Here is a 72,089-nt window from a genome sequence, read left to right as displayed (position 1 = left end):
AAAGTGTGTAGTTTGGTAAATTTTGAGAGTTTGAGATTTTTACTTTTTACCATAAATTTTTACTTTTTCACAACATATATATTTTTTATTTCTAATTTTTTGATAATATTTTAAGTTTTTTGATAGGTCCAGCCCACCTAACTCACAACCCAACTTGGGTTGAGTATTTCTCAACCTGTGAAGAGGGGGGACGGTCTATAGGTTGGCCTACCAGATGGAGGGTTTTGGCAGGCCAACCCTACCCTACACAGGTTGGCATGTTTGACCATGCTAGTTCTAGGCATATGCCTTGTTAAGCAAAGTTACTCTCGAAATTCATTAGCTACGGTGAACCAAAGATTAATTTTGGTGACAACTCTAACGATAAACCTTGTCAAAGTTAAGATTATCTATGGAAATATTATTTTTGTGTTATAATATGATTAGTATTAGTTAACTATATGATAATTGTAACGAACCGTACTCTTACTACTTAAAATATGCGGAAGAATTAAAAATTTTCTTGAATACGAAAATAAAATCAATACGGTCGTCACTACATCATCCATTCACCAATAACACTTTGCTAAAAGAAAGGCTTGTTCAAAATGTCTAGCAACCAAAACATAAAATCGGCGTATTAATATTTTCATGCTTAAAATCTTAAAATGACGTGGGCGGTCCTCGGGTCCATCCTTCTGCTCAGTCCAAGCCGGCTCCTTGGTCACCACCCCTCGTCTCGTCATGATCATCCTCACCTGCATCGATCAAGTCTAGTGAGTCTAAAGACTCAACACATATAAACTGGAATAGCAAGTAATACATAATAAAAATCGCATGCAACTTTAAAATAGGACATACATACTTGAAACTTGGATTTGAAATGAACTTGAACTTGCATACATACATAGACGTGCCATAACTTAGAAGCTTTCATAAACATGCCTGCGTACTTGTTCATACTTAAACATACGTGATTTCATTTTGCGTAGAGGATGTTTCAAAGCAAGTGACCCATACATAATAAACGCCTGATCAAACAAACCACAGTACTGGGCTGACAGGGACGTATCAAATGCCGCGTACATGAGATCCCCGTTCATAATTTAACGGGCTGGTTAGTCCCCGTTCATAATTTAACGCTTTCAAACCACGATCTAACCCGTTCATAGTTTAACGGGTTGGAGAGGTCCTCGGCCACGTTCACCGAATTCCAAACCCATTCAATTTGGTCATAAGACATATAGCATACCTCAAAAACTTAAAAATATTTTCTTGCACGTCAACATACTTACTTGGCATTGAGGGATTCATTGGACTTCGATCGGGGCCGTTGCTGCACATTCTAACATGAATTCGAATGCTTAACTGATACACTTAGACATAATAATCAAGCTTACTCACGAGCTCATTTAATCCCTTAGGTCGTTCTACAATTCCCATTACTCGACCTTGTAAACCATTGTACTAACCCAAGACATCGAACCTCCGAGCATAGTATAAGATTTTTCCCAAAATTGTGAAGGACACTGACCCCGTGCCTACCTCCGTGTAGACTCGGGTGAGAAGGCTCGCAAGGAAAGGTGGACACGGACCCTGTGTCAGGGTCTGTGTGGGGGTCCGTGTAGACTCTGGAAACAAACACCGAAAAGAAACAAAGGCACGGTACCCGTGCCAGGGTCCGTGTACCTGCGGGACAATTAAAACTTTGGAAATTCTAAACAGGTTTTGCTTAACAGTCTGGACTCGATCGTACGGACCAAAAATCGACACTCCAAGACTCATCCTAGCATGCCATATCATCAAACCATATTCGTACAAATTCCCAAAGCGACGATGATCACCCTACGGTACATACCAATCAAACGTGGCAATTGTCATCAAAATGTTACCTAGGTCTTTTAATTAAATCGAGCGCCTAAGGACATGAGACGAAACCTCAAAAATACTCCCAACATCGTACTAAGCATACCTAAACGCAGCAACGATCGCCCGACGATCCCCAACGAAGCCCGCAACAATAAAATCTCGAGAACACATCAAAACATAATTTCTGAAAAACGCAGTTTGAGCAGTCCCACGAAAAACGCCATACCTCACTCGATATTTGTCCAAATAACCCGAATTTTATATCAAATCGAAGGTATCGAAAAGTTCTACAATTTTTACGTTGAAAGTTTTCCCAAAATCCTGATCGAAAATTCGCAGTTTTAAAAAGAACAGTAAAACGTGATTTAGATCTAAAACTTTTCCTTCAAAATCGATCCAAACAAATAACCGCTCAAACTACTACACATCATACATGGATTTTACGCATAAAAACAACGCAACACATACTATGAAATGATCGACACAGAAAACAGAGATTATACGTGCCCCTTTGATGATAAACGTTACCGACACGGCGATGCCGAAGCGGAGATAGAAGCGAGGTTGATCCGGGACGAACGTGGCGCTAAAATCTTGCGATAAAAACTCTCGAAAATTGATGGAATGGTGAAGGGAATGGGGCGGCTGCTGTTGGGAAGGAGAACCCTAGTTTTTCTCTCTTTCAAAATAATAAAAAGCTGAAACATGAATTGAGTGTGTGTGTTTAGTCGTGTACATGTGTGTGTAAAAGTGTGTAAGTGTGTGTGAGGTAGAAAACGTGTGTGTGTGTTTTTAATTAGGAGAAGTTAGTGCTAAATTAATTAATTAAAAATACTAATTAAAGGGTAACCCACACTAATTTAATCAAACTCCATAATCAAAATAATTACACACCAATTTTAAAAGTTTTAAACTCTTAAATCACTCAATACATAAATAAGGCTTTAAAATACTAAAACTCTATAATTTATTTAAAATGCCCCATCCTAAATCTTAAAATAAAATACCACATTCTAAATTTCCAAAATCGTCACCGGTCTTTTCCTCGATCCCGGCTCGAATAATCTCCTGAAACATGAAACTCGAAAAACATTTTAACGTGCATCACATAATGCATTTAAATAAATCATGCACCACGAAAACTCATTTTAAATTAAAGTAACTGCATTAACAATTTAAATAAATGCATAGGTTATACGTGTACAGAGTTTGGGCACTACAGTTCCTCCCCCACCTATAAAAATTTCGTCCTCGAAATTAAATATTACCAAACAACTCCGGGTAGCGAATCCTCATGTCCGCTTCTGACTCCCAAGTGGCCTCTTCCACCGATTGGTTCAGCCACTGGACTTTGACTAGCTGAGTCACTTTGTTCCGGAGTCTGCGCTCCTGTCTGTCTAGGATTTGAATCGGTTTCTCCTCATAAGACAGGTCTGGGGTAAGCTGTAACGGCTTGTAGCTCAGAACATGCGAAGGGTTAGCTAGATACTTCCTCAACATTGAAACGCGGAACACATTGTGTACCCTGGCCAGATTCGGCAGAAGGGCGACACGATAAGCTAGTGTCCCAACTCTGTCCAAAATCTCAAACGGTCCAATAAACCTCGGACTCGGCTTGCCTCTTTTCCCGAATCTCATAACACCCTTCATGGGAGCTATCTTTATAAAAACGTGATCACCAACGACAAACTCTAGATCTCTCCTTCTCTTATCAGCATAGCTCTTTTGGCGACTCTGGGCGGTCTTCATTCTATCTCGAATTTTGACCACTACATCTGCAGTCTGCTGAACTATATCCGGGCCAAGTTCTGCTCTCTCACCAACCTCATCCCAATGGATGGGTGATCTGCACTTCCTTCCATACAATGCTTCGTAGGGAGCCATACCAATGGATGATTGAAAACTGTTGTTGTATGCAAACTCCACTAGATGTATCTTCGACTCCCAAGTCCCCTGGAAATCGATCATACAGGCTCTCAACAAATCCTCCAAAATCTGGATCGCTCGCTCAGACTTGCCATCTGTCTGCGGGTGAAAAGCTGTACTGAAAAGCAATTTTGTCCCCATGGCTGCATGTAAGCTCTTCGAAAAGGACGATGTAAACATTGGGTCCCTGTCGGACACAATAGAAACTGGGACTACATGCAATCGGACTATCTCCTTAATCTAGAGCTCAGCATACTGTGTCACGGAGAAAGTCGTCTTCATTGGCAAGAAGGGTGCTGACTTCGTGAGTCGATCCACTATAACCCAAATAGAATTAAATCTTTGACTGAACTTGGGAGACCAACCACAAAGTCCATGGTAACATTCTCCCATTTCCACTCTCGGATGGGGAGTGGCTTAATCAATCCTGCTGGCCTCTGATGGTCTGCCTTCACCTGCTGACAAGTGAGGCTTTCAGACACAAATCTGCGGATGTCTCTCTTCATCCCTGGCCACCAATATAGAATCTGTAGGTCCTTATACATCTTGGTACCTCCTGGGTGAATAGAATACTGTAATGCCAGAGACTTAATTATTGTAATCAGACATTGATTTATTGACGTGATCGAGGTTATACGAACTCAAATGAACCATTATGTCGAGATCGAGCGTCGTTGCATGATTAACCAAGAAAGTGGACAGAACCCTCGGCGCTCGAGCGGTAGAAAAGCACCGCCCGAGCGCCAAGGCATCGCAAATTTTGGTTCGGGCAGCAAGTGTGGCGCCCGGGCGGTAGATTTCGACCGCCCGAGCGCCAATGGGGAAGCTCGGAGACAGAACTCCTCGCGCCCGTGCGGCAGATGTTTACCGCCCGAGCGCCGAGCTCGCGCCCGGGCGGAATTTTATTGCCGCCCGAGCGCCAGCTGGATTTGAAGAAAGGTAGCCACGTTTCAGATTTGCATGCAACGTATGATATATATATATATATAAGTTCCTTCAGAATTCAGAAAGGGAAAAATCGAGAAATGGGAGAAAGGCTTTGTTCGTGATTTTAGAAATTGATTTGCGAGCGAACCGTCTGTCCAAATTGAAATCCGACTTCGGTACTGTATTCCTATCAACGCAGGCTACACAAGGACGTAAGTTTTATTACGTTTAGACAAGATTTGAATTTCTGATATTGTTAGAATTGAATATGATTCAGATATGGTGTTTCTGCTACTGTAGACATCGTATAATTGAAGTCAGATTGAAGAACAGATTGTTTATGTATTTGTTATGATTTTCAGAGTTGATTTGATTGAGATTTTATATCAGATTCGTATTGTTATTGAGATTATCATTTGTATCAGTATTGATTTCGAAGTCTGGTATGATATTTGTGATGTTTAGACTGACGGGGTTATCGAGACATTATTGTTATGCCGTCGAAACATCAGTTGGTACAGATTGATCAGATTCAGTATTGGTTTCTGTTATCTTGTGATATGGTTAATATGAATCAGATTGTAGTTTATTCAGATATTGACCAGACAGATTTTGAATTGGATTATACATTGATACATTGTATTGATTATTGTCATTTCAGATCAGATATGGACAAATTCGACTTCGAGACTTCGTCTTCATCAGACGGGGACGACAAAGGTATAATTCATGTGATATTCGGGACGAACAACTCAATTGAGATCGCGTTGAGTTGCCCACTAAATCACATACTATACTCTTGTTATGTTTTATATGATTATGTTATGATGATAAATTGTTATTCATGCATTAAGATAGGACAGTCTGGAGATCAGGCAGACTCTAGACGTTCGGCGATATCTCAGCTTAGGGGAAGATCACCTCCTCTATTGTAGATGTGGATACAGATCAGGCCGAAGTCTAGGAATAAGACGTACAACACCTCGATTGGTAGGGTAGGTGACAGCCAGTGACGTCTTATTCACCCCGGGATCCCTAGAGTTATAGTTGAGTCGAGTCTAGACATGATTTGATTAGGACTGCATGCACATATGGATGTGGCTCCTAGATCATGGGACCCATCGTTATTGCTTCCAGTTGTGCTAGCATGTTTTTATGATTTAGATTGGTTATATGCATGTTTAGCTGATTTGAAGTGCATGCTTGTTGTGATTAGATTTCATAGCTTATGAAATCTAATGTTTCGATTTTATTCATGACAGCATGTTTCATGAATTATTTTATGTATATACATGTTTACCATGTTTTATACTGGGATTTATTTCTCACCGGAGTTATCCGGCTGTTGTCTTGTTTTGTATGTGTGCATGACAACAGGTGGGGCTAGATCAGGGTCAAGATGATGATGAGAGAAGACGAGTGTAGCGTGGTGATTCCGGACTTACAGTAGACTTGGTTTTATTACTGGACTTTAGTAGTTGAACCTTAGATTAGCTTGTTGTATTTTAATACTGAAATGTATTTTATACAGACATGTATAGTATTTAGATTCCATTACCTTCCGCAGTTTTATATTTTAAAAAGAAAAATTTTTAGACCCTGTTTTATCTTAATTGATAATTAAATCCCAAAGATGATTAGCGTCCGGGTCCCCACAACAGGTGGTATCAGAGCCGTAGGTTCTAGAGCTGAAGGTTCCTAGAGCTGATAGTTCCTTGAGCTATAGATTCTTTAGCGATAGATCTTTTAGAGATAGAAAAGATTGAGCAGGGTAGATGAATTTTCTTTCTTTCCTTGCATGTGTGTGCTAGCATGAGATTGATTCTAATGTTGATTGACATTGTGTGCTAGCATGAGACTATGTGTTACTGCTTTAAGATACATGTTTACCTGATTATATGATTTGAATGGGTATTATGTATTCTTGAGTATGAATCAGATCGGATTCATGATCAGCAGTAAGATGATCATGATCAGAAAGGATTGGCACAACATTGTATTATTGGGTTACTAATGTTTGTGGTAATCAGATATACCTCCCCGAAGGATTTTGGAAACAGGCAGTACATCGTATGAGCAGCCATATATACCAGAACCGCAGATAGATGTGTCAGCGACTCCGATGGAAACCAAGTTGGCAGAATTTCAGTTATTTCAGCCGCCGATTCTGAGTGGTACAGAGACGCCTGAAACGTGTCAGCACTGGGTTGCGGACATAGAGATATTGTTTGATCTACTGGATTGTACAGATGACCAAAGAGTTAAAATTGGTATTTTACCAATTACAAGAGGCTGCCAGAAGTTGGTGGATTACAATCAAAAGAGTATTAGCACTACGTGGTATTGTGATCACGTGGGAAGTCTTCAAGACTGAATTCTATCAAAGATTTTTCTCCGCCTCGTACCGAGAAGACAAGAAAGCAGAGTTTGAGAATTTAAGTCAAGGTCAATTGAATATTGATGATTATGCTGCTAAATTTTCTACTATGTTGCGTTTTGCGCCTCATATGGCTAGGGATGATGAAGCTGTGGTGAATCAATTCATTAGAGGATTGAATTCGGAGATAGTTGCATTCATGAATCTACAGCGACCCTATCACTTTGCTGATGTCTTAAGTAAAGCAAAGAGAGCAGAAGAGAGTTTGATTCGACAATTAACGAGGTTGTGTGTGAAGCAACCCCAGACACCACAATCCCCTTCGAGATTTGAACGTGGTAGCACGAGTGGAAAGCAAGATTTGCTGAAAGCTCGGAAGAAACAGTTCAAGAAGTTAGGCAGTGGTTCCTCCAGTTCCAGTGGTTCCAGTCCGAGTTATACTGGAGTGTATTGCGCTAGGTGTGGAGGGAGACATCCCACCGAACAATGCCAGGGAGTGACTGGTAGATGCAATATCTGCGGACAGCAGGGGCATTTTGCTAGAATGTGTCCTCAGAAGGGTTCCCAAAGATTCTGGGGAGCAGGACCATCGGGTGGCAATGCGTGAAAAACAAACCCAGTAGTTACAACAGGTACCATTCCTTATGATTATATTGCATACGTATTGATATATACTAATGCATTCTTTATGAGTATCTGTGAATGAGTAGTATGGAGATATGCTGTATCTGTTGGGTCTGGGTATACGGTAGTATTAATTCCTTGGTTGTTGAGGAATGTGTTGATATCAGAGATTTCTGTGACATACGATATACTACAGTTAGATAAGAATGAGATGGGGTTAGATTATGATGTACTTGTAATATCTGATTTGAATTGCATTATTGACATGAATATGCTGAACAAGTACCGAAATATTGTAGCATGTGTTCCAGAAATAGTAAGATTAAGACCAGATCTAGTGATAAATGAGGATTTTCGATCCAGAAGTCCTCAGAAATTGTAGGGTTTAGGACTCGATTATTTCAGAAAGGAACAGATGGCATCCTTATGTAACCAATAGATCCACTGAAATCGAGTCTAAAATTTGATAGTAAGATAATAGTTAACTGGTGTTTGCTTAAATAAGATGTCAGATGGGTTCTTTATGAGAGAGAATTGAAAGAATTGACAGATTAGAGTATGGGCTAAAGAATCCAGTTGATTGTGTATTTCTCTTGAAGACATTTTAGTTCTGTTTCTAGATTGACAGATTATGTGTTCAGAGGTATTTTGAAGAATTATGCTTGTTATATCTATGATTTCGGGATATATCCACAACATCTGATTGTTATATTGAATCTTGAAGACTGGGTTACATATTCCGAGAACAGTGATTATTGTATACAGCAATGGGTCAGGTATGGATCCGAATGCAGTTATTGATACAGGTTTATATTCAGATTATGCGGTATCAGGAATGTCAGAATTAGCAGAATGTCAGATATGTCAGAACTTTCTTATCTGATGTGGACAGATTATCTTATTCTGTTTATCTTCTTCTTGTGTTGATTTACATCTGCTGAGTATTGTTATGATTTTAAATCAGTATTTGAGATATCTTATATTGTTTGGGAGTATATTCTAATTGCAGATGAGATAAAGCAGCTGATCTGGGCAGTATGAAGATTGGTCAGCCAGCCAGAATCTATTATGTTATGAGTTTCTTAAACTCACTAGATCAGCATAGGACATTTCTATTCTGAGTTTGAGTTGATGTTATTGTAATTATTATGCAGTGTGTGATACTATGCAGTTCCAATTGTATCAGAGTTGTTTGTGGAAAATACAGTAGTCCCGAACGGTGATCAGAATTTTCAGACCTGTATTTTGTTGATCAGATCAATATAACATCGATATGATTTTGCGTTTTCTATGGGTTTGGTTATTGTGTGATATCAGAATGTTGCAGAATTGTTTCCAGTTTTTGATATGGATAGTCAGAGCCGAATACCAGGTAGGTATTTCTTAATTATTTTATGTTATTAACTGATCTTTTACAGTATAGTTCGAATCTGAACTCTCAGGCAGTGTCAGAATTGCACAGTAAGGAATTCAGTTTCATTCAGATGGTTCAGAATGTATGATATTCGAACCGATAGTGTTGGTATAGACAGATTTGATCAGTTATAACCGAATTTGTACCGAAAGGTTGGTAAAAAAAAAAAATGGTACTGATATGTCTGGATCGCTAACAAAAGAAGCCAGAAAGCTAGGAATCAGAAGATTACTACCGACTTAGTATAATCCTGAATAGAAATGGAAGTACATTTCTAGGACTGATGTAATGATATTACCGCCATTTTCTTCAGACTGGGATATGGTATGATCGTGATTGATAGATTGTTCAATCTATATCTAGTAGTTTGTAAAGATGATGTACAAACAGAACTAGATGACAGAGATCCCTGTCAAAGAAATAGTCAGATTGACTAGAATGATGATTTCAAGTAGAGTATATCAGACTATGATTACGATTAAGTGGGTACTTATGGTAGGTTATATCATAAGCTGTTTCTCTGGCAGATTGTTCACAAATTGACAGGTAGTCGGAGTGTCTTGTTCAGATATTGCAAAATATTGATAGAACTCTCGTGCCGGATGTTAGCACTAGTTATTAAGATAGTGCAGAAGGGATAGATGTAAGAAACCAATGTCGGATGATGACAATTGGTATTTGAAACCGAAGATGGAATAGGTCCTTGATTGGGATAAACAGATGGAATAGCAACTGCAGGTGGTATTGCTTTGGTATGAATTGCAATTGGCGTATACGGATGTTGTATAGCCAGTAATATGGGATTGATTCGGCTAGTGAAATGAGTTGGATGTTAAACTCTGTTATACAGTTCTTCTGATAGATTTGGCTTGATGATGGGTGAGTTCGAGGACGAACTCAGATCTAAGAGGGGGAGAAATGTAATGCCCGAGACTTAATTATTGTAATCAGACATTGAATTATTGACGTGATCGAGGTTATACGAACTCAAATGAACCATTATGTCGAGATCGAGCGTCGTTGCATGATTAACCAAGAAAGTGGACAGAACCCTCGGCGCTCGAGCGGTAGAAAAGCACCGCCCGAGCGCCAAGGCATCGCAAATTTTGGTTTGGGCAGCAAGTGTGGCGCCCGGGCGGTAGATTTCGACCGCCCGAGCGCCAATGGGGAAGCTCGGAGACAGAACTCCTCGCGCCCGGGCGGCAGATGTTTACCGCCCGAGCGCCGAGCTCGCGCCCGGGCGGAATTTTATTGCCGCCCGAGCGCCAGCTGGATTTGAAGAAAGGTAGCCACGTTTCAGATTTGCATGCAACGTATGATATATATATATATATATATATATATATATATATATAAGTTCCTTCAGAATTCAGAAAGGGAAAAATCGAGAAATGGGAGAAAGGCTTTGTTCGTGATTTTAGAAATTGATTTGCGAGCGAACCGTCTGTCCAAATTGAAATCCGACTTCGGTACTGTATTCCTATCAACGCAGGCTACACAAGGACGTAAGTTTTATTATGTTTAGACAAGATTTGAATTTCTGATGTTGTTAGAATTGAATATGATTCAGATATGGTGTTTCTGCTACTGTAGACATCGTATAATTGAAGTCAGATTGAAGAACAGATTGTTTATGTATTTGTTATGATTTTCAGAGTTGATTTGATTGAGATTTTATATCAGATTCGTATTGTTATTGAGATTATCATTTGTATCAGTATTGATTTCGAAGTCTGGTATGATATTTGTGATGATTAGACTGACGGGGTTATCGAGACAGTATTGTTATGCCGTCGAAACATCAGTTGGTACAGATTGATCAGATTCAGTATTGATTTCTGTTATCTTGTGATATGGTTAATATGAATCAGATTGTAGTTTATTCAGATATTGACCAGACAGATTTTGAATTGGATTATACATTGATACATTGTATTGATTATTGTCATTTCAGATCAGATATGGACAAATTCGACTTCGAGACTTCGTCTTCATCAGACGGGGACGACAAAGGTATAATTCATGTGATATTCGGGACGAACAACTCAATTGAAATCGCGTTGAGTTGCCCACTAAATCACATACTATACTCTTGTTATGTTTTATATGATTATGTTATGATGATAAATTGTTATTCATGCATTAAGATAGGACAGTCTGGAGATCAGGCAGACTCTAGACGTTCGGCGATATCTCAGCTTAGGGGAAGATCACCTCCTCTATTGTAGATGTGGATACAGATCAGGCCGAAGTCTAGGAATAAGACGTACAACACCTCGATTGGTAGGGTAGGTGACAGCCAGTGACGTCTTATTCACCCCGGGATCCCTAGAGTTATAGTTGAGTCGAGTCTAGACATGATTTGATTAGGACTGCATGCACATATGGATGTGGCTCCTAGATCATGGGACCCATCGTTATTGCTTCCAGTTGTGCTAGCATGTTTTTATGATTTAGATTGGTTATATGCATGTTTAGCTGATTTGAAGTGCATGCTTGTTGTGATTAGATTTCATAGCTTATGAAATCTAATGTTTCGATTTTATTCATGACAGCATGTTTCATGAATTATTTTATGTATATACATGTTTACCATGTTTTATACTGGGATTTATTTCTCACCGAAGTTATCCGGCTGTTGTCTTGTTTTGTATGTGTGCATGACAACAGGTGGGGCTGGACCAGGGTCAAGATGATGATGAGAGAAGATGAGTGTAGCGTGGTGATTCCGGACTTACAGTAGACTTGGTTTTATTACTGGACTTTAGTAGTTGAACCTTAGATTAGCTTGTTGTATTTTAATACTGAAATGTATTTTATACAGACATGTATAGTATTTAGATTCCATTACCTTCCGCAGTTTTATATTTTAAAAAGAAAAATTTTTAGACCCTGTTTTATCTTAATTGATAATTAAATCCCAAAGATGATTAGCGTCCGGGTCCCCACAAATACGGAGATGCGTGTGCCTCTGTCAGAATATCCTCTCTGATCGAATCAACACTAGGCACCCACATTCTATCTCTGTACCTCACAATACCATCTGACACTGTGTAGAGAACACTTCCCTTGGCTCCATCCTTCAGCCTCCATTTCTCTAACTGCTCATCTGAAGGCTGACCTGTACGAATACGGTCTAACAAAGAAGATTGGACTATCAGATTAGACAGCCTCGGAGCTCTGCCCTTCCGATAAACTTCTAAACCAAACTTCTGAATCTCAGATTGAAGAGGTCTCTGCACTGACAATTGAGCTATGACTGCAACTTTCCGGCTCAAGGCATCTGCCCCTACATTAGTTTTCCCCGGATGGTAGCTAATCTCACAGTCATTGTAATGCCCCGAACAATGATTACTCATTCCGAATTGATAGATATATGTTATGAATAATGTACATAGAGATAAGAAGTAAGAGAGGAAGAAGTTGGCTTGAAATGTTGAATTTTAGGAATTTAATTCGAAGCTATACCGCACCTGCAGTGCTAGGAGATACCGCACCTGCGGTGTATGGACAGAAAGTTGGTAAGTTTTGTTCGAAGCAACACCGCACCCGCGGTAGAACAAGACCGCACCCGCGGTGCTGAGACCGCACCCGCGGTAGTAACAGGAGCGCACCCGCGGTCGATAGTTTTTGAAAATTTCTAGCCCTGCCGAGACATGAGCGCACCCGCGCTCATGTTAGCACCGCACCCGTGGGGATGCTTGCGAGGAATCCACTCTCCTTCTCCTGTTGACACATGGCATGGTATATATATATATTATTGTGCTGATTCATTCATTCTTCATTTCCAGCCAGAGAACCGAGACTTCCTCTCCAAGCATCTTCAAGTTCTTCACTTTGATTCTTAAGTTGTGTATGATTTAGCCATCCAAACTTTGAGCTAAGTAGAAATTCTTGCTCCTTGCATCGACGGCTACAAAGTGATGTAAGTTTCATTTAATTTCAGCATGGTTCGGATTTTAGATGTTGGGGAAATTGGAATATGATAGTTTGGATATGTGTTGATTAGATGAGAGATTGATAGATTGTATATCCACATTTCCATTTCAGATTCGTCTTTACGACCGTGACAGCGACTGTGCAAAGAAAGGTATAGTACATGTTTTGTTTGGGGAATCACGACTCAAAGGAGATCACATTTGAGTTCCCAACCAAAATCACATACTTGTTTTATTATCTATACCTTGATATGATTATGATTGTTTATAGATTTGTTCTAGAATTTGTATGCAAATCTTGCTATGCTTTGTTTACAGATCATGTTGCATTGCATTAAGATGATCATGCTTGGTTACAGATTTTGTATTCATGCATTAAGATAGGAAAGTCTGAGAGATCATCCAGACTTCTAGACGTTCGGCGATATCACAGCTTAGGGGAAGATCACCGCCCCTATTGTAGACGCGGATACAGATCAGGCCGAAGTCTAGGAATAAGACGTACCGTCACCCCGATTGGGAGGGTAGGTGATAGATCGTCTTATTCACACCGGGATCCCTAGAGTTCTAGTCGAGTCGAGTCTAGACATGATTAGATTCGCATTGCATGATTTTATATGAATGACATTCATATCAGCATGTTTCATGTTTTAGATTGTTTTAATGCATGTATACATGTTTATACTGGGATTTGTTCTCACCGGTTTTCCGGCTGTTGTTATGTCTGTATGTGTGCATAACAACAGGTGGGGCAGGATCTGGGTCGAGACAGAGATGATTGTGTTAGCGTGGAGATCACGGGCGCAGCAGAGTACTAGTGGTCTTTTTATTAGCTTTGGACTATCTTTTGTTTATAGATGGTAGTGAACACTAATTGTATATAGAATAAGACATGTATCTTTTGTTGTATGTTGTAAAATAAATAAAGAACTTATGCTTGTTTAGTTACATTTGATTTAATGTAAAAAGCGAAAAATTGACCCACATTTTAGAATAACGATCCATTTAATCCCAAGAAAAAGAATTAGAGCCCGGGTCCCCACAGTCATAGTCTTTCACTAACTCCAACCACCGTCTCTGCCTCATATTCAGTTCTTTCTGTGTGAAGAAATACTTGAGACTCTTGTGATCCGTGAATATCTGGCACTTCTTGCCGTACAAGTAGTGTCTCCAAATCTTCAATGCAAAGACGACGGCGGCTAATTCTAAGTCATGCGTTGGATAATTCTTCTCATGCACCTTAAGCTGCCTGGAAGCATAAGCTATAACCCGACCATGCTGCATCAATACCGCACCTAACCCGACTTAGATGCATCGGTGTATAGCACAAAATCTCCTTGCCCTATTGGCATGGCTAATACTGGCGCTGAAATAAGAGCTTGCTTCAATGTATCAAAGCTTTTCTGACATTCATCACTCCACACAAACTTAGCATTCTTCTTGGTCAGTGAAGTGAGTGGCACAGCTATTGACAAAAACCCCCGAATAAACTTACGGTAGTAACCAGGTAAACCCAGAAAACTGCGGATCTCTGAAGCATTCTTCGGATCAACCCATTCCTTAACGGCTGCTACCATAGCTGGATCCACCTCGACATCACTACTAGATATTATATGACACAAAAACGCTACCTTCTCCAACTAGAATTCGCACTTAATAAATTTTGCAAACAACTTGCGACTCTGAAAGGCCTGCAAAACTGTACCCAAGTGCTGACTATGCTCGTCATGGCTTTTCAAGTAGATGGGGATGTCGTCAATGAACACTATGCCTAACTGATCTAGGTAGGGCTGGAATACTCGGTTCATCAAGTCCATAAAAATTGCTGGAGCATTCGTCAGTTCAAATGGCATCACCAAGAAATCGTAATGCCCTAATCTAGTTCTGAAGGCTGTATTAGTTTTACTTTACTATGACCTCGAGTTCTGACTTTTCTCACAATTCCCAATATTAGAAATTGAGGTTCAAACTTATCGTATCTTACCTTCCTTATACTATACCCGTAATGTTCATCGATCTATTACATTAGAATTTATGCAGTTCAATCTAAGAAATCTTAGCACCAAAAGTTATTGATCAACTTCTATCCTTGGTACTACACTCAAAAGTCAAACCTTATCTTAACCCCGTAATAATATTGATCTACGATCCTTGAATCGAGACTTTACCATACGACACTAACTTACAAGTACATCCCAAATAAAGATTGCTGCTAACTTAAATTTCGAGTAACACTAATCCATAAAATCCCAAAATATACAATATCAATATTCTGCTTAGATAATAAAACCTTCCTAGCATCAAACACATGCTTAAACTATTTCCTTCCCAATTACATTATAGTTAAGGCTTAAGACACTTAAATCTTCCTCATTCGAACGAATGTCACACTTTGACGTATCCTCAATACTTAATTCATTCTAACGTATAAAGCTTAATAAGTTCCCCCCCTGATAATGATGAACTAATTCTAATAAATCAACATCACTTATAACCCACAGAATTCTAGAATCCTCATATAAAGTAATTTTATTTCTTATTCGATAAAAATCTTAATATTCGACATTGGTAAACTATGTTGAATACAACTAATTCCCTTTTTATTTCACCCAATATCCCCATATTATCACCTATTCCATAAATTTGAAATTAAAACTTACACGACCCAAGTATAGTCTTAGATAACCTAATTATAGTACTCATATTCACTTAATCCTAAGTTTCTTAATGACTTACAAAGATTCCTCAAGACAAGGTGCTTGATAGGGCCTTATGCCAAGTCTATCGACCTCAATGTCCATCTGGTCCTGCCCTGCCATCAAAGCTCTTGACATGGCAACTGTATAAGTCGTAGGACCAGCAACTCGAACAACACGGCGCAATATCGGCCGCAACCCATCCATAAAATGCCTCAGCTTCTCCCGGACATCGTTTGCAATTAGGGGCACAAAGTGACACCCTCTCTCAAACTTCTTGACGAAGTCTGCCGCCCTGCTTTCTCGTTGTCGCAGCGACATGAACTCCATGGTCAGGCGAGAGCGTACCTCTTCACTGAATTACTTGGAGTAGAAAACCTTCCTGAACATATTCCACGTCAGTGTTTGTAAGTTCACTGACACCGACACGCCTTCCCACCAAAGCCTTGCGTCTCTAGTCAACAAGAAGGTGGCACGTCTAACTATGTCAGCATCATGTAGCTCCATAAATGCAAAGATTACCTCGATGGACTTAATCCATCCTTCCGCTATCATCGGGTCAGTGGTCCCCGAAAAATCCTTCGGATTCATCCTCTTAAATCTTTCATAGACTGCCTCCAGTCTGGGCCTCGCCCTTAGGTCTACTGCAGTCTGGTTCCCTGCAAACTGTGAGAAGAATTGAGCCATCCCTACAAGCATCTGAGCCTGCATATCTGGGGTGGACGAGGAGGTGTGACCCTTTCCCCATCCTGAGCTTTCCTATTCTCATCGCATGCTTCACGCACAATCCTACGTCTGGGAGGCATATTGTTCTAACATTTACCCAACACGTAAACCCAACATGCATGAACATAATATAGACAACATAAGATGCACGTACTTCAAATTTAAAATATGCACATGCTGAAATCAGAACTTAATGCTTACTACATATCATAAATTTGAAACCATAAAACTTACAAACTTGATGTGTGACTTCGTGAGCTTCTTGCGACTGACAGTAGGCATAACCCTTTACAAGAACACCGCTCTGATACCAACTGTAACGAACCGTACTCTTACTACTTAAAATTTGCGGAAGAATTAAAAATTTTCTTGAATACGAAAATAAAATCAATACGGTCGTCACTACATCATCCATTCACCAATAAAAATTTGCTAAAAGAAAGGCTTGTTCAAAATGTCTAGCAACCAAAATATAAAATCAGCGTATTAATATTTTCATGCTTGAAATCTTAAAATGACATGGGCGGTCCTCGGGTCCAGCCTTCTGCTCAGTCCAAGCCGGCACCTTGGTCCCAACCCCTCGTCTCGTCATGATTATCCTCACCTGCATCGATCAAGTCTAGTGAGTCTAAAGACTCAACACGTATAAAATGGAATAGCAAGTAATACATAATAAAAATCGCATGCAACTTTAAAATAGGACATACATACTTGAAACTTGGATTTGAAATGAACTTGAACTTGCATACATACATGGACGTGCCATAACGTAGAAGCTTTCATAAACATGCCTGCGTATTTGTTCATACTTAAACATACGTGATTTCATTTTGCGTAGAGGATGTTTCAAAGCAAGTGACCCATACATAATAAACGCCTAATCAGACAAACCACAGTACTGGGCTGACAGGGACGTATCCACTGCCGCATACATGAGATCTCCATTCATAATTTAACGGGCTGGTTAGTCCCCGTTCATAATTTAACGTTGTCCAACCACGATCTAACCCGTTCATAGTTTAACGGGGCGGAGAGGTCCTCGGCCACGTTCACCGACTTCCAAACACATTCAATTTGGTCACAAGACATTTAGCATACCTCAGAAACTTAAAAATATTTTCTTGCACGTCAACATACTTATTTGGCGTTGAGGGATTCATTGGAATTTGATCGGGGCCGTTGCTGCACATTCTAACATGAATTCGAATGCTTAACTGATACACTTAGACATAATAATCAAGCTTACTCACGAGCTCATTTAATCCCTTAGGTCGTTCTAAAATTCCCATGACTCGACCTTGTAAACCATTGTACTAACCCAAGACATCGAACCTCCAAGCATAGTATAAGATTTTTCCCAAAATTGTGAAGGACACGGACACCGTGCCTACCTCTGTGTAGGGGTCTGTGTAGACTCGGGTGAGAAGGCTCGCAAGGAAAGGTGGACACGGACCCCGTGTGGGGGTCCGTGTAGACTCTGGAAACAAACACCGAAAAGAAACAAAGGCACGCACCCCGTGCCAGGGTCTGTGTGCGTGTCCGTGTACCTGCGGGACAATTAAAACTTCGGAAATTCTAAACAGGTTTTTCTTAACAGTCTGGACTCGATCTTACGGACCAAAAATCGACACTCCAGGACACATCCTAGCATGCCATATCATCAAACCATATTCGTACAAATTCCCAAAGCGACGATGATCACCCTATGGTACATACCAATCAAACGTGGAAATTGTCATCAAAACGATACCTAGGTCTTTTAAATAAATCGAGCGCCTAAGGACATGAGACGAAACCTCAAAAATACTCCCAACATCGTACTAAGGATACCTAAACGCAGCAATGATCGCCCGACGATCCCAACGAAGCCCGCAACAATAAAATCTCGAGAACACATCAAAACATAATTTCTGAAAAACGCAGTTTGAGCAGTCCCACGAAAAACGCCATAACTCACTCGATTGTTGTCCAAATAACTCGAATTTTATATCAATCAAAGGTATCAAAAAGTTCTACAATTTTGACGTTGAACGTTTTCCCAAAATCCTGACCGAAAATTCGCAGTTTTAAAAAGAACAGTGAAACGTGATTTAGATCTAAAACTTTTCCTTCAAAATCGATCCAAACAAATAACCGCTCAAACTACTCCACATCATACATGGATTTTACGCATAAAAACAACACAACACATACTATGACATGATCGACATTGAAAACAGAGATTATACGTGCCTTTGATGATAAACGTCACCGACACGGGGATGGCGAAGCGGAGATAGAAGCGAGGTTGATCCGGGACGAACGTGGCGCTAAAATGTGACACCTCTGACCCAATACATTAAAATACGCAGCGAAAATAAAATAATTTTCTTTAAAATATGGAAGTAGTTTCAAAATACATTCTTTAAACATTTTTTTACAAAATAGCAATACATGATCATTCAAATGATATAACAAAAATACAAAACATCATTCCTATGATCATGCCATCAAAATCATCCTTCCAACGGTGTATGCATATGACCCTCTGTCCACAGTCAACGTCCCGGGCCTCCACTCTGATCTGCATCACATGAAATAACTGAAATGAAAATAAATCTCAGCAAGTGGAACTCTTACATGGCAATGACATAACATACTCTGTAAAAACATAGCTTTGAAATCATAAATACCATCAACTCTGAACTGTAAACTCTGAATCAATGAATATCATAACAATAGCATAGAAATGAGATGGTATTTCTCTTTACTCTGGTTGGATTGATATCAATAGTAACTCTGCTCTGGGGTGCTCGTATCCCAAATCGATAAAAACCGATCCTCTGAGGGATATAAGCCTATAGTCGTTCATCAACTGATTGCATGCAATTCTCTGGCTATGTCTTAATTAATTAAAAATACTAATTAAAGGGTAACCCACACTAATTTAATCAAACTCTACAATCAAAATAATTACACACCAATTTTAAAAGTTTTAAACTTTTAAATCACTCAATACATAAATAAGGCTTTAAAATACTAAAACTCTATAATTTATTTAAAATCCCCCATCCTAAATCTTAAAATAAAATACCACATTCTAAATTGCCAAAATCGTCACCAGTCTTTTCCTCGATCCCGCCTCGAATAATCGCCTGAAACATGAAACTCGAAAAATATTTTAACGTGCATCACATAATGAATTTAAATAAATCATGCACCACGAAAACTCATTTTAAATTAAAGTAACTGCATTAACAATTTAAATAAATGCATAGGTTATATATGTACAGAGTTTGAGCACTACAATAATGAATATTTGTTAGAATTCCATAAGCACATGAGAAATCTAACTAGAATTATTTAAGTACTAGGATGGAAATTATTCAACTCGATGAGTACAGTGAGAACAATGCAAATTTTCCAAGAAGATCTATTAAGTCCCTTGAACATGATGTTTCTGAGATACAAACAAAAGCAAAAATGAGCAGAGGACATGCTCAAGTGATCAAAATATTCAAGAGGATCATGAGGAGACTCCAATGCAAATTAATCATGATCCGCACCAACAAATCCATTTTCAGAACCAAGTTACAGGTGGAGTAAGACCCGTCCTCCTTCACTGATGATCGGTAACCCCTCTACCCCTTTTAGAACTAGAAGGAAAATGATCAATGAATATGAACCTAAAAATATTGATGAGACCCTTAATTTTTCTAGTTGAATAGACACTATACAAGATGAGTTAAATTGATTTAAGAGGAATAATGTTTGATATTTAGTATCTATACCTAATCATCAGTCTGTAATTGTTACTAGATGAGTATTTAAAAATAATTTGAATGAAGATGGTATAATTAGAAATAAGTCTAGATTGGTAGCACAATGATTTAGACAAGAAGAAGAAATTGACTTTGATGAAACATTTGTTTCAGTATCTAGATTAGAAGCCATTAGGACATATATTGCTTATGTTTCTTACGATAACTTCAAGGTATTTCAAGTGGATGACAAAAGAGTGTTCCTAAATTATTTGCTACAAGATGAGGTGTACGTCGAACAACCTTCAAGTTTCCTTGATCATGCTATTCTGGATCATGTGTTTAAATTTCATAATGCTTTAAATGTTTTGAAATAAGCACCAAGGACATGGTATGACACATTGTCTCAATTTTAATTAATCATGAATATACTATCAGATCAGTGGACAAAACTCTCCTCAAGTTTATTAAGAATGATCATATATTACTTTTACAAATATATGTATATGATATTAGTTTTGGATCTACTAATCCAAAATTATATGATAACTTTTCCAAGTTGATGAAGGGTGAATTTGACATGAGTATGATAGTAGAATTTACATTCTTCCTAGGCTTACAAGTCAAACAGATTGAATAAGGAATTTTCATCAACCAAGAGAAGTACACTAAGGAACTACTGAAAATTTTTGGCATGATAACATGACAGAAGCAACCACTCTTTGATGAATTCATCAACAAAGTTTGATAAAGACGAAAGGGGAATTTCATTAGAGTTAACCAATTATCAAGGTTTTATAGGTTCACTGCTTCATTTAACTGCCAGTAAACTTGATATTATATTTGTTATATGCATCTATGCAAGATTTAAATATGACCCTGATAGGATCGATTAACGTATCAAGAGTGTTTAGAAGGGGGGATTGAATAAACACTCACAATTAAAACTGATCTTTTCGAATTTTGAGTTCAGTTTGGTAACAAACTGATTCTCGGAATCTTGTTGGTCAATTACAATCAGTTAAACTAAAATAGTTGCGGAAAGTAACTGACTTAAAGATAGAATACAAAACTGAAATAAAATACACAAGGATTGTTTCTCGATGTTCGGAAATTTCAATTACTCCTACGTCACCCCTTCTATCTCAAGGACATGAATTCCACTAAAAGACTTTGATCGAATACAAGATTTGTACTGACCCACTTCAGTTTGGACTTATCACTGCCAAAAGCTGAAACTCTTAGTATTACAAAATGTTCTCAGTGCGTAACTGATCTTAGCACTATCGAATTTAACGATTATTACAAAGTGCTAGTGAGCTCAAATTGTAGCCTTGAATGCTACGAATAAACCAAGTAAGAGTGAGCTAAGATTTTTGCAGAATAACAGCAAGCTTTGAATAGAGTGATCTCTGTGTTTATTCAGCTGTTGTTCTGTCTTATTTATAAGCTTCCCTTCCAATGGTAACTTGAGATATATTTGAATCTTTGTATCCAATGATTGCCACTTCATTATTCCTTGGTAATTGTTTGCTTCATTTATTGTAATGCGGCGTCTTAACTACTTTAGCCGAAATGAGTTGTTCTAAGCTGTATTGATTGAAGTGCGGCGTTTCATATTCAGTTGTAGTCTTCTATGTCTCTTTGTCGATTGAATATTCTTTCTCGAGACATGTTTAGTTGAAGGATGTTTAGCTTAAAAGCATACGGCTGAATGTATTATTTGTCGGTTGACGTGTTCCAGATTTGCTGGTGAGGAGAATAATTTCAGTTGCATAGATTAGTTTACTAGATTCAGTTGCTGAGTTCAGTTTACTCGATCAGTTGCTGAGTTCAGTTTACTAGATCATTTGCTGAGTTCAGTTTACTCGATCAGTTGGTTCGTATTTTCAGTTGGTTCATATTTTTAGTTGGTTCATATTCTGTCAAACGACGGAATTTAGTTTCCAACAATTTCCCCCTTTATGGTGTTTGACAAAACTAAGTAAATAATAACTGAACGTCTGAACTCATTGTAGATAAAATAAGAGGTTGATCAACTGAATAATAGACTACACGAATCTGTAGAGATTTTTCTTCAACGAGAAGATTTCTTTTGTTGTTCTAGAATCTTTTTGATCTCTTCTTCCTTTTTGTCAACTCGTTTGCTGATATGTTTTCAACAGCAGAGGTTAAAGCAATTTGAAGTACATCTATATTTCTTGATACGAGTGTCTCCACATCATCAACTCGTTTGCTGATAGAGTCCTGAGTCACTGAGAGACTCTTAACCAAACCTCTGTTCTTCTGAATTTCATCCACTATTCGAGAGAGAGAGATGTTATAGCATCTTGAATTGCCGTCAGTTTCTGAGAATTGAATGTTTTAGAATGTTCCAGTTTCAGAGAATGCTCTAATTGAGTATGCTGAATCTTGTATACTTGATTGATCATTTTATTCATATTATTCCGAACTTCATGAATTTCTTCAAGAACTAAATCTAGATTTTGTGTAGATAAATGAGGCGGAGACTGACCGGACGTTCTTGGTTCATGTGAGACTTGATCAAAGACCACCATGGTCCTATCAGAAAGTATCGTTTCAGAAACAGTCTGTGCTGGAACATCTGTTTCAGTTACTGCTACTTGGACTGGAGGAGATGAAGATTGATGTTGATCAGCAATTGGGCTTTCCTGCTGAATAAGATCTTCAGTTAGAGGGTCATGAACTTATACATCTATTTGTTAGTCCTATGATATTCGTGCTGGTTCATCAGTTGGAAGTTTTTCAGAAGGAATCAACAACGCCTCCATATTTTTAGCAATCTGTTGATTTGGTGATTGAGTAGGCACCATTGTTTGCTCCTTTAGTTCAGAAACAGCAGGCTGAACTGGTGCTTCTGTTGAGATATGAACCTCTTGAGTGATTTGATCAGTTGAGTGATCAACTTCTTTAGAAATGGGTTCACTAATAATAGATTCTGTCACCACTGATTGAATAATTTCATCAATGTTGGCAAAATTTAACTCGGCTTCAGAGCACACCTGATGTTCCACAGCAGATGATTGTGGCACATCCTGCACTGTTTCTTCAGTTGTAACAATAGTTTGTTCTGAGGATGGCTCTTTCTGCTGAGAGGAGGGTTCTTCTTCTTCTTCTTCAGAGGCTTCCTTCGGAAGATTCAACTCCAGATCCATTTCCCACACTTTTATCTGAGCTTGAAAGCTAGTAAGATCTGTATCTAGCTGAGTGATCACAGTTCGATCATTATAGGCAGTTGGATTGGTGGGAATATAGTTTGCCTTCAATTTCCCAAGCAGTTGAGATAGCTTCTTAGCTCGAATTTGGTCAAAAAAATAGGTTTTCCTCTCCAAAGCCTGAACAATTGTGGTAGCTTTGACCATCTTGAGGACAAATGCTTCCAGTTTGATAAACTTGTTCAACTGGGATTTCTTTTTCAGCTGCTTAGCGAAAATCTGAGTTCTGTAAGCGGTCCAGGCATAATAGGATTGAAGTTTTGATGCTGCAAAATTATTAACATGTTCCCAAAAAAGGTCAATATGAGTTTGAATGGGATTGGATGGCCTATGATCTTCAATCAATTTACCCTTGACTTTTTTAGTACTGAGGATGTGTGGAATTTCCAATCCAGTACGATTAGTATCCACCAGTTCTATAATCTTTATACCTTTGGGTCTGGCAGGTGCTAGAACAGCAGGACGATTGATATGGATTAGAGGAGCTTTGATCCTAACTGTTTCCTTTGTTGCATCAGCTGAGATTTCTGGTGGGATGATCTTCAGAGGAACTGCTTTGATAGGCTATTGGGCATCCGAAGCTTTCAGCCTTTCAGTAGGAATAGATTCTACTGTGGTTGGTAATTTTGTTCTTTGTGTTTTTGGTTTCTTGGCAACTTTTGGATAGGGCGTCTTCTCGGAATCAGATTCATTGATAATCAGTTTTCTTTTAACTGTCTTCAGTTGAGCCAATGTCTTGGCCTATTTAACTGATTTGGGAGCAGCCTGTTGCGTCCCAATCTCCTTCTTGATCTTCACGAACTGATTAGGAGAGATATCTAATTTAGTCTTGGGTGGCAGAACATTCTTCCCATTGAAAATTTTGAATTTAGATAATCGCTCCGAATCATCAGCCACCAACCCTTTGACTTTCATCAAATAGCTCAGCGGCACTGCAAATCCTTTGGATTGCTTGGTGGAGGAAAACATATTCTTCAAGATACTGAAAATAAGTTGCTTCCAGTTGAATTTTCTTCTAGCCATAATAACCGTAATAGCTTGAAACTTTTCCAAAGTCAGGGCAGCATACGATCTTGCCTTAGCCAATAGCCCTTTGGCTACGATATCAGCCAGCAACTGAACCTCATGCTTCAGTTCCTTCTTAGGATCGGAAAATTTGATTTTCCATCCATCAGCAGAGAGTGCAGTTTGCATTTCTTCAATATCTGATGCTTTAACATCAGCAAGGTGTACAAGTCCATCAGAAGGTAATGAAAAGATTTCTCAGAAAGAATCTTCAGAAATAGTCACCAACTGACCATTAATAGTGGAAGTGATGCTTCCATCAGAATTGATATATCCATTTGAGTAGAGGTCCTGGAGTTCTATTGGGTAAATCTCCAGTGAATATTGCCCCAAGAATATCTTCAGCCCAGCTGATTCAAGCTTCAGAAATAACATTTTTCACATCGACTTCTTCGACTGATAAAGCTGATTCAAAGTTGATAGCCATAGCGTTCAATATATGAGCAGGGATCTGATTTGCCATTGCTGAGAGTAAGGAAACCTGAAATTTTGCGAAATACAATCTCTGAGTGTATGAGTTTATTCTGAGAGATGATGTACGCGTAAGAAAGAAAAACTGAATTGAAGCGGGGAATTATTTATATGTATGTGACTGTTTAAATTCTGGACACATGTCAGTCCATCAAAATTTTGAATAAAAAACGTGTGTACGTGTGCTGTAAGCGTGTGTACAATTTAAACGGTTCAAATGCTTCCACGTTTTTAAATAAGTTACATCATTAGATGGCAGACAGTCACGTCACTTGATTTGGAATATAATATGGTTATTTAGTTAACTTATATGAGAAGATTATTGAAATACCCAACTGAACGATCAGTTGTAAGACTGTGTCCTTTCAGTTGAGAGTTTACTAACATTTGTCTTCTCAGTTAACCTCTTAAAACCATTATTCCCCCTTAATACATGCATATGATAATTAAAGTGACGATATTAAATAAATTTAAAGGTCAGAAAGATTATCGTTTGCTGAAACGTTGACGGCCCTTCAGCTTCCATGATTTTCGGCTATAAATAGAAGTAACACGGTTATTTTCAGTCATATTGGTGAAAATATTCAAGATAAAAAGAATGGCAGATACGAGTAGCTCGAGTGCTTTGCCGTTTGCTCTGGAGACCAGGAAGGCTGTTATAGAAAATGAAGTCTTCTATAAGAGTCTTCACTACTGGGAAAAGTTATAGAAGCTTGAGTTCCTGTATAATACTGAAGAGGCTACCACTCCCGAACTGGTGGCAGAGTTGAAAAAAGTACGGGAGTACTTGAACAAACCTGTGTGGTTGGACATCTTTAAGGATGGTCATATCTATCAGCTAATGCTTCGAAAGGAACTGAAAATTCTTAAGCGCATAGCTGTTTCTGAGAGCTTTGTCAAGACATCTACCGCACCTTTATCCACTTGGTTGAAAATGTGGATAATTGTTGTAGAGGAAAAATATGATGATGTAATCCGTGCAAACGTTTATGGTTGAATGAGTATTTATATGAGCTTAATTGTTCTTCTCTTTCCTCCAAATGATAAATTTCATCAGTTGTTATATATGAATTGCGAACTTAAACAGATGAACTGATGAAAGACTAACTTATATAAGTTGACTATGAACTGAAATCATTTAAGCATTAAGTAATAAATGACAAACTGATATCAGTTGATAATGAACAACTAATAAATAAGAAGCCTGGGTAAATGAGAAAAACGCTTCGGTTGACTTGAGACTCTTTGGTTTCTTCAACATTTAATGTCATCTGTCTATAAATAAGGTGAGAGAGATAAAATGTGAGACAATAATATGTCGGATTCAAGTAATTCTGATGCATGCAGCAGTACACATGTTCATGTTACTGAACAATCAATGCTTTATTTAGAAGAGTTGAAGAAAAAGATTGAAAAATATGTTTTGAAGAAAGTGATGTCAACATGGCTCAAAATTCATGATTTGCAGAGGATAAGTAGTAGTGGTGCTGCTCCTTCTCGTGCTCAAGCAGCAACAACAAGAAGATATATTAATCGTTTTGAAGTTAGGCATGTTACAGACCTGGTTGATGACAATGTTCTGTTACATGCAATGCTATGGAAGGATTGGCATGTGATTGAGAGGATTTCTACAACTGAATCATTTTCTAGAATCCGATTGTATGAGTTGAATGATTGGATTAGAGAATGACAAGATTCAGTTGGTTCTGAGATTTCTTTTGTAAGATGGAATCGATTTCATTCTTAATAAAGTGTCATTTCCAATTTGTTGTTGTGTTCTTATTTTCTGCAAATAATTTTATTAGTAAAATAGCATCATTAATAATTTTAAGACAAGTCAATTAAACCAAGAATATTGCGAAAGTAAGAAAACTTAGTGTCGGGTAATGGTTTGGTGAAGATGTCAGCTGCTTGTTGCTCAGTGGAAATATACTCCAGTATAATGTCCTTCTTCAAAGCATGATCTCTAATGAAGTGGTGCATGACATCTATATGCTTGGTCCTTGAGTGAAGAACAGGATTATAGGTGATGACAATTGTGCTCGTATTGTCACAAAATATGGCTGATTCATTTGTAATTACTCCATAATCTCTCAGTTGTTGCTGGATCCAGATCAGTTGTGCAGAACAACTACCAGCAGCAAGGTATTCTGCTTCAGTTGTTGAGGTAGCTAGGGATGTCTGTTTTTTGCTGAACCAAGAGGTCAGTCTATCTCCTAGAAATTGACAAGATCCACTTGTACTTTTACGATCAAGCTTACATCCTGCATAATTTGCATCTGAATATCCAACTAAATTGAAAGTAGAGTCTTTAGAATATCATAACCCAACATTTTGTGTACCCTTAACATATTTCAAAATTCTTTTAGCAGCTGAGAAATGTGATTGTTTAGGATTTGCTTGAAATCTAGCACACATACAGACAGCAAATACAATATCACGACGACTGGAAGTTAAGTACAACAATGGACCTATTAAACCTCGATATAATGTCGCCTCAACTGATATTCCCCCTTGATCAGTGTCAAATTTTACTGATGAGCTCATGGGAGTATTTGCAGCTGAACATGATTTCATGCCAAATTTCTTCAACAGCTTCTTTGTATATATAGTTTGACTGATGAATATACCAGTCTCCAGTTGCTTCACTTGCAGTCCAAGAAAAAATGTCAATTCACCCATCATGCTCATTTCATACTTATCCTGCATTAGCTTAACAAACTTTTCGCATAATTTGGGATTATTTGACCCAAATATGATATCATCAACATAAATTTGAACTAATAAAATGTGATCATTCTTAACATATTTGAACAAGGTCTTATCAACTGATCCAACAGAAAAATCATGATCAGTTAGAAATTTTGAAAGAGTTTCGTACCAAGCTCTGGGAGCTTGTTTCAGACCATATAAGGCTTTGTTCAAATGATATACATGATCAGGAAAGTTGTGATTTACAAAACCTGGGGGTTGTTCAACATATACTTCCTCTTGTAGTTGACCGTTTAGGAATGCACTCTTTACATCCATCTGATAGACTTTGAAGTTCTTGTGTAATGCATATGCAAGAAAAATTCTGATTGCTTCCAGTCTTGCAACTGGAGCATACGTCTCATCATAGTCAATTCCTTCTTCTTGCCTATATCCTTGTGCCACTAATCTTGCTTTATTGCGTCCAACTGAACCATCCTCGTTCAATTTATTTCTGTATACCCATTTTGTACCTATAATAGTTTTTGAAATTGGTCTTGGAACTAAGTTCCAGACATTGTTATAGCTGAACTGATTTAGCTCTTCTTGCATTGCATTTACCCAGTTAGGATCAGCAAGTTCTTCATCAGTTTTCTTCGGTTCTAGTTGTGAAACAAAAGCTGAATAGATAAATAAATTTAGCATTTGATTGCGAGTTCTTACTGGATCAGATGGATTTCCTATTACCAGTTCAGGTGGATGTGATTTTCTCCATCTGTACTCAGTATTTGTTGCATCAGCAATTTCTTCAGTTGGTAACTGAACACAATTTTCAGTCTCAGTTGGTGCTTCGTCAACTGGTATTTGAATATTATCATTATGCTCTATCAACTGATCATCAGCAACAACTTCCTGCACATCTGATTGGTCCAGTACTTTTAGTTCAGGTGTTTGAAGTATGTTTTGATTGCCATGACTTTCATTTTTGTCATCATCTTCCAAACTGATATCTGTAAATCGATCAACTAGCTCAACTTGATCAGTTGGCTTATCGGTTAGTTCAGTTTCATCGAAATCAACATGAGCAGATTCTTCAACATTTAGGGTTTTCTTGTTGAAGACTCTATAATCTATACTAACTGATGAGTATTCAAGAAATATTCCTTCTGCAGATTTAGCATCAAACGCTTTTAAATAATTTTTACCATTATCAAGAATAAAACATCTACAGCCGAATATTTTGAAATAAGTAATTATACATTTTTTCCCATGCCAGATCTCATATGGTGTTTTCATATGATTCTTATTAATCATTGATCTGTTCTGAGTATAACACGCAGTGTTTACTGCCTCTGCCCAAAAACTTTGAGAAATACCAGAATCTGCAAGCATTGTTCTAGCAGATTCTTTAAGAGTCCGATTTCTTCTCTCATCTACACCATTTTTCTGAGGAGTTCTGTCTGCTGAGAGCTCATGCTTAATTCCAGCATTTTCTAGGAAATTTTAAAGAGTTGGATTGATGAATTCAGTTCCTCGATTAGATCTGATTCGATCAATTCCAACTTATTTTTCATTTAAAAATCCTTTGAAGAGCTTTATTAGTTGCGAAGCAGCATGGTCTTTAGATTTGAGAAAAATAACCCAAGTAAATCATGAAAAATTATCTACGACTACGAAGGTGTATTTCATTCCTCCTAAGCTCATGACTGGTATGAGATCAAAGAGATCAATGTGCAATATTTCTAAGCATCAGGATGAAGATTTACAGCCCTTGGTTTTAAAAGAGGATCATACTTGTTTACCATACTGACATGCTGAGCAAAGTTTTTCTTTTGAAAAGTCTATTTTGGGCAAACCAGTTACAAGTTCATGTTTACTTAGATAGGCAATGGATTTAAAGTTTAAATGATTTAGTCTCTTATGCCACAACCAGTTTTTAGATGATTTGGAAGCAATAAAAAAACTGGTGCATAAGTTTGATCATTCCAACTGACTTTATATGTGTTTCCACAACGTTTGCCAGTTATTATGATTTCATCAGTTGAAGTTTTGACTGAACATGAGTTTTTGTCAAATTGTACGGAGAATCCACTGTCGCATAACTGACTGATGCTAATCAAGTTATACTTCAGGTTTTCTACTAATAGAACATCTTTAAAAGTAAATTTATCATGTATAAGCTTACCCTTACACACAGTTCTACCTTTGGAATTGTCCTCGAAACTGATGTTTGGACCACTATATTTGATCAATTGAGATAACGCATTTGCATCTCCTGTCATATGTCGCGAACATCCACTGTCCAAATACCATATTGAGTTCTTGTTTGTACCTGTTACCTGCAATCACACACATAATATAACTTGGTACTCATATCTATTTGGGTCCTGAGCTGATTAGTCACTTAGGAACCCACACTTGGATCAGTCTAACAGACTTTCCAGTAGCTGTATTCCAAATGGTTTTTCTTGGCTTTTGTGTGCTTGGTGTGTAGTGTATTGATTATACAATATTTGTTTAACTTTATTCAACTGATTGTTCAGTCTATATCTCTTCTGAACTGGCTTGCAGCTATAGTAACTGAAATAGCTATTCGAATAGTTCTTGTGAAACCTCTTTGATGATTGACTTTGTGAATCAGTTGAGAATTTTTTACTATAACCAATCCCATATCTTCTAGCCTTGTTCATATTCTCAGTAGGTTGCTCAATCAGTTTACTGGGCTCAATTTGTTCTTGTACCACTGCTATTTTGACAAAGTGAATGTATTTCCCTTTGTCTATTTTTAGCTTTGGTTGAGTATCATTTGAATACATTTCTCCTTGAGTGTTGAACCCTAAACCAGTTTTATCAGAAACTGATTTTTGTGAAATCTGCATCTCATTCAGTGCAGTAGATGACTTGTTCCAAGACTGAATGAGCTCAGTTTGTTTTGAGTTTTCAAGAATCAACTTCTGGATTAATGACTGATTTTTGTTTTTCTCTGCTTTTAACTCAGCAATTTCCCTTTTTAGACTCAATCTATCAACTGAGTCATCAGTTTTGGTTTTATTGTCTGTGGGATCAGTTTGCTTTGCTTTGATTTTTTCAAATGATGATGCAAGCTTTTGATACTCATTTACCATGTCATGTAGTGTTAGAATGAGTTCTTCTCGTGTAAACTCAGTTGAGCTGAAATCAAATACATGTTGACTAGATGATTCTTCTTCTGAATCATTAGCCATCAAGCACTTAACTTCCTCATCATCACTAGAGCTGCATGAGCTTTCTGGTTCTGACTCCTCACTGTCAGTTTCTGCCCATTTAGATTTGTTTTCTTCAGCTAAGAGTACCTCATGTTTCTTTCTGAAGGACTTCTTACCTTCCTTGGGTCTTCTTTTGTGCTCATATGATTTCTTTCTTCTATCAGATGAGCCTTGACTGTCCTTCTTGGGTTTAGGACAATCAGCAATAAAGTGACCTGATTTGCCACAGTTGTAGCAGGCATTTGATTCATCTTTGGAGATGTTACTTTGGTATGGCTTCTGGAAGTTTCCTTGATTCTTTCTCATAAACCTTCCAAATTTTTTGATGAACAATGACATAGCATCACTGCTCAACTGATCAGCAGATTTCTCGATTGAACTGATTGGTTCTGTTCTTACAGCAGCTATAGCAGTTGTGACTGCAGGGGTAGATGGTTCTCCTTCTCTGGTCTGCAGCTCAAACTCATAAGCCTTTAAATCAGCAAACAGATCATGAAGTTCAATTTGGTTCAGATCTTTGGACTCCCTCATTGACATGGTCTTGACATCTCATTCCTTGGGAAGACCTCTCATTACCTTCAGTGCAATCTCATTGTTAGTATACACTTTTCCAAGTGCATTTAACTCATTGATGATACTGCTTACTCTTTCATCATACTCGTGCATTGATTCTCCTGCTTTCATTTTGATGTTATCAAACTTTTGAACAGCAACAGAAAGTTTATTTTCTTTGGTTTGATCATTTCCTTCACACAGCTGGATCAGCTTTTCCCAAATTTCTTTGGCTGACTTTCACATCTTTATTTTGCTGAAGGTTACTTTGTCCAGCATTTTGTACAGAATGTCTTTAGCTACATTATCAAGATTTTCTTTTATTTTATATTCAGTTGTCCGTTCATCTCTGGGATTTTCTATTCTTTGTGGTGCCCTTTCTGTTATGGCAACTGATGTATTTGTTTTCAGAATCTTCATGGGTCCATCAGTTATGACATACCACATGTCATCATCTTGTGCAGCTAAATGAGCCTGCATTCTGATTTTTCAATCATCAAATTCTTCTCTGGATAACATAGGAATTTTGTTGAATGAAGTCATGCTAGCAAGTTTATAGATCAAAAGTATTCAAGAACAAGATTCAACCGCTCTGATACAACTTGATAGGATCGATTAACGTATCAAGAGTGTTTAGAAATGGGGGTTGAATAAGCACTCAAAACTAAAACTGATCTTTTCAAATTTTGAGTTCAGTTTGGTGACAAACTGATTCTCGGAATATTGTTGGTCAATGACAATCAGTTAAACTAAAGTAGTTGCGGAAAGTAACTGACTAAAAGATAGAATACAAAACTGAAATAAAATACACAAAGATTGTTTCTGGATGTTCGGAGATTTCAATTACTCCTACGTCACCCCTTCTATCTCAAGGATAGGAATTCCACTAAAAGACTTTGATCGAGTACAAGATTTGTACTGACCGACTTCAGTTTGGACTTATCACTGCCAAAAGCTGAAACTCTTAGTATTACAAAATGTTCTCAGTGCGTAACTGATCTTAGCACTCTCGAATTTAACGATTATTACAAAGTGCTAGTGAGCTCAAATTGTAGCCTTGACTGCTACAAATAAACCAAGTAAGAGTGAGCTAAGATTTTGGCAGAATAACATCAAGCTTTGAATAGAGTGAGCTCTGTATTTATTCAGCTATTCTTCTGTCATATTTATAAGCTTCCCTTCCAACGGTAACTTGAGATATATTTGAATCTTTGTATCCGTTGATTGCCACTTCATTATTCCTTGGTAATTGTTTGCTTCATTTATTGTAATGCGGCGTCTTAACTGCTTTAGCCGAAATGCGTTGTTCTAAGCTGTATTGATTGAAGTGCGGCGTTTCATATTCACTTGCAGTCTTCTATGTCTCTTTGTCGGTTGAATGTTCTTTTCCGAGACATGTTTAGTTGAAGGATGCTTAGCTTAAAAGCATACGGCTGAATATATTATTTGTCGGTTGACGTGTTCCAGATTTGCTGGTGAGGAGAATAACTGAATTGCATTTCAGTTGCGTAGATTAGTTTACTAGATTCAGTTGCTGAGTTCAGTTTACTCGATCAGTCGCTGAGTTCAGTTTACTCGATCAGCTGCTGAGTTCAGTTTACTAGATCAGTTGCTAAGTTCAGTTTACTCAATCAGTTGGTTCATATTTTCAGTTTGTTCGTATTTTGTCAAACGCTGGAATTTAGTTTCCAACAGACCCAAAAAACAATGATTAAAAATTGAAAACCAATTACTTCTAGAGCAAAATTAGAAAAGATGTAGACAATTAATAAGAGATATAAAAAAGTTGTAGATTAGAATATTTAGTTTGTCAAATCAGGACCATCGTGATATCTTGCACAGTAAAAGTAGTATATGCATTGTTGTCTTGTCACTCAAATATTAAAAGCACCAGAGTTCTATTCCACAAAAGTAACAATATGTTGGTCATTGACTTGCCTTATTTATAATTTAGAAATACTACTATGTCACCATCTACTTCGAAAACAGAGTATATGAAAGGTATAATCTTTCAAAGAAGTTATAAAAAAAAAGAACTATGAGTCTTATTCACCCGCAAATATTAAATAAAGCAACAAGTGAGAATAAAAACTTTTCAAAAATAAAAAAGATAAGAGTTAAGAAAATGCACTATCAAATTAAGGGGGGTGTATTCAATCATGGAAATACTTTTATGGAGTTTAATATTTTTGCCAAGAGTGTCCTATAAGATCTAAAAGTAACTCAAAATTTCGGATTGTGGTATCCAAAGGATTCCACATTTTAACTTAATTGTATATTCAGATGATGATTATGTTGAGTGTAAATTAGACAAGAAAAGTACAATTGACTCATGTCAATTTATCTATGATAGACTGATATCTTGGTTCAGTAAGAAACAGACTTTCATCGCTACATCAACAATATAGGCTGTATGATTGGATGATAGAAGTTGTTGTTCACATTTTCTCTGGATTCAACAACGGCTTCGAGATTATGGTATCCCAACTTCTGAATCACATATCTTTTGTGACAACATAAGCTGTAACGACCACAGGTCGTAGGCTTTCCCAACATGAGCCTTAGCTCATATCTATACATCACTATTGTTCATGGGCCGTAGAATGGTCCAGCATGCGAGTGCTAGAAGAGCTTCAATACTTTGAAGCAAGCTCTTATCTCAGCGCTAGTGTTAGAGCAGTAGCCTATGTCCATGTATCGTCACTCATAGAATATCCATCACTAGAAAGTTGTTTCTTTCGCTTCCCACGACACTTGAACTTAGGACCTCCATACTTAAGTTGTAACGTCCTGAAAATTTGAAAGTCCACGTGAACCACGTGCATACAAGTTATCAAATCTTTTTTTTATTTTATTAAATTGTTTTAAAGCACTAAATGCATATTTATTTCATTAAAATGTGCTTAATTATTTTTATGCATTTTATGCATAATTAATGCTTATAGGATTTAACTCATGAAATTTTAAATGTTCATACATTAGGGTTTCTAGGTGCATTTCACATTCGAACGAGGATCGGAGACCGGAGGATTTTCAGGAAAATTATTTTATTACACGATTTATTTTTATAAATTAAGTTAAAGCATTTTTAACTGTATTTTTCAAAAATTGGAATTTTTGGGTATCTTTACCCGCATGATCTTTAAATTTTACAGTAGGCAAATTTTATCTAATCGGAAGACTTTTTAAGGGTCCGACTATTATTTTCAAAATCTTTCCAACTCGAGTTATTTTTCGGGAGTGCGTTTGGATTTAATGGAACCACTTTTAAACCTATTAGACTTAAATATTATTTTTAAACTATTGATTAGCATTGAGGGCCCATTTAATTAATCCTAAACCCTATATTTAACACCAAAGTATCTCCCTAAGCTCCCCACTAAACCTAATTAAGTTTTCAGTAGCCGCCCACTTCCTCCACTCACGTTTCCTCTCATGTATTGCTGCTGCTTATTGTCGGTGATACCATTTTCCTTCACTTCAAGCACGAAGCTTCATCCTCGGTTGTAATTCCTCGATCATTTTCCTTAAGAAACCAGCAGGCACGCATTGTACCATTCTTTTATGCATCATAAACGTTATATACTTGCTGTAATATGTATATTTGTCAGTAAATCTTCTGATCCAAGCGGGAGTTCACATGGTTTACGATTTCCCAAATAATTCTTGTATTCCTTTGGTTTGTCACTCACGTTTTCATTCAGTTTGTGCAAGGGGTCTGCTGTAGGTGTGTTCGAAGGCTGTTGTCACCAAGGAGAGTGGAGGGATGGGCTGAAATCTAGATCATCACAGCATCTTGTAAGGGTGGTCTCGGTTCTTTTTTATCGGTTCGGTAATGGGTTGATCAAGGTATGGAGAATGCGATTGTGCATGGGCTCAATCCAGTCGTGTTTCAGACAGTGTAGAGTCTAGTGAGATGTTAGGAAGGAGTCATGGGTGTTTGGCTGAGGGAGAAGCTCGATCTTCGGAGGCTTGGTGTGAATTGGGAGGGGAGTGGAAGTTTCGGCTGTTTTGCTTTCACGGGTGGTGCAGCGGCTGGTTCTTGGGTTAGGCTTAGTTAAGTAGAGTATTTAGGTCCTAATGGTGAGTGTTATAGGCTGGACAAATGGGAGAGTTAGAGAGGACCGAAAGAATATTGAGTTTGGGTGACATGTTGTGATGAGATCAAGGGAAGGGGACGACCGAGAGTTGTAAATTTTCTGGAAAATTTACCCGTGGGAAGGTGTTTGGTGGCATGGTTTTTAGATATTTTATAAATTTGGAAAAAAATTCAGTTGAAATTTGAGTCGATTCGGATTAAAACCGGGACCACAGTCCAAGTTTTAAAACAAATCGATTAAGTTCGAGTTTGGGCTCGATTTTACGTCTAAGAACGCTTTTAAAAATGTGTTGGGACATTTTAAGGAGTCTGGTAAGTTTCGGATCAATTTTAGAGGTCCAGGGGTGAAACGATAATTTTCGGGTTTCCAGGGGCAAAATGGTCATTTTGAACCCGGGGTGAGATTTTGGTTCTAGCAGGGCCCTGAGCACAAGAATATGATATTTTAATTTTTTATGCATCATTTTTACGATTTTTACGCAATTATGATAAATACGTCGCATGCTTGGTTTAAAAGGAAAATTACGTATATGTATGTTTTTATTAAGTGATGAAAATGATGATATTTTTGAAGGATGAAAATTGATTGTGACTGACGATGTATATGTATACGATGACATGAGATATGGTGAGCTGAGGCCCGGGCTCAGTGGGCGGATAATGTTGTCGCTGATGTCCCCCGCCGCTGGGTACCACGATTTTATAGATGGATCCATCGAATAGAGCTGATACGATAGTCACAACTAATGAACTGAATTCAATTAAAAAGAAAATTTTTACGTATATGATGACATGAGATGACACGATTTGACACGTTATGATTTTACATGACACGTTTATGTTATGCTTTTAAATGCACGAAAGATTTGTTGAGTATGATATTTTTCACTGCTGTGTACTATGTATATGTACTTGTTATTGCTAGTACAGTTGTGTTGAGTCTTTAGACTCACTAGGCGTGTGTGATGCAGTTGAGCATGTTTTTGTTGGGACAGGAGGTGCCGAACTCTGAGTTGGCAGGAATGGATGTGCGTGCAAGACCCAAGGACCACACTTTTCCGCACATCAGGTTTTTATGAGTTTTGAGTAGACATGATTGATTGTATACTTTTTTATGATACACTGTTGATTTTCGGGATTTTACTTGTTTTGCTTTATTCATGCATGATTGAGAGCCGAGTTGGCAATTTTTACATTACAATATTTTCTTCGTCGAATGCTTACGATAAATTTTTAAATGGAATATTTCTCAGCAAGGTTGCATGCATGCAAAATATTTAAAGGTTTATTTTCGAAAATGCGAGCTTTATATAAAAAAAAATTATTTCCACACTCTTAAAATGAGTAGACGTTACATAAGTACCTAGATTCTTAAAGTGTTGGTATCAATTTAGCGTACAGTACGGTCTCTTCAACTCATATATCATGATCGAATTTACAATTATTTGTATATCGAGAGTGGTAAATGAATTCAATAATGATGTGATATATTTTTCAGTATTAATAGTGATATGATTAGTGCAACTGAGGAAATATCTTTTCAAAATGCACACGTTTTACTCTGGTAAGAGATTTCTTCCTCTATTAATTCATTATATCACATATGATGTCTTCACTTGTAGGCAAGCAGTGAATCACTGACTAAAATATATTGACTTCTACATATTTCGAAACTACACCCAACCTCCCTACCTAATGACCCTCAATTAAGTCGGTAACGTATCAAAGTGCATGCATGTAGAGTTTCTACATTGTCCTGGGTTAAAGGGCTAATGTTGTACAACAATAACCACGGACTATTCCACTTAATAAGTGATAACTGTTTGACAGTTCGATGGAGAATTGTTTAGTGCATCATCATATGATCAATCATCTGTATGAATGGAATCTTCATGCCTTTACCAACGAAACATGGTGTTTACATAATAGATGACAGTCTCAAGTTCAAACGAATTTTATCTTTATTTTAGGGGGCTGATTCGATTAGGAACTTGTTTAGAATATATCTTACACTTCTTAATGAGTTTCATGATCTTACGTTGAGAAGGAGACCTCATGGTTGCTTTTGCATATTCAAAGACTTTATCTCACAACAAGAAAATATACATTCAACCACACTCCAAAGACAATAATTGTACGAAAAACTGTTGTCTTTTTTCTTTTAACAACATTTTTAATGAAAATAGTTGTCTGTGTATTTTTTCTTATCAAAGACAAAGGTTTTTAGAAAATCGGTGTTTTTTATTGGTCAAAGATAAAGGTTTTCAAAACTATTTACTATGAGCGGATTTTTTTGTGGCTACGACAACAGTTTTTAAAAAATCGTTGTCTTTTAGGTGTCAAAGACAACAATTTTAAAAACCGTCGTATATCAACGGGTTTCTTTAGTAGCTATGACGACGATTTTGAAAAATCGAAAACCCGAAAGCACTACTCCCGTTGCTCTTTCCCTCAACACGACAGCTTCCGTCGAGCGCCGCCTAGACCACTGGACTAGAAGCGTCGAGCTCAGTAAGTTCTTCCCCTAGCCTCGGCACCTCTTTTCTGTACTGAATCAAGAAGAAATAAAGTGGATGCAGCCCTGTTTGAAGTTGTCTGTGCACACGAGTTCTTCTTCGATTCCGGTGAGATTGCCTTCGATTCTTGGTTCAAAGTGTACCTTTCATTAGTTTAGATTTTGTAAGATATAGATACATCTCTTTGTTTTATGCCACACACACGTTGATTTTGGAGAAAAATCTTGAACATCAAAGATGAACAAGTTCTTGGGTTCTTGAATGTTTTCATTCGTGTGAAGAGGAAAAGAAGAGTTGCTTTATTTGATTGAGAGGAGCAAGATGTCTTGGATCCTTTTAGCATTAATTGAGTTATGTTTTTACAGTAAAAGAACTATTTTTTTTTACTATAATCTTTCTTAGATTGTTTCCCTGGTTATCTCAGAATGGTTTTTGGAAGGTTTTTATCTTGTTTCCTGTATGTATAGGCCCTCAAATATCTGTTACAAAAAATATTTCCACTTCTTGCTTGCATTATTGCCATTCTTGGTACATTTACCCCCTGCTTGCTGTGTTGTTCAAAGTGTACCTTTCATTAGTTTAGATCTTGCATGATGACATGTTTTCCATTCAAATGCATTTTTACATCTATGGTAAGCAATGCTCTTGAATATTCTAAGAAAAATATACATGACCGTCTTTTGTGGGGAATCCAATTCAGACTTGCGAAGGCCTAAAAAGTTGTGAGGCGATGGAGAATCTATGGACCGTTTTCTGTGGGGAATCCAAAAGTTCAGACATCAACAAGATCCCTTGCGATGCTGATTTCATTTTTCGAGCACGCTCTTCTTCTTGCACCGATAGTGTGTTAAGTCTTTGTTTCGATATCCTGCTCTTCGTCATGATCTTATTCACTACAGTTTTCAATAAATCATTGAAATCCTCAAATGTGAGAGCTTCCACAGTTTACAACAATGTTGAGTGGGACAGGCGAGGGAATCAGATCTGAGGTCTCACGGTGTGGCAATGATTGAGCTTATTAGCATGGAAGTACACAAGTGATTCGCCTTTTACAAATCTTAAAGATATGATATACTATTAAAATGTAATATGTCTAACATATTTTAGGTAAAAGTACATGGGACAATTGCTTATGTCTCTCAATCTGGTTGGATTAAATCAAGAAGCATTCGAGAAAACATTCTCTTAGGGTCTAACTTCGATAAAAACCAATATCAAAACACACTAGATGGGTGTTCACTTCTTAAATATCTCGAGCTGCTACCTTATGGTGAACTCACTGAGATAAGAGAAAGAGGAATAAACCTTAGTGGTGGCCCAAAACAACGGATTCAGCTTGCTCGTGCTCTTTATAAGGATGCTGATATATATCTCTTGGATGATCCATTTAGTGTTGTGGATGCACACACTGCCCTGAGTTTGTTTAGCGTTAGTATGTTCCCGGTGCAAGTAGAATTTAGTTTTACACGTTGTATGATAAAAACTCTGTTGAATCTTGGCAGGAATATGTAATTGAAGCCCTCTCAACGAAGACAGATTTGCTCGTGACTCTCAAGTTGATTTCTTCATGCCTTTGATTCTATCTTGGTGAGTTTTTCTTTAGGTAATTTTATTTGTCTGAAACTTCTTATCCACTCCTATTTCAGGACACAAATTTGTGTGTGTCTTCGTAGTTCACAAAATCGGAGTACTCTTGGGGAAGAAATCGATGAGGTGCACTCTTTCAATTCAATTATTTTTCCAGTTTTCCTTGTCCGAAGGAATGTTTATTTGCCATACAAAAGTGTTAATCTTGTGATTTGAATGTTTTTATATCCATTGTTTCGTCCAAAAATCGTTTTTATACCATTATTTCTTACATTATATTTATTTATGAGTTTGAAGATATTATTCATCAGATGCATGCTCTATTTGATTTAGTACTTGAATTATGTTATGGACTTTGTGTTTTCTTTTTTGAATAATTTATAGTTTGGATATACAAAGCAAAAGAAAAGAGATTGTTTTGGCTTTTATAAAAAATCCTGGGTCAAGAAAGCGTAGTTGTGAAATTCGTACTAGCTTGAGTCAGGTGCTAATAAATGTTGAAGGGAAGATTCCAAGTTAATCAAGATTAATGTATAGATCTAGTTTTTAGTGTACAGAGAATTATGATTCGAATTTCGAACATGCAATTATTTATAATAATTTATAAAAATTGTATATTAAATTTTATTTCTAATTTCGAATTTTGAATGATTTATAATACTGAAAAAATATAAAATAAATTTTATTTTATTCTTGAAAAAAGACAATGATTTTTCACTGTTTTCGTAGGTCTTTTCAAAGCGTTGTTAAAAACTGTGTTGTTAAAGGGTGCAGTCAAAGACAAAAGTTTTTCACCGTTGTCTTTTAACACCTCTTTTAACAACAGTTTAAAAGGGCAACGACAATGGTCTTGTACTGTCTATGCAGCTCGTATAAGTATACAGATAAAACAAATGTTAACTGGATAAAACTATAAAATATTATTAAAATAAATATTGGTTTTACATAAGAGTCAATAAAGTACAAACCATAAGTTGGTTCGCTGACACCTACTCTAACAATCTACCATTTGCCCTATAACCAACTACCCAAAATTTAACACTCATTGCTTCACGATGCTTCTAAAACAATGATCTAGACAGGGGCTTCGTCAATGGATCAGCCATGTTATCTGCAGAGGCGACTCTCGCTACTGATAGTCACTTCTACCCCCAATCACCTGGAATATGTGGAACTTTCTCGGTAAATTTTTGGATCATTGATGAGGCCTCGGTTACATTTCTTGCACAATGACACAAGTGTTGTCGCAGTAGACTGGGACTTGATCAAATGTTTGTGGAATGACACCTAACTCTTGGACTAAATTTTTCATCCAAACAACCTCCTTTGTTCCAGCTATGTATTTGGCCTCAGTGTTTGAATCTAGTGTGGTGTCTTGCTTAGAACTCTTCCAAGAAACATCACTATATTGAGTTTGAATAAAATCCAGAGGTTGATTTCGAATCATACATATCTGATTGAAAGCTAGAATTAGTATTGCCTTCCAATTTAATCCTCAATTCTCGTAAACCAAGAAAAAAATTCTTATTTTTTCTCAAGTACTTAATAATGTCCTTTATAGCTTTCAAAAATACAGTGGACCAAGATTCGACTGATATCTGCTTTCAACCCTAAGTGAAAATGCAATATAAGGTCTAGTAGATATCATACCATACATTATACTGCCTATAGCGGACATATATGAGATACATCTCATGGTACTATCTCATCGTTAGTATTAGGCCAATTAGATTTAGATATATTTACACAATGAGACATTAAGATATATCCTCCCTTGGATTCCTATCATCCTCTTTGATCTATTTTATAGATTTGTATTCCTAATACTTCGAATGATTCACCCATATCATTTATGGAGAATTTAGTAGCTAACCATACTTTAGTTGATTGCAACATCCCAACATCATTCCCAATGAGTAGTATATCATCAACATAAAGTATTAGGAATGTCATTGCACTCCAAGTAACCTTATTATATACACATAGTTCCTCAGAGTTTTTAACGAAATCAAACTATCTGACAGTGTTATCAAATATGAGGTTTTAGCTTCTTGATGCCAGTTTGAGACCTTAGATGGATCTCTGAAGTTTGCATACTTTATGCTTACTTCCTACTAATGTGAATCCTTAATGTTGAGACATGTAAATCTCTTCTTTAATGTCACCATTAAGGAAGGCTGTTTCACACCCATATGTTATATTTCATAGTCATATCATGCTGCCATGGATAAAAATATCCTAATGGACTTAAATATTGCAACTGGAGAAAAAATTTCCTCATAGTCAATACCTTGCTTTTGAGTATATCGTTTTCTAACAATCTTGCTTTAAAGGTCATTACCTTCGCATAGGCCCAAATTTTCTTTTTGTAAAGCCATTTTCTTCCTATGGGAACAATTTTTTCATGTGGATATATTAAAAACTATACTTGATTCGAATACATAGAGCCCATCTCGGGCTCCATGAATTCAAGCCATTTAGATGAATCAACATTAGACAATGCTTCTCTGAAATTTCTTAGATCTTATCCAGAAATGAGCTCATCTTTGTCTTGTTCAAGATGCAGGCTCATCCTCTTAGGTGCCTTGAGACCTTTCGGATCTCCTAGGGGCCTGCGTTCCTTCAATTGGCTGTTGGGGTGTGAGTTCTACTTTTCAGAAGTGCGTGAATGTCTTCAAGTTTTATCATTCCACATTTTCTAGCCAATAAAAACTCATTATCTAACAAGGTGACATTCTTTAAAACAAACACATTTGTTTCATAGGGATTATAGAAATAATATCCAATTGAATTCTTAGGATATCCCACAAAGTAGTACAAATTTGCTCTACTATCCATTTCTCTCCCATTTCCTTCTTCACATAAGTACGATATATCTATATTCTTAAAAAAGAATATTTGAGAGGTTTTCTCATTTATCACTGATTTTGTATGAACTTATTTCAACAACATTGTCGAAGTATTAGGCACAAACCCCCAAAAAGATTGCGGAAATTCAGTGTATCTCATCATAGATCAAACCATGTTCATCGATGTCCGATTACTACGTTCTGACACACCATTCAACTGGGGTATAGCAGGTGGGATCCACTATGAGAGAATCTACTTCTCTTTAAGATAGTTTGAAATTTAGTACTTAAGAATTCTCAACTTTGATCAGATCTAAATGTTTGAATATTTTTCCTATTTGTTATCTACTTCAGCTCTGAATTCTTTGAAATTTTCAAAAGCTTCAAACTTGTATTTCATTAAATACACATACCATACCTCAAATAGTCATAAGTAAAGGTAATGAAGTAGGACTAACCATATTTCGTGCTAACACTTAGTGGGACACATACATCTGTATGGATCAAATCCAATGAATTATGCTCACGTTCAACTTTCCCTAGAGGGCTTTAGTTATCATTCCTTTCAGAAATTACTCGCATGTTTCAGTAGATTTAATTTTCGACATGTCAAAAATGTCTTTTCCCACTATCTTGTATATCATTCTTTGGGAAATATGTCACAGCCCGGCGTGCCGCAAGTGTGTTTGATTTAGACTAGGTTGTTTTCTTTTGTTTGTAGATGAAATCATTTGGACATTGTTTAATCGAATATCACCATATTATCTAAAGTCTACCTATTTCTAGAATACTTCTACCCTAGTTACTTTTCAATGTCCATGCTTCTTGTAGTAGAAACAAACATGTTATGGCTTATCAGACTTTGCAGGCCCTTTAAGTATTCTTTGAAGCTTGTCTCTTATTGGGCTTGTTTTTTTATAAGGGGCGGAACGTTTCTTAGCCTTACCTTGTGGGCTATGTTTTGTCCCTGACGAGAAGGCCACTGAAAAAACAACATTTTCCTTCTTTGTGGCTGCCTCGTAAGTGATAAGCATATTGACTAGCTTTTCAAGGCTAGCCTCTATATTATTCATGTTGAAGTTCACCACGAACCCGTGAAAGAGTAAGGGATTGACAACAAGCTTTTCAAATACTTTAAACTTGTATTTCATTAAATACGAATACCCATACTTTTATTTGTCATCAGTAAAGGTAATAAAGTTTGATTGACCATATTTCATGCTAACACTTAATGGGCCACACACATCTGTATGGATCAAATCCAATGGATAATTTGCAGGTTCCATTTTCCCTAGGAAAAGGGCTTTAGTCATCTTTCCTTTCAGACATGACTCACATGTTTAAAATAAAATAATATCTAACATGTCAAACATGCCCTTTGTAACGTACCGTATTTTGAATTACTTAAAATTTGCCAAAAATAAAAATTTTCTTAAATAAATAATAATATTTCAAATTGTGATAAAAATAACTGCTCGTCTAAAATATTTGAAATAAAAATGATTACAAACAAAGTTTTCCAAAAGGTACTCGTTTAAACATCGTGAAATAGTTTCATAAAATCACAGTAACTAAATTAACCTGAATGAAAATTATTGAAAACATAAGCGGTCCTCGGGTTTAGCCTCCGCGCAGTCCGAGTCAATTCACTGGTCCCCACCTCTCACCTCCTCAAACTCGTCCTCACCTGCATCGATCAAGTCTAGTGAGTCTAAAGACTCAATATGTATAAACTGAGAATAAAAAATAATACATATTAAAACTACATGTATTTTGAAGTAGAGCGTACATACCTAAACTTGAACGTACTTACGTAAACATAGACGTGCCATCATATCTTAAAACTTTTCATAAACATTTTCATAAACGTACTTGCATCATACATACGTGAACATACATAATCATCATCATTTTGCGTAGAGATATATTTCAAATCAAGTGACTCATACATAAATGTACCTGATCAGACTAAACCACAGTATTGGGCTGCTAGGGATGTTCACTATCACATACATGAGATCCCCGGTCATGCTTTATCGGGTGGATTGGTCCCTGGTCATGCTTTACCACTTTCTAATCTTGATATTAACCTGGTCATGCTTTACCGGGCTGGAGAGGTCCTCAGCCACGTTCACCGGCTTCCAAACCTGTTCATATTTGGTCACAATACATTTCACATACCTCAAAAACATAAACATTTTGTTTTGCACGTCGAACATACTTACAAGGCGTTGAGGGATTCGTTGGATCTCGCGTGGGCTACTGCTGCGCAAACTAACATGTTTTCATGCACTTAATTTCCATAACTTGGACGTAATATTCGTGCTCACCACTGAAATAAAAAATTGACATATGACGTTCTAAATAACTCGGGATTTGACCTCGTTTAATAATCATACTAAACCATGACAGCGAACCCCGAAATATTCTCTATATGAAGTGTGAACATTTCTTCAAACATGGAAGACATGGACCTAAAATAGTGGTTTAAAAATCATGGACAAGCACTTAGGCACTCTGCCTAGCGTCTAGGCGCTAGCAGGGCCGCAACGCTAGCAGTGGGAGCACCACGGCGCTAGGCTTGCGAAAGCCGAGGGAGCACTACGGCGCTAACTCTGCGCAAACTTGACCCCAAATGAACAATCTTGATGTAAACTCTAAGCCATAACCTATCGACTCGAACCGATGCAACGAGACCCATCATAGGATGTTATGGCAATGATTCAACTCACACAAACGCACAAAAACCACGACACAACATACAACGCAACACAACCCATGAACACAAATTTTTGACACCAAAATGTGTCCTACGACTTCTAATGCAACCAAATTTCTAACGACACAAAACGAATCACCAAAAATCATTCAAACATCATACCCCATATACCTAAATGCAGCAGCGGTCATCCTACAGTTCCCAACAAAGCCTGCAACAAACAATACTCAAGTACACGTTTTCATAACAACACAGTTTGAGCAGTAACAAGAGAAAAATCATAATACACTCGTTTCTTGTTCGAAAATTACGAATTTACTGTCAAATCGAAGGTATCGAAAAGTACTACGCTTTATATGCTGAAAATTTTTCAGAATATCAACTGAAAATTCACAGTATTCGAATGATAACAAACACGGGTTTTTAGATCAAAAAATCGTTTCAAAATCGATACAAACGTTTTTGCTCAAATTTTTGCATATAACATATGAATTTTTATACACAATAAACGTCAAGACAATTACTATGACAAGATTGATGCGAAAACGAAAGAATAGGCATGCCTTTAATCTTTAAAACACACGATACGGCGATACCAAAGCGAAGATATACGAGGGCCGATCCGGGACGATTGTGGCACGATTTCTTGAAGAAAATGGACATGAATTCGCTAAAATAATTCGAAAATTGCTTAATAAATTAATTAACATGCTAATTAAAATGTAATTCCCACACTAACTTTAAAAAAAGTTTCCCTAATTAAAATAAAATGCACAAGTGACAAATCATTAAAAGTTTAAAATCTTAAAATCACCAAATAATTAAATTAGGCTTTAAAATGCTTAAAACTTCATAAATCATTTAAAATGCTATATTCTTGACTTTCAATAAAATAACACATTTCTGTAAATTGCCTAAATCGTTACCAATCTCTTTTCCCGATCCCGCATCGACTAATCGTCTGGAATACAAACTCAAGAAAATATTTTAACGTGCATCAATTAAACATATAATAATTTAAGCTAATGCAATCATAAGTCATGCATCGCTCAATTCATTTTAAAATTAAATAAATATTTTAACAATTTAAAATAAATACAAGGGTTTTAGGTGTACTGATTTTTAGGCTCTACAGTTCATCCCCCACTTAAATATACTCTGTCCTCGAAATTAAAATCTTACCAAAAAATTCCGGTTAGCTGCTTCTCATATCTGCTTCGGCCTCCTCCACTGATTGATTCAACCACAAGACTTTGACCAACTTGGTCACTTTGTTCCGAAGCCTCCGCTCATGTCTGTCTAGGATTTGGACAGATCTTTCCTCATACGACAGACTGGAGCCAACTGCAACGGCTCAAAACTCAAAACATGCAAAGGGTTTTCTATATACTTCCTCAACATCGAGACGTGGAATACGTTGTGTACTCCTACCAGATTCGGCGGTAGGGCTACACGATAAGCAAGTGTCACAACTCTGTCAAAAATGTCGAATGGCCCAATAAATATCGAACTCAATTCGCCTCTCTTCACAAACCTCATAACACCCTTCATAGGTGCTATCTTCACGAATACGTGATCTCCTACGGCAAATTCGATATTTCTCCTTCTCTTGTAAGCATAACTCTTTTGACGACTCTGTGCAATCTTCATCCTGTCTCGGATCTTGACCACCACATCTACAGTCTGCTGAACAATCTCTAGACCTAGTTCTGATCTCTCACAAATTTCACCCCAATGAATCGGTGAGCTGCACTTCTATACTATGATTCGTAGGGAGCCATACCTATAGATGATTGGAAACTGTTGTTGTAGGTATACTCCACTAGAGGTAGTTTCGATTCCCAATTACCATGAAAATCTATCACACAAGCTCGCAACAGATCTTTCAATATATGAATCACTCACTCATACTGGCCATCTGTCTGAGGGTGAAATGTTGTCTTTGTCCCCATGGCTGCATGTAAACTCTTTCAATAGGACGATATGAATCTCAGGTCCCTGTCGATCATGATAGAAACTAGGATCCCGTGCAATCAAACTAACTCCTTGATATAGAGCTCTGCATACTGATTCATGGAGAAAATCATCTTCACCGATAAGAAATGTGCCGATTTAGTAAGTCGATCCACTATAACCCAAATGGCATTGGATCCTCTGATTGACCTCGGCAAACCAACAACGAAATCCATGGTGATATTCTCTCATTTTCACTCGGGGATAGGGAGCGGCATAAGTATTCCTTCTGGATTCTGATGCTCTGCTTTCACTTGCTGACAAGTGAGAATTCAGATACAAATCAGCGGATGACTCGCTTCATACCTGGCTACCAATACAGCATCCGAAAATCCTTGTACATCTTAGTATCCCCTGGAAGAACGGAATACGGAGATGCATGTGCCTATGTCAGAATATCCTCTCTGATCGATCAACACTAGGCACCCAAATCCTTCCTATGTACTTCACAATACCATCGGACACTGTGTAAAGTACACTGCCCTTGGCCTAATCCTTCAGTCTCCATTTCTGTAACTGCTCATCCGAAGGCTGACCTCTACGGATTCGGTCTAGCAAAGAAGACTGGACTGTCAGATTAGACAGCTTAGGAGCTCTGCCCTTAGGATAAAATTTCAAGTTAAACCACCGTCTTTGCATTGATAGATGTGCTACGAATGCAACTTTTCTGCTCAAAGAATCTTCTACAACATTAGCTTTTTCTGGATGGTAGCTAATTTCACAATCGTAGTCTTTTAATAACTCCAACCACCGTCTTTGTATCATGTTAAGTTCTTTCCGCGTGAAGAAATATTTGAGACGCTTGTGATCAGTGAATATATGGCATTTCTCGCCGTACAAATAATGTCTCCATATCTTCAATGCAAAAAAAACGACAGCTAACTCGAGATAATGAGTCGGGTATTTCTTTTCATGCACTTTCAACTGTCTGGAGGAATAAGATATAACCCGACCGTGCTGCATCAAAACTGAGGCTAACCCGAGCTTAGATGCATTGGTGTACAACACAAAATTGCCTTGCCCTGCTGGAATGGCTAACACTGGCCCTATTATATGAGCTTGCTTCAAAGTATCAAAACTCTTCTAACACTCTTCACTCCAAACAAATTTAGGATTCTTCTTGGTCAATGAACTGAGTGGCACTACAATCAAGGAAAATTCCAGAATAAATTTTTTGTAGTAGCCTACCAAGCTTAGGAAACTGCGGATCTCTGACGCATTTTTCGGCTCAACCATTCCTTAATTGTTGTCACCTTACCTGAATCCACCTCAATGCCACTGTTAGATATTATATAAGCCAAAAATGCTACTTTCTCCAACCAGAATTCACACTTACTGAATTTTGCAAACAACTTGCGACTCTGCAAGACCTGCAAATACTGTACCCAAATGCTGATTGTGCTCCTCATTTCTCTTCGAGTAGATGAGAATGTCTTCAATGAACACTATGAAAAGCTGATCTAGATAGGGCTGAAATACTCGATTTATCAGGTCCATAAAAATCGCTGGAGCAATCGTTAGTCCAAATGGCATTACTAAGAACACGTAGTGCCCATATCTAGTTCTGAAGGTTGTCTTATGAACAACTACATCTTTTACCTTCAGTTGATGATACCCAGATCGTAGATCTATCTTAGAGAACACCGTAGCTCCGTGCAACTGATCGAATAAATCCTCAATCCTTGGTAGTGCGTATTTGTTCTTGATCGTTACCTTGTTCAGTTCATGGTAATCGATACACAACCTCATGCTGCCATCTTTCTTCTTTTCAAAGAGCACTGGTGCGCCCCATGGTGAGAAACTAGGGTGGATGAATTATTTATCTAGGAGCTCCTGAATTTGCTGTTTGAGCTCTAAAATCTCAGCTGGAGCTAAACGATATAGTGCCTTAGAGATTGGCATAAGCCTGGCACAAGGTCAATGACAAACTCCACCTCTCTCTTTAGTGGAAGGCCTGCAACGTCATCAGGAAAAACGTCAGGAAAACCTCTGACTAATGGTACATCAGATATCGAAGGAGTGTGTGCTTCAGGAGCAGAAATAATACAGGCCAAGAAAGCCTGACACCCTTTAAGAATAAATATTTGTACCTGCATGCAAGAGATAATGCGAGAAAAGCTTATTCATCTGTCTGGCTCAAAGAGAAATTGCTCCATGCCTAACGGTCTTACCAACACTGATCTTTTCTGAAAGTCAATAAGAACTCTATTCTTCATCAGCCAGGCCATTCCCAAGATAATGTCAAACTCTGGCATCGGCAACACAATCAGATCGGCATACACTAGGTAGCCCTGCAGTTCAAGATTAATATCTCTGACCACGCTAGTGGCTAATAACTCTTCCCATGGTGGGAATGTCACTGAGTAGATCACGTCGAGTCCAATGGAATTTACATCCAAATGATTAGCGAACGTCTCTTAGATAAATGAGTGTTTGGCCTCGGAATCTATCAAGGCCTTCATGGCGATTCTCCTTATGAAGATATTTCCTGATAGACGGCACAACACAAAAACTTACACCCCAAAATACTAATCTTAACATCATGCATAATTGGGAATTTCTATCCCAAGTCACCAAAAATACGGAACATCACACTAATAATCTCAAATCAAATTCAAAACATGAATGTCAAAAATAATACGGTGTTGAATTAAATAAATTACCAGTCAATAGGGTCGTGTCTGAGTTCTTGTAATGCCCGAGAATCTGATCCTAATAATCTGTAATTATTGATTTATAATTTGACATGATTATAATAGGATTAATCGGGACACAGTTTGCATTCGATATAAAGATATGTATGTGTGAGGACGAAGCTCTCGCGCATATGCGCGGCCTGGCAGGGCGCATATGCGCGAGATGTCCAGAGAACCTCGCGCATATGCGCGACCTGAAACCGCGCATGTGCGCGAGGGTGGCAGAAAGTTGCCAAAAACGAGCAAAGGCCTCGCGCATATGCGCGAGCCACCGTGAGACAGACGCACCGAGACATATTGTCTCGCGCATATGCGCGGAAGATGGCGCGCATATGCGCGAGACGTGCAGTAGGCACACCGAGCCACTTGGCTTATTGCATGTACGTATATATATATATATATATATATATATATATATATATATATATATATATATATATATATATATATACAAACGTTATAATCCATCAGGAACAGGAAATCGAAAGAAACGCTATCAAAATTGTCCTTGAAGCTTAGGATCGCGATTGTGCAAAATCCGTCCGTCTGATTTTGAATCTGACTTCAGTACTGTGTTCCTATCAACGTAGGCTACAACTGGACGTAAGTTTTACTACGTTTTGACATGTTTTGGAATTATGGTATTGTCAGAATTGAATGGAACTCATATATGATGTTCTTGACATGTTAGACATCGTAGAATTAAAGTCAGATTAAGAAACAGATATCATATGGAATTGTTATGATTTTCAGAATGGGATTGACTAGAATTGATGTCAGATTTGTACGGTGGTTGATTATAAATTGTTGGAATCAGTAAATACTGGTGTAGTATCAACGTATCGCAGGATTGTACTGTTGTACCGTCAGAATTTGATAAAATAGAGATGTCGTGATTTGATTAGAATATTGATACAATATATTGATATTGTCATTGCCAGATTTAAGAATGACAGATTTTGTGTCAAGACTTCGATTGTATCAAAGCGACAAAACGAAATGTATAAATAAATGTTGACTCGGGATTGCACAACTCGAGTCAGGTTTGACTTGGGTTTCCCAAAATCACATACTTTATTTTATTGCATTGATATTTGCAGATTATCAGATTGATATGTTTAGTCTATTGAATTATAGCAGAGCCAAAGTTTGAGTCTAGGGCAGATCAGCCTAGCTAGGGCAGAACCGCAGAGTCTTTTTCAGAACCGCGAAGACTCTAGACTCTTTAATGATTGTTTATGCTTTTATAGATGTTTTATATGATTGTATCGATACATTTTTTATACTGGGATATTTATATCTCATTGGAGTTATCCGGCTGTTGTCTTGTCTATATGTGTGCATGACAACAGGTGGGACAGGTTCAGAGTCACAGAGGTGAAGAAAGTTCGAGTTAGAGTGGAGACTACGGACTTGGACTAGAGATAGGGTTTAAACACTTGATAGTTAGTTGTTGAACCTGAGATGTAAATGATTGTATGATGTATCAGATTTATACTTTTATAATGATATGTATAGGAGTTTGATTCCATTACGTTCCGCATTTTAAAAAAATAAATAAATTTTAGACACTTTTTTTTGTAATTAATTAAATTAGTCCCAATTACGATTAAGAAGATGATTAGCGTCCGGGTCCCCACAACAGGTGGTATCAGAGCGATAGATCCTTTAGATTGAGATAGAAGAGACTAGTGAGCGGGGTAGATTGAGAATTTCTTTCCTGCTTTTTAATGCTAGCATGTCTTACTGCTTTAATACATGTTACTTCCTTATCTGATTTGATATGGTAATATGTTTTATTGAGATTGGATCAGCACCGATTCTAGATCAGCAATAAGATGATCAGAGGAGGATTGAAACAGAATTGTGGTATTTGTTACTAATATATTTGATTAGCAGATATGCCTCCCAGACTAATCCCCGAATAGGGAAGTACATCAAATCCTCCAATGGATGTCACCCCGACTCCAATGGAAATGTTACTGAAACGATTTCAGTCATTTCATCCGCCAAATTTGAAAGGAACAGAGAACGCTGTGGAGTGCGAGAGTTGGCTTGATGATATTGAAATGCTGTTTGAATCATTGGAGTATACAATTGAGCGGCGAATTCGATTAATTGGACACCAGTTACACGATGTTGCAAAGAACTGGTGGATTACGATAAAGAGGGCTTTGGAGCATAGAGGTACGACTATTACCTGTAATGTATTTAGAACTGAATTTTATCAACGGTTCTTTCCAGTGTCATACCGAAAGGACAAGGGGGCGAAGTTTGACAATCTAAGGCAGGGACAGATAAACATAGAAGAGTACGTGTCAAAGTTCTCCACCTTGTTGAAATTTTCTCCACATGTGGCTGACAGCGAGGAAGCTACTGCTGACCAGTTCATCAATGGCTTGAACCCAGAGATTTTCACATTGGTGAACACAGGGCGACCGAATAACTTTACTGACGCCCTGAACAGAGCTAAAGGAGCAGAAGCCGGTCTGATGAGACAGAAAGGGGCTTCATTTGTGCCTCCAGCACCGAGACCACAGCAACCACCTCCCAGATTTGAGAGTGGCAGCAGCAGTGGAGGGAAGAATGAATTATTGAAAGCCAGAGGAAAGCAATTCAAGAAATCTGGCAGTAGTTCTTCTAGCTCCGGTGGTTCCAGACAGAGCCAGAGTTACACTGGAGTTTATTGTAGGACTTGCGGAGGAAGACATGCAACTGAGCAACTCCAGGGAGTGACTGGTAGTTGCAACATTTGTAAACAGCCGGGACACTTTGCTAAAGTGTGTCCACATAGAGGTTCCCAAAGATCTCAGGGAGCCGAGTCATCGGGATCAGCAGTACAGACTTAGAGACGATCAGCTGCTGTTCATACATTTCAGCCAGCGCCAGCTCAGTCACAGTAGAGGCCAGGAGGTAGCCAGACTGTTAGCCAGCCTCCTCGAAAGCAGGCCAAAGTAATCGCTTTGACAGAGGAGCAGGCCCAGGAAGCACCAGATGACGTTGTGGCAGGTAACTGTTCTTTATGTAGTTACTCTGCTTATGTATTGATTGATACCAGTGCTTCACATACATTTATCTCTGAACGATTTGCATTAAGTATGCATTGACTGTAGAGTCTTTAGCTATTGTAGTGTCTGTCTCTTCGCCTTTGGGGACGGGTTTGATATCCGTAAATTCTGTTAAGCATTGTGTACTACAGTATGACGGGCATGAGATTGAATTAGATTGCATCGTACTTGGGTTGTCCGATTTTGATTGTTTTATCGGTATTGATATACGGACCAAGTATAGAGCTACAGTTGATTGTTTCCACAAGATAGTGATAATCAGACCAGATATGGCTGAAGAGTGGAAATTTTTAAGGTAAGGGTTCTAGATCGAGAATTCCTTTAATATATGTATTATCTATGACTCGATTGTTACATTAAGGAGCAGAAGGATTCCTTGTATATTCAGTAGATTTACTGAAGTCGAGTCCATCATTGGCTGATTTGCCAGTGGTACGTGAGTTTGCTGATGTCTTCTCAGATGAGATCCCGGGATTACCTCCAGTTAGAAAGATAGACTTCAGCATTGAATTGATGCCAGGTACAGTGCCAATTTCTAGAGCTCCGTACAGAATGGCACCAATTGAATTGAAAGAATTGAAGGATCAGCTGGAAGACTTACTGGCCAAGGGGTACATCAGACCGAGTGTTTCTCCTTGTGGTGCTCCAGTATTGTTTGTAAGAAAGAAAGACGGTTCGATGACACTCTGCATCGACTATCGGCAACTGAACAAGGCAACGATAAAGAATAAATATTCTTTGCCTCGTATTGATGATTTATTTGATCAGTTGCAGGGTTCTTCAGTATATTCCAAGATTGATTTAAGATCGGGATATCATCAGCTGAGAGTCGGAGATTCTGATATCTCAAAGACGACATTCAGAACCAGGTATGGACACTATGAATTTATTGTCATGCCGTTTGGTTTGACGAATGCTCCAGCTGTGTTTATGGGATTGATGAACTGTATATTCCAGAAATATCTCGTTGATTTTGTGATTATTTTCATTGATGATATTTTGATTTATTCAAAGAATATGAGTGAGCATGCTGAGCATTAAAGAACTGTGTAGCGAATTTTAAGGGCTGAGAAGTTATATGCTAAACTGTCAAAATGTGAGTTTTGGTTAAGAAAGGTAGTATTTCTGGTCATATTATATCCGGAGACGGGATATCAGTGGATCCCAGTAAAGTGGAAGCCGTGATTTCTTGGCCAAGACCGACGTTAGTGCCCGAAATTTGCAGTTTTATGGGTTTAGCAGGATATTACCGCCGTTTCATTAAAGATTTTTCGAGTATAGCTAAACCAATTACTCAGCTGACTCAGAAGAATGCTCTATTTGTTTGGTCTGAAGAATGCGAGACCAGTTTTCTGGAGTTGAAGAAAAGGTTGACAAGTGCCCCGATGTTGACTATCCCATCCGGTAATGGTGATTTTGTGGTTTATTGCGACGCTTCTCCCAGAGGGTTGGGATGTGTGCTGATGCAGCGAGGGCATGTTATTGTTTATGCCTCAAGACAGCTTAAACCACATGAGACCCATTACCCAATTCATGACCTTTAATTGGCAGCCATTGTCTTTGCATTAAAGATATGGCGACTCTACCTATACGGGGAGAAGTTTGAGATATATTCTGATCATAAGAGTTTGAAATATCTGTTTTCACAATCTGAATTGAATATGAGACAGCGAAGATGGATGGATTTGCTTAAAGACTTTGATTGTGAAATCAAATACTATCCAGGAAAGTCTAATGCAGCAGCTAATGCACTAAGTCGAAAGGTATGTTCTTTATCTTTGTCGACGATCGGTGTTTCAAATTTGATAGAAGACTGCTGTTTTTCTGGATTAGCATTTGAAACAGATTATAGACCGTTGAGACTCTATACGTTGCAAGTAGAACCTGAACTGATTATGAAGATTAAGGCAGCTCAGAAAATTGACCAGGGTGTACAGAAATCAGTATCGATGGTCAGAACAGGACATCAATCGGAGTATCAGGTACGTGATAACGTCTTATATGTGAATAATCGTCTGGTTGTGCAGAATGTTTCAGATTTGAGACGACAGATATTGTCAGAGGCGCACAACAGTCGATTTAGTATTCATCCTGGCGGTAGCAAGATGTACAACGATTTGAAAAGACAGTTCTGGTGGAAACAAATGAAGACTGACATTGCCAAATTTGTTTCCAAATGTCTGAATTGCCAGCAGGTGAAAGCAGAAAGAAAGAAACCAAGAGGTTTATTACAGAGTGTGTCCATTCCTGAATGGAAATGGGATCACATTTCCATGGATTTTGTGACGCAGCTGCCGCGTTCTTCCCGAGGTTGTGATGCGATTTGGATCGTTATTGACAGATTGACCAAATCCACATGTTTTATTCCGTACAAGATGACGTACAGATTTGACCAAATGGCATAGATCTATGTCAGAGAAGTGGTCAGATTGCACGGAGTGCCGAAGTCAATTGTATCAGATCGTGATCCTCGATTTACTTCGCACTTCTGGCAGAGTTTGCACCAGGCTCTCGGTACAAAGTTACATCTGAGTACTGCATATCATCCACAGACCGACGGACAGTCAGAGCGGACTATCCAGACACTGGAAGATATGCTGAGAGCAGTAGTGCTTGATTTTAGCACTAATTGGCAAGTGCATTGCCTCTTTGTGAGTTTTTGTACAACAACAGCTATCAGACAAGTATTGAGATGGCACCATTCGAAGCGTTGTACGGAAAGAAGTGTCGATCCCCTCTCTATTGGGATGATATCTCTGAAGTACTTGAGATTGAACCTGACATGATCAGAGATATGACAGAAAAAGTGAAGCTAATTCGAAAGAAAATGAAGGCAGCACAAGAGACAGACAGGCCAAATATGCCAATGTTCGCCGTAAGCCATTGGTATTTGAAGAAGGGGACCGAGTATTCTTGAAAATTTCACCTTTCAGAGGAGTTTTCAGATTTGGCAAAAAAGGGAAATTGTCTCGACGATACATTGGGCCTTATGAGATTCTCGAGAAGATAGGAAATCGTGCATATCGACTTGCTTTACCGCCTTCATTATCCGAGATACATGATGTCTTTCATGTATCATTATTAAGGAAATACCTTCCTGATGCTTCACATGCTATTCAACCAGACGAGGCCGAACTGGATGAGACGTTGAGCTATGTTGAAAAACCGGTTCAGATTATTGATCGTAAAGAAAAACAGCTCAGAACGAAGACTATTCCACTTGTAAAAGTTCAATGGACTAGTCATGGTACTGAAGAAGCAACCTGGTAAACTGAATCAGATATGAGACAAGAGTTTCCAGAGTTATTTCGATAATGTAAATTTCTTATACTTTTTGTATATACTCCCTATTGATATAATTAAATACCTGTGATTTCGAGAACATAATCGTATCTTGGGGGGGAGAAATGTAATGCTCGAGAATTTGATCTTAATAATCTGTAATTATTGATTTATAATTTGAGATGATTATAAGAGGATTAATCGGGACACGGTTTGAATTCGATATAAAGATATGTATGTGCGAGGACGAAGCTCTGGCGCATATGCGCGGCCTGGCAGGGCTCATATGCGCGAGATGTCCAGAGAACCTCGCGCATATGCGCGACCTGAAACTGCGCATGTGCGCGACGGTGGCAGAGAGTTGGCAAAAACGAGCAAAGGCCTCGCGCATATGCGCCAAGATGTGTCGCGCATATGCGCGAGCCACCGTGAGACAGACGCGCCGAGACATATTGTCTCGCGCATATGCGCGGAAGATGGTCGCGCATATGCGCGAGACGTGCAGTAGGCACACCGAGCCACTTGGCTTATAATCCTTCAGAAACAGGAAATCGAAAGAAACGCTATCAAAATTGTCCTTGAAGCTTAGGATCGCGATTGTGCAAAATCCGTCCGTCTGATTTTGAATCTGACTTCAGTAATGTGTTCCTATCAACGTAGGTTACAACTGGACGTAAGTTTTACTACGTTTTGACATGTTTTGGAATTATGATATTTTCAGAATTGAATGGAACTCATATATGATTTTCTTGACATGTTAGACATCGTAGAATCAAAGTCAGATTAAGAAACAGATATCATATGGAATTGTTATGATTTTTAGAATGGGATTGACTAGAATTGATGTCAGATTTGTACGGTGGTTGATTATAAATTGTTGGAATTAGTAAATACTGGTGTAGTATCACCGGTATCGCAGGATTATACTGTTGTACCGTCAGAATTTGATAAAACAGAGATGTCGTGATTTGATTAGAATATTGATACAATATATTGATATTGTCATTGCCAGATTGAACAGTGACAGATTTTGAGTCAAGACTTCGATTGTATCAAAGCGACAGAACGAAAGGTATAAATAAATGTTGACTCGGGATTGCACAACTCGAGTCAGGTTTGACTTGAGTTTCCCAAAATCACATACTTTATTTTATTGCATTGATATTTGCAGATTATCAGATTGATATGTTTAGTCTATTGAATTATAGCAAAGCCAGAGTTCGAGTCTAGGGCAGATCAGCCTAGCTAGGGTAGAACCGCCGAGTCTTTGTCAGAACCGCTGAGACTCTGGACTTACGGTGTATCGATGAGCTTAGATGTAGATCGACTTCTATTGTAGACATTCGATATAGCATACCAAAGTCTAAATTAGATCGGGATCCCTAGGTTAGAAATAAGTTGAGATAAGATAATAAGTCATTGACTTAAATACAGATTCGTATTGTTTCATGTAGTCAGATTGGATACATGTTTTAATGATTGTTTATGCTTTTATAGATGTTTTATATGATTGCATTGATACATTGTTTATACTGGGATATTTATTTATATCTCACCGGAGTTATCCGGCTGTTGTCTTGTCTGTATGTGTGCATGACAACAGGTGGGACAGGTTCAGGGTCACAGAGGTGAAGAAAGTTCGAGTTAGAGTGGAGACTACGGACTTAGACTAGAGATAGGGTTTAAACACTTGATAGTTAGTTGTTGAACCTGAGATGTAAATGATTGTATGTTGTATTAGATTTATACTGTTATACTGATATGTATAGGAGTTTGATTCCATTACGTTCCACATTTTAAAAAAAAAATAATTTTAGACCCTCTTTATTGTAATTAATTAAATTAGTTCCAATTACGATTAAGAAGATGATTAGCGTCCGGGTCCCCACAGTTCTCCTCCTCTGCCTGCATTGCACACTCTCCCTGGTTCGGCTGCCTCCACTACAGGCCATCCTTCAGCATATGATCACTGACTCCACACTTGAAGCATTTTCTCGATCCCCATAAACATTGTCCTGCATGCTAGCGGTGGCACTTCGGGCACAACAAGTACTTACCAGGCCTCTGAGGAGCCTTCTGCTTAGGAATGTGACCATTATCTTTTCTTGATCACGCATCGACTAATCGCCTGAAACACAAATTCAAAAAAACATTTTAACGTACATCAATTAAAAATATAATAATTTAAATTAATGCAATCATAAGTAATGCACCGCTAATGTAATGTCTACTAATTTGAAAATGTGGAATTTTTTTTAAAAAAAGCTCACATTTTGAAAGTAAGGATTTGAATAATTTTCATGCATGCAGTCCTACTTAAAATATCATTTAAAAATAATCATAAGTAAGAAAATAGGCGAGTAAAAATCCTAACATCCAATAGTGAAATAAACTGCGTATAAAAATACTCGTATCATCTCAACATCGTAAAATCATAAATCTGCGGAAAACATGATGTCCTAGGGTCGTGTCGCCCCACCAGGTCTTCCTACTCAGAGTTCAGCACCTCTAGTCCCCTCGATATCGCCCTCACCTGCATCACACACGCCTAGTGAGTCTAAAGACTAACAAACCTGTACCAGGAGTAACAAGTACATATACGTAGCACACAGCAATGAAAAATAACATAATCAACATACATTTTCATGATCGAGAAAAGACATATGCAAAACTTGAAACATGTCAAACATGATGATAATCATAGCACATATCATCATAACAACTTATACGTATTCATTTTATTAATTTTAATTCTGTTCATTAGATGTGACTTTCGTATCATCATGTCAGTCGATGGATCCATCTACGTTTAACCGTGGTACACGGCGGCGAAGACATCAGGGACAACATTACTCGTCCAGTAAGCCACGGCCTTACATGTCATCGTGTTAGTCACAACTAACTCACTTCCTTCAAAACGTAACATCATCTTCACACTTAAATAAAAGCATGCATATAAATAATTTTTTTCTTTAAATCAAGAATGCAACGTATTTATCGTAATTCCATAAAAATCATGAAAATGATGCATAAACATTTAAAACGTGATAAATTTGTGCACAGGGCGCTGTCAGGCCTAAAATCTCACCCCGGTGCAAAATGACCATTTTGCCCCTAGAAACCCAAAATTACCGTTTTACCCATGGACCTTTAAAATTTGACCGGTCATTTTGCCCCTGGAAACCCAAAATTATCGTTTTACTCCTGGAACTTTAAAATTTAACCCGAAGCTTCCCAAACTCCTTAAAACATATTTAAAATATTTCTTAGACGTAAACTGGAGCCTGTTTCAAAACTTAATCGGTTCGTTTAAAATCTTGGACCGGAGTCTCGGTTTTAACTCAAATCTAACCAACACTTACCCAAATTTTTCCCAACTTTTTAACCTTAAAAACATCTAAAAGGCCCTAAAACCTCAAGATCAGACCTCCTAACCTTTGAACAAACCCTGAACAACTGCTGGAGTTTCTCGACCACTCCTCGGACGAACACTAGCTGAAATCCCTCGGCCTTTGCTCGATCATCTTCCTTCCTAGACCCGAAATAAACAACCTAGGATATACACCAGACCTTACAGAAACCTGCTGATCATGTCAAGCAGCCCGCTCACGTCCCCTTAATCGAGCTCCTAGCAGCAAACCACAAACAAGCCACAACCAAGACTCTCCCTTCGATCGGTGACAACGAGGCCAACTCCAGCCTTGTTCAAGCCATCATGCACCATGAATTCAAACCACCAGGGTCTAGTTCACGTTTAAGGGTGGTCCTTGCACAGCCAGATCGACCTTTCTCCCCAAACCCTAAAGAAATCGAGCCCTCCCAAGGAAGACATCCCTCGATCTCCACCCTACAGCGTCCAGCCCCTCACACTACCTTCTTAGCTACTTGAAACCATCATGTACAGTCCCTTAGCACCAACAAAACGGCAGCCTCCTTGCACAGTTCAGAAAAACGTGAGTTGGAAATAAAAATGCAAAGATTTGAACAAAAACTGAAGCTTTACCATGGGATATGCTGGATCAAAAATTTCTATGCAAATGACACATATATCAAAAAGTATTTAGCATGTATGACGCATAATGAAAGTACATGGCATGCCTTGATGTATTTCTACACAAGAACATCGAAGAACGAGCGTCGGGGGAGCGCCGAAGAATTTTTCCTTGAAGAAATGACTTGGCCGAAGCCTTGCAGTAGTGGAGCTGCTGAAAAACAAAAGAAAGATGATGGTGGAGGGGGAGGTGTCGGCTGGTGTGAAGCAAAATAGGTTTAGTGGCGATTAAGTAATAATTAAATAGTTAAATAAGATATAATGGGCCCTAAATTTCCATTTAAAAGTTTAAAAATCAGTTTTATGCCCAATAAGCTTAAAATTAGGCCCATTAAGTCTAGACACACTACCGGAAAATATTTCGTGTTGGCAAGTTTTTTTAAAATATCACCTAAATCGTCAAAAAGTCTTATGTTTCGATAAAATTTTAGTACCGCTGAAAAAGATGCTCTGGCGAGTAAAAATATTCAACAAATTCCATTTCTTGAAAAATACATTTAAAACATCTTTTATTAATTAATAAAAGTTAATCATGTAATAAAAATAATTTTTCTAATAATTCCCCTTTCTTCGTTTCTCGTTCGAACGTGAAATACAACTTAAAATTTTTTAATGCATGAACCTTTAAAATTTCATGAAATAAATCATATCATGCAAGAATTATGCATAAAAATTATTAAAAACATAATTTAAATAAGAATTCTAGATTGCATGCATTCAGGTTACGTGAATTAAATCCCTTGACCTCAAAACTCTCTCCCCTTGAATAAAATTTCGTCCTCGAAATTTAGAAAGTACCGAAAAACTTCGGGTAGCGACTCCTCATCTCAGTTTCGGTCTACCACGTGGCCTCCTCCTCGAATGATTCAGCCACTTGACCTTGACCATCTAGATCACCTTATTCCGGAGCCTCTTCTACTGTCTGTCCAGTATTTGTGTAGGTCTCTCCTCGGAAGACAGGTGCGGTGTCAGCTGAAGTGGCTCATAATTAAGCACATGCGAAGGATTCGACATGTATTTCCACAGCATGGAGACGTGGAACACATTATGAACTCCCGCCAGATTCGGCGATAAAGAGACTCCGTACGCAAGTGTCCCAACTCTCTCTAGGATCTCGAATGGTCCGATGAACCTAGGGCTATGCTTGCCCTTCTTCCCGAACCTCATAACACCCTTCATCGGTGCGACCTTCACGAAAACATGATCCCATACTGCGAACTCAAGATCTCGCAGCCTCTGTTCTGCATAACTCTTCTGACGGCTCTGCGCAGTCTTCAACCTGTCCCGAATCCTAAATCTGCTGTCTGTCTGACAATATCCGGACCCAACTCTGATCGCTCTCCCATCTCATCCCAATAAACTGGCGACCTATACTTCCTCTCGTACACTACATCGTATGGAGCCATACCTCTCGATGCCTGATAGCTGTTATTGTATGTAAACTCCACAAAAGGTAACTTCGGATCCCAGCTGCCCTGGAAGTCGATCATACATGCTCGGAGTAGGTCTTCCAGAATCTGAATCACCCTTTCTGACTGACCGTCTGCCTAAGGATGGAAGGCAGAACCGAACAATAACTCAGTACCTAGCGCCTGGTGAAGACTCTTCCAGAATGCAGACGTGAACCTCAGATCTCTGTCTGACATGATGGACACTGGAATCCCATAGAGTCTGAATATCTCTCTAATGTACAGCTCTAGTATTGAGTCATATTGAATGCTTTCCTGATCGGTAAGAAATGAGCCGATTTAGTGAGCTGATCAACAATCACCCAAATGGCATTGAATCCTCCAGTATTCCTCGAAAGCCCTGTCACAAAATCCATGGTGATATTCTCCCATTTCCACTCGGGAATAGGGAGAGGTCTCAACTTCCCTCCAGGTCTCTGATGCTCTACCTTGACCTACTGACAAGTCAAACACTCAGAGATGAATTGCAGAATATCTCGCTTCATGCCCGTCCACCAATAAAGAGTCTGTAGATCCTTATACATCTTTGTACTCCCTGGATGGTTGTAGTAAGGGGTGATGTGGGCCTCGCTCAAGATATCCTCTCGAAGGGAATCACTGTCAGGAACCCATAGGCGGTCCCTATATTTGACTATGTCCTCCACAACTGTATATAGTCTCTGGCCCTTAGTCTCGTCCCTATGTCTCCACTTCGGTAACGGCTAGTAAGATTTCTGCCCTGCTCGAATTCTGTCTCTCATATTCGGCTGTATAGTTAGAGTAGCAAGATTCGGGACCTCGTCCCTGGCATAAACTGCAACCTCAAATATCTGAATCTCAGCATGTAGCGGTCTCTGCAATGACAAATGAGCAATCACTGCGTGCTTCCTGCTCAGATCGTTTGAAACCACATTAGCCTTACCACTCATTGGCTTCCATTTCCACCTTTCGAAACCGGGCCCCGGCTTTTTCCAGCTGTTCAATGGCCCCTCACGCAGTTCTTCTGAATTTTGAATAGTATTCAGGATCCTCTGTTTTTATTATCTAATAAATCACCTAATGAAAGTAGATTATAATTCCATTCATTTGAAAACTTCCATAATCCCTCCCCAAAACAAACATAAATCTTTTGATTCATTTGGCTCTCACGCTCAATTATCAGATGGTAGCTAATGTCACAATCATAGTCTTTCACCAGCTCAAGTCACCTCCTCTGTTGTGAGAACCCGAATTTAATTATTCATTATTTGGAAAGAATTAGAAATAATTATTTTAAAGTGCTAAATTAAAATAATTAAGCCAAATAATTGTACTTGTGTATTAAACATATGTATTAGAAAAATATTTTCATTATAGATGATATTAAAATACATATCGATGTTTAATAGAAAACGAGTGTTGTAAATATTTGGACAGGATCACATTCTAGCATTTGGGTTAAATCATTAAATTCATGTATGTATATGTGTACAGAAGGAAGCCCATTTTTCCTCAAGCCCAAATTCTTTCCTGCTCAAGTTTCTCGTTTCTTCTTGCCTCTTCTCTTGCATCCATTTTTCTTCTACATCATGAGTAGCTTCTCGTCGCCTCTTGCTGCAAAGAAAATGGCTCTCCATAGCTCACTCAAGTTAGCCCAAGAAGTCCCTCAGCTCTCCTTGCCATAATCATCATAGAGGAGCTTGTTTCTTGTTACCATGTTTCTCAAAGTTGATGTGTTTCCTTTCCAGCTTCTTGATTTCTATTTTTCTTGCTTCTTTAGAGTGTGAAGAGGTCCATTCTAGCTTCATTTCAGTTCAAGGGAAGATTTTGAAGGTAATCCCTAAGCCTAGGTTTTTAAATTTTCTCCATGGAAGAAGTTGGTTTCTGTTTTCGAGTTGTAGGTTTTTGATTCTGATATTCGGGTTTTTGTATGGTTTGCATTAGGAATCTTGACTTGTGGTTCAAATAGAACTTATAGATCTATGTGTAAGATTTTTTTAGCCGCTGACAAAATGGAATTCCAATTTAAAACATATTTGATATGATATTTCTGCCAAAATGTGTAAAAAGGGAAGCCTGTTTTGGAGCTGCGTAGATTAGCTAGTGTATTTCGAGTTTATGATATTTATGCACTCGAATTCTGGACTTGTGATTCAAATAATAGTTGTAGAGCTATGTGTTGTCTTCGTATTGATATAAGAATCGTTAAATTCCGTTAAGAATTGAAATCATTATACTCATTTTTCCGAAACTTCTCAGATACAGACTGCTATCCGCGAATTGCGTTGGTAGTAGCGTCGTCTTGATAATTCTGGGATTTATGTATTAGGATTCTGAAAATTACTTTTTCTAGGAAAACTTAGATATTTGGGTTTTCTTTCATGTCCAATTAATGGATATCAATTTGAGTCAATGATGAGTTAGATATGAATTTTATACTCATAGGTGTCAAACCTGGATCTGTCACAAAACTCATTTCTAATGGTTTCTCGTTTTGGGCGTTTTTCAATGTCGAGATGATTGAATTTCTTTCTGATGTCTTCTGATGAAATATGGGATTTTGAGTTAGGATTTCATCCATGTATGATAATTATGTTTTGGTTAAGTTTTGGTTGAGTTATGACCTTAAATCCAAGCTTAGGTCCAAGTTGGAATTAGTAACTTGTTTTTGGCTAAGATTGAACCTTTATTTGATGAAAATAAATTATTTTCCATATGTTTTAATAGCCAGGAAGCTCCAAGGAGTTCATAAACTTTTGTGGTAATTTAATTTGAAGGGTAAGTTACGGATTGATCGATTCTTTACAGCGTTTTATAACGTGTAATTTAATTAATGTGATTTTATGAGAATTATGTGTTCATGCGCTCTTTGCGCTGTTTGGGTGTATTTTTAGATTATTCCTCATTTTTTTAAAATAAATGTGAGTTTTAAATATATTGGAATAATCTGTGGATTTATATACATTGTTGAGCACACATTCATATCGAGCCATAACTCCATTGTTTCCGAGATTTTGTTTACTCTTGTATGAGTATTTAGACATCAGAGCCAAGAGCATTTAAGCTTCACACCTCTGATCACTAGCGGAAGGGCCGAGCAGTTCTGCAGACTGACAACCCTAATGCAGATGTGCAGGGCCAAGGGCGTATTTGACACATCACACCCCTGGTACATGTGGCCACAGTTGTTGTTATCGTTTCTTTGGATGCAGTTGGATACCCGAGATTATTGGTACCCTATATGCATTGCATTGCATTGCATTGATTTCATTACATGTCATTTATTTATGTTGTAATTTATTTGATCTTCGTACTGGGGTTTGTGATGCCATTGGAGCTCAGTGAGTCGGTTTGAGTTAGGAGTCCCAGATATTTATACTATATATTGAGTAATTTTCCGAGGAGATGCCTCATGCATTTGTATGGTTGTATTATTGAGTGTTGGATCCTATTTGGTGTGATCGAGCCTGGCCGGCTCTGTGTGCAATTGGTATTCTGTTTGTTTTAGTGGACTCTATTTTTGAGTATAAATGTTTTGTTGTGTTGTTTTGAAATTTTCGGTATGTCCTATTTACAGGGAGGTCATGCCAAATTTCTGTAGGCCCAAAATAAAATTTTTTACTCGTTTTTGCTGTTTACGCTAATAAATCCTGGTTGTTTAATAATTAAAAATTAATCAGGAGCACGAGCCCTCATAGTTGGTGTCAGAGCGTAACTGGGGTATGCTCGAATTAGACTTTACGACACTCGACTTTAGACATAAATAAATTGATTGCGTATTTGATTTACTACTTGCTCTTTATTTTATTTCATGCTGTGATTATATAACTTAGCTGAGATAGAGCTGGTAGTGAAATAAGTTTGACGCTTCGTTTATTTGTACCTAGTGGACTAAGTTTTAATTTTCCTTGAACCCTTCGGTGCTTACTATTATTTTTCTTCTTGGTATAATCCTTGTGTCTTGTAGAATGGCACCGGGAGGAAGAGACGGGAAGGGAAAAAAAGTTATCCAAGAGTCCGAAGCTCAGAACATAGGAAATACTGAGGGTATTGGCAGAGGTAGACATGGCTGCCCTAGAGGAAGGGCAAATCAAAATATGAATATAGAGGTAGAGGTGGAGCAGGAACCACCAATTGTCCAGAAAGGCATGTTTCAAGAAATCTGGAAGTTAATCGTGAAGTTCAGCAGCTGACACAAAGAATGAGAGAAATGGAGTTATATTTGCTAAATTCCATTATATGTGTCCTCCAAAATTCTTTGGAAATGAAGGTGGCGAAAAGGCAACAACGTGGCTGAAGAGCATGAACTATTTGTTTAATCTGGTGGAGTACACTCCAGAGCTGAGACTCAAGTTAGTTGTTTACCAACTCAAGGATCGAGCACAACTGTGGTGGGATGCCATAGAGCAAGCGATCCGAGAATCTGGTCAGATAATTTCTTGGGAGGTATTCTTTACTCATTTTATTTAATAATACTCGCCTCCTTCTTATTATTTTGCTAAGGAAGCCGAGTTCAATCAGTTGGTTCGGGGAAATATGTCCGTATGAGAGTTTGCCTCTTAATTTCTGCTCTTCTAGCTTACATACCTCATGTATCTAATAGTGATCGATTCAAGCTGTCCTGTTTTATGCAAGGACTGAACCGGACGATACATACTTTGGTTATGACTGGAGCACCAACTACCTATGCTGAAGCAGTAGAGAAGGCAAAGAATATTGAGGCTAGTTTTCTTTGGGGAGGATCATAACAAGTTCCATCTTTTACTTCCCAAGTGTCTGGGAGTAGCATTCAGATGCCAGTGGCATACCTCCTTATCAGCCTCCACTATCAAACTAGCCACCAAAGCAGCAGAAATTCAAGGCTAAGGGAAAGCAGTTTACGAAAAAGTCTTAGATCAGTTCATCTAGTTCAGGTAGTTCTCGGGGAGGAAGATCTAGTGGTTATGTTCGAGATTCTTGTGGGAGGAGTGGAGGTAGGCATCCTACTACCCAGTGCACAGGAGTTCAGGGAGACTGCCATACATGTGGATTACCGGGACATTATGCGAGAATTTGTCCAAATGCGAGAAGAAAACAGTATCAACCCTCACAGTTTAGCCAGTTTCCGCGAGCCCCGGTGCCTAGACCATCTACTCCACAGCCTAGCTACCAACAGCCGAGAGGATCTGCTCAGCAGTACTTTCCAGGACCTTAGAAGGCTAGGGTGCATGCTTTCAGACAGAATCAGGCTCATGAGATGCCCAGAGGGTTCATTGTTGGTATATGCTTTATTTTTTATCATCCTGCGCGTATATTGATAGACAGGGGAGCATCTCATTTATTTCTGTCTGCTGCATTTATCGATGAGCATGATATAGTTACTACCTTGTTGTTGGATACGGTGTCTCTGTCTACCCCTGCTGGTGTGTATTTGATGTCTCGTGAGATATTTCTGAACTGTGTGATTAGATTTGATGATAACCTTACGATAACTAATCTAATCAAATTATCTATGTCTGACATCGACTGTATTTTGGGAAAGGATACTTTGACAAATTATCGAGCCACCATTGATTCTCAGTCACGCATTCCATTAGTGTCAGCGATGGAAATTTTTAGACTGCTATCGGTAGGGAATGAAGGATTCATGATTTATGCAGTTAATGTGACACAAGAAGAAATGTTGAAAGTTTCGGATATTCCTGTGATAAAGGATTTTCCTGATGTATTTCCTCATGAAATTCCTGGCTTTCCACCTCAAAGGGAAATAGATTTCAGTATTGAGTTAATGTCAGGGACGAACCTTATTTCTAGAGCACCGTATCGTTTGGCTCTAGCGGAGTTGAAAGAACTCAAGGAACAATTACGAAACTTACTGGAGCAAGGTTATATTAGACCAAGTATGTCACCTTGGGGAGCTCCGGTATTGTTTGTAAAGAAGAAAGATGGGACGATGAGGAAGTGTATTGATTATCGGCAATTGAATAAAGCTACAGTGAAGAATAAATATCCTCTACCATGTATCAATGACTTGTTTGATCAGTTGCAGGGTACATCTGTGTATTCCAAGATCGATCTTCGTTCTGGATATCATCAGCTTAGAGTTAGAGAGGAAGATGTTCCTAAAACTGCATTTCGGACATGTTATGGGCATTATGAATTCTTAGTCATGCCTTTCGAATTGACTAATGCTCCAGCGGTTTTCATGGATTTGATGAACCGTGTTTTTCGAGAATTTTTAGACCAATTTGTTATTGTCTTTATCGAAGACATTTTGATTTATTCAAAAACAAAGAAGGAGCATTGAGAACACTTGAGACTAGTACTCCAAATACTCAGAGCATCACAATTATATGCTAAATTTTCTAAGTGTGAATTTTGGTTGGACAGAGTAGTATTTTTGGGTCATGTTATATCCGCTCAAGGAGTTTCAGTGGATCCTAGTAAAATTGAAGCTATTATTAATTGGCCAACACCAACAAATGTTTCTGAGATTTGCAGCTTTTTGGATTAGCAGGTTATTATAGGCGTTTTGTTGAAATATTTTCCGTAATTGAAATGCCTATGTCTCAATTAACGCAAAAAGATCGACGTTTTGTGTGGACTGCAAAATGTGAATCAAGTTTTCAGACTTTGAAGGAAAAGTTGACAACAACTCTAGTGTGAGCTTTACCTTTAGGCTCAGGTGGATTTTTTATGTGTACATATGCTTCTCTGAATGGACTGGGATGTGTTTTAATGCAAAATGGGCGAGTGATTTCATATGCATCTCGACAGTTGAAGCCACATGAGACTCAATATCCAATGATTTAGAATTGGCTATCATTGTGTTTGCGTTAAAAATATGGCATCATTATCTGTAAGGTGAACAATTTGTAATTTATTCTGATCACAAGAGCCTTAAATATCTTTTCACACAGTCCGACTTGAATATTAGACAACGTTGATAGGATCGGTTAATCGAATAAAGAGTTTTAGAATGGGGGGTTGAATAAACACTAGTCGAATTTAAAATATTCTTCGACAATATAAATTCAGTTTTGTTACAAACTGAAACTGAATATCCCGTCGGTCAAGAACAATCAGTTAAACTGAATAAAACAGTTGCGGAAAACTAACTGACTGAAAGATAGAGTATCTAACTGAAAATGGTAACTGAAGTAATGACACAGTATGTTTCTGGATGTTCGGACAATTGAATAACTCCTACGTCACCCCTTCTATCACGAAGATAGGATATCCACTAAAAGACTTTGATCAAATACACGTCACTGTACTGACCCACTTCAGTTTGGACTTATCACTTTGCCAAAACTGAAACTCTTAGCATACAACACTTTTATAGATCGTAACTGATCTTAGCACAACTTAGAAAATCTATTAAAGATTACAAAGTGCTATATAAGCTCGAGAATGTAGTCTTGAATACTACTGATATGACTGATAAGCGTGAGCTTTGATTTTTGATTGCGAGTAAATATTTCTGCAGCGTAACAGCAAGTAGAATAGGATAACTGAAAGTCGGGGGTTGGTCTCTGCCTTCGACTATTTATAGGCTCTCCTCTCAACGGTAACATTAAAGAATGTTTGAATATTCTAACCGTTGATTGCCACGTCGATATATTCTGACAGTCGTACACTGTTCATTCTGCAATGCGGCGTTCCACTACTAGTTGCGGGTATATGTACTATTTTGTCTGTTGTCACTTTCAACTGATGACGTGTACAGCTGAGAGATCAGCTGAGAGAGAGTCAGTTGCCGAGAGTGAACTTCACTTGTATCGAATAGTTGACTGAGTTTAGCAGATGACGTGTTCAGTTGATGATCAGTTCAGTTGCTTAGTTCAGTTGGTAAGTCTTTTTGTCAAAACACCGGAATTAAGTTTCCAACAATTTCCCCCTTTATGGTGTTTGACAAAACTCAGAATACAATATGACTGAGTAATTGAACTCTTTTAGATAAAATAAGATGTATATTCAACTGAACTCATATTCTTCATAGATACAAGAATTTAAGATTACTTCTGCTTTTCTAAAATCAGTTTAAGTCTCTTCCCCCTTTTCGTCAAACAGCTCCATCATAGAAGATAATTTTCTAACATCAATAGATAGGAGCTTAACAGAGTCGGAAATATTGCTGATAGCAGTGTCATTGCAACTTGAAGCAAGTCGATTTTTCTTGAAACAAGAGATTCTACACTGTCGACTCGTTTGTTGATAGAGTCTTGAGTTGCAGTGAGACTGGAGAATATCCCTCTGTTTTTCTGTATATCTTCAACTGCAAAAGTCAGAGAGGTAACAGCTGCTTGTATGGCAGTTTAGTTTTTCTAAGTTGAACTGATGGGAAGAGTCCAAATTCAGAGTGTGTGACAGCTGAGTGTTCTGAATCTTCGATATGGCAGTGATTATTTGTTGCATACTTTCCTGCATATGCTGAACTTCTTCAACAATAAGATCAATATCTGATGAAGATGGAGGAGGAGACTGATGAGATGTTCCTGGTTCTCTTGTTGCCTGTTCAGAAATGACTAAAGCTTGTTCAGTTGAAACTGTATTAGCAACATTCTAAACTGGAACATCAGTTACAATAATTTCTCCTTGGACTAGGAGGCGGTGAGGGTGGATTCTGATCGGCAGAAGAACTGGCTAGATAAATGGCAGATGGTGATGAAACCAAAACTGGTGCCTCTAAAGAATGAACTTGAGAATCAATCAGCACATTAGTCGAAATAGCTTGGTCAGCAACTGGATCTTGCTGAACTGGTTCTTCTGAAGAAATGGTGACCTCTGGATGGATTTGATCAGCAGAGTGATCAACTGGATTAGACATAGGGTCTCTCAATTTAGTATCCTGCACCACTGCTTGGATAATTTCCTCAATGTTTGCAAAAGAAAGCTCGGCTTCAGTGTACAGTTGCTGTTCAGCAGGAGATGGTTGAGGCATATCCTGAACTGACTTTTCAGTTGGAACCAAAGCCTATTCTAAGGATGGTTTTTCAACTGTATCCTCTTCATCAGTATCTGAATTTCCTTGATGAAGAGCAAACTCCTGATCCATTTCCCAGAATTTGATCTGAGATTGTAACCCAAGCAAATCGGTATCAAGCTGAGTAATTACTGCTTGATCAGCAAATGCAGTAGGATTTGTTGGAACGTAGTTGTCTTTCAATTTGCTGACAATTTGAGCCAACTTCTTTGCTCTCACTTGATCAAACAAATAAGATTTCCTTTCCATTGCCTGAGCAATTGTGGCAGCTTTCACCGTTTTTAGAACATAAGCTTCCAGTTTGATGAAGGTGTTCAGCTGAGATTTCTTCTTCAGTTGCTTGGAAAATATTTGTGTGCGAAAGGCTGTCCAAGCATCATAGGACTGAATTTTTGAAGCTGCATAGTTATTAACCTTTGCCCAAACAAGGTCAATGTGTGTCTGAATGGCATTGGAAGGTCTGGGCTCTTCAATCAGCTTATCCTTGCCTTTATCAGTGCTCAGAATGTGAGGGATTTCCAATCCTGTTCGATTTGATTCCACCACCTCTATAAATTTTATCCCTTTGGGTCGAGCAGGTGCCACACTAGCAGTGCGAGTGATCTGAATCAGAGGCGCTTTGGTCCTAACTGATTCCTTTTTGGCACCAACTGAAGCTTCTGGTGGAATGATTTTCAAATGAACTGCTTCTATTGTTTGCTGAGCATCTGAAGAAATAATTGTATCAGTAGGAATGGATACCTCGGCAGTTGATTTAACCCTTTGGGTTCTTGGTTTCTTGGCAATCTAAGGAGATGGAGTTTTCTCTGAGTCAGAAATACTCAAAATTAATTTCCTCTTAGCCACTTTCAGTTGAGCCAAAGTTTTGGCTTTCTTCACTGATTTTGGGGCTGCTTTCTCAGTCCCAATCTCCTGTTTGATCTTGACAAACTGAACTTCATACTTCAGTTCTTTCTTTGGATCGGAGACTTTGATCTTCCGTCCATCAGCAGAGAGTGCGGTTTGCATCTCTTCAATATCAGACGCCTTAACATCCGAGAGTTGTGCCAAACCATCAGAAGGTAGACAGAAAATTTCTCCAAAGGAGTCTTCAGAAATGATCAGAGACAGATAATTGACAGTAGAAATTATGTTGCCATGAGAGTCGACCTTACCGGTGGAATAGAAATCCTGAAGTTCTTTTGGGTAGATTTCTTGAGATTATTTACCCAAGAACGTTCTTAATCCAGCAGTCTCAAGTTTTTGAAAAACTTTCTTGACATCATCATCACCGAAAGATAGGATTGACCCAAAGTTGATAGCCATAGCATTTAGCATATAAGCGGGAATTTGAGTTGCCAC

General features: G+C 38.1%; 1 long non-coding RNA gene across 2 annotated transcripts; it reads left to right on the top strand.

Annotated features, from left to right (window-relative positions):
* Positions 1-34,775: 34,775 nt before the first annotated feature.
* Positions 34,776-40,365, top strand: LOC140841325 (uncharacterized). 2 transcript variants are annotated; one of them, XR_012120137.1, is made up of 3 exons: positions 34,776-39,519; positions 39,594-39,678; positions 39,765-40,365. It is a non-coding gene; the product is annotated as an uncharacterized lncRNA (long non-coding RNA). The 2 variants fall into 2 exon arrangements; XR_012120136.1 differs by having other exon boundaries at positions 39,594-40,365.
* Positions 40,366-72,089: the final 31,724 nt, after the last annotated feature.

This window comes from Primulina eburnea, chromosome 9, assembly GCF_022965805.1.
Source record: "Primulina eburnea isolate SZY01 chromosome 9, ASM2296580v1, whole genome shotgun sequence".
Classification (NCBI taxonomy): Eukaryota; Viridiplantae; Streptophyta; class Magnoliopsida; order Lamiales; family Gesneriaceae; genus Primulina; species Primulina eburnea.
The sequence above is the reverse complement of the archived record's forward strand: the minus strand, read 5'-3'. Positions and strand labels throughout refer to the sequence as shown.